Here is a 72,089-nt window from a genome sequence, read left to right as displayed (position 1 = left end):
CTCCCTACAAAGATGAAAAATAGACCTGGTAATTGAACTCAATAGAAGATGTTAAAGGCAAATATGTAGGACATGTCCCTACTCATTTTCCTGTGTCTGTTTACATATCATGTGTCAACCATGGTCCTTTTCTATACAGAACCCAGGGGAGTCTTCAGAATCCTTTTTAAGGTAGTATTCTTGGTAACCCCTTGCAATTGATCAGATTTAGTGTTAAGATGAAACTCATTTGTTTTAGCTGCTTTAGTAGCTTACTTCTTCCTTTTAATTGGGAACTTCTGAATATGCAATTTTAATGGTAAGTTTTAGAGTACCAGTAATCAACCCCTGGAGACAAATATGCTTAGGAGGTTTTCCTGGAAACTTTTTTTTTTTTACGATTTTATTTATTTATTTGGGAGAGAGAGAGAGATCACAAGCAAGGGGAGCTGCAGGCAGAGGGAGAAGCTAGCTCCCCGCTGAGCAGGGAACCCGATGTGGGACTCGATCCTGGGACTCTGGGATCAGGACCCAAGCCAAAGGCAGATGCTTAACTGACTGAGCCACTCAGGCACCCCTTTCCTGGAATCTTTTAAGGCATAATACATGTGCCAATTCCTGTTCCCCTCTTCGTAAGACCACCACTGCACAGGAGACAGGACTGGATGATCTAGAACAGGGTTTCCCAATCTCAGCACTCGAGTGTTTCGCATGGGATAATTCTCTGTTGTGTGTGCTGTCCTGTGCATTGTAGGATGTCTGGCAGCATCCATGGCCTTTGCCCACTTGATGCCAATAGCACTTCTCCAGTGAAAAATATCTTTAGATACTGTCAGATGCACTCCGGGCAACAAAATAGCCCCCAGCTGAGAACCACTGCTCTAGTAGAATGAAGGAGAAACCACCTATTTCTGGAATTAATGGTAGAAAGAAATACTATGTTTCGTTGTGGTTCTTTGACTTCCCTTTGGCTTATATTTAATGGCATTTCCATTTATTACTGTTTTTTATTTTTTAATTTTTTTTGCCAAAAGGACCCCATCAACAATATCATTTCAGATATCCAAATCCCAGACCAGAGTGGAAGCCCTTTTGTCAGCAAGGGTGTAGCATGAACACAAGTATTGATTCTACTCATTTTTAAATCTCAGCTCAAGCACACTCCCTCCAGTAACCATTCTCTACCATCTTCTGAACTCCTGTTGGTTAAACCTCCAGTGACTGTTGTCATATACATCTGGTAGTCCTGGTCATTTTATTTATAGATACATGGCTGACCCCAGATAGACTACTTTGAGAATGGTTTTTATAACTTACTTAGGTATAATACCCTGCACATAATAGGTACTTAACAATCACTTTAAAAAATTTATTTCACACAATTTACAGAGTCAAGTAAATCCTTGAGGTTTATGAAAAGTAGCAGACTTATGATTCTCTCCTACCACTCTCCCATTTTCTAAAACTGAGGAGCAATCATTTATACCTTTTTAAAAGAATGTCTTGATACTTAACTCCATCTTGCTAAATAATGCCTGTATTGCTGCCTCTTGATTTTTCAGTTTTAAGCAATATCTATGTAGGGAAGATAGGGATTTAGCTCTCTTTCCATACATACAAATTACCAATCTTCAGGAAATGAAAGTTGTGTTATTAATGTGTACTCCCAGTACAGTCTTCCCAATATGTTTATACCATTGTTCTTAGCTAAGTAATATTCGTTGTTTATGTCATGATTACTATGTAACTGCTTCTCACAGCTGAACTTTGTAGAATACAATGATTTCTATTCATTTTCTGCACATTTTTTTGAAGTAAATACACGTCCACAATCCCTAATTTGCAATTCTGAAATTCAAAAAGCTTGGAAAATCAAAACCAAACCAAAACAAAATTTTATGTTGGAGCAAATTCATCTGACAGAAACATTTGACCTGAACATATCTGGCTACCTATAGTTCTTACTTATGATACCTGGTGTGATTATTTAGATGCTTTGCTGCTGAAATTTTGATGTGTTTGTTACAGTAAGTGACCTACTTGGGGAGCTATAGAATATATACCATATCCACCATATTTCTGAAATCTGAAAAAATCTAAAATTTGAAATATATCCTTCCCCAAGAGGTTCAGATAAGTGATTGTCTCATTTTTATTCGTTTCTTTCTTAAATTTTCTTTTCAAAATTTTATACTGCAAAATACAACGAACTTACAGAAAAATATATAAAACAAAAAAGTACAATTTAATGAATATTTGTAAAATGAATATCTGTTTAGCTATCACCCAGGTCAAACAATACAAGATGGCCAGCACCCAAGAAATTCCAAGCATTTCCTTTCCCAATCATCACCCTTTTCCATGCTGTTAGTGGTAACCATTAGCCTAACTTTTATGTATTAATTTCCCTGGTTTTCATTTTAGTTTTGCCACCAAATTATGCATCACTAAACAAATATTTTTGTCTGTTTTTGAACTTCAGATAAATGAAATCATATATATATATGTATATATACATATACATATGTATATATATACACACATATATATACATATATACATATGTATATATATGTATACATATATATACATATATATACGTATATATATACATATATATACACATATATACATATGTATATATATACATATACATATATATACATATATACATATGTATATGTATATATGTATATATATATATACATACATACATACATATTGGCTTTCTTTTTCCATTTAAAAATGTTTTGAAATAAACTCAAATTTACAGAAAAGTTGAGAATGTGGTATAGAATTTTTTTCCGCACTGAGAGTAAATTGCTAATATGTCCCATATAATTCTCCATAATGCCCCTTACTTCTGGGATTCTTTAGTATGTATTTCTTATAAACAAGAATGTTCAGTTGTATAACCTCAATACAACTATCAAAAGCAGGAAATTAGTATTGGTACCATACCATCTAACCCTTAGATTCCATTCAAGTTTTGCAAATTGTCCCAATAATGTCTTTTATAGCTAATCCCTAATTTGCAATTCCAAAATTCAAAAAGCTCCAGTTCAGAATCACTACACTGCATTATTTGTCCTCTCTCTTTAGTGTCCTTCAATTAAATTCAAAATAGTTCATCCAGTTTTCCTTGGCTTTCATGACAATGAAACTTTTACAGATTATAGGTCAGTTATTTTGTAGAATGTCCCTCCATTTGAGTTTATCTGACATTTACCCTTGAGTAGACTTACTTTATGCATCTCTGGCAAGAAAACTATAAAAGTGATGTTATGTTGTTTTCATTGCATTCTACCAGGTGGTACATAATTTCTATTTGTTCCATTATTGATGTTGTTTATTTTGATCACTTGATTAAGGTCATTAAAGTTTGCTAGGCTTCCAGCTGCAAATTTACTCTTTTGTCCTTTATAATCAATAGATATTTTGTGGGGAGATTCTTGTATAATACTGAAGTACCTCATTTAAATATCTCATGAAACTTTATTAATTTTTAAATTTATGTTGATTTTGACCCATGGTTTCCAATTTTATTCAAAGGATTATAGTGCTTTAATACATTATTTACTATGATGCTCAAATCATCCTAGATTTTACCAGTGGTATCACCTCAAGAAGTTCTTTGCCCTTTTGACATGTCACCATCATTCTTTAAGCCATTCCTTATTTTCTGGGACAGAAAGAAAGAATATTCCAGGATCATCCTCTGGTTTTTCTGCTCCTATCCTGGAACTAACTATTTCTACAAGAAATTTCATTTTATGATTCGACTTAGTGGATATTTAGAAAATCGACTACTAGGTGTGCTCATTGCTTTTGAAGGTCTTGCTGCTCCCATATCCTCTTAGTAGACCTAGCTAGAGAATATATGTATGTGTATGCATGTATTTATGTGTATACGTGTGTGTATATATGCATGTATACCATACATATATAATATTCACACATAACAGTACACATTTACATCCAGATTTACTTCTCCATCAATCTATGAGTTAAAAACTATGAATCCTCAGTAACTCTAATTTTATTTCAAATCTGCAGGGTTCCTTCTAGTTTTCCTTCTTTCCACACTTTTACTCCCTTTCTCCCAACAGTTAGGAAACTGATTCCCATTATCCTTAACAGATTTACCTAATTGATCGATCCCTCTTATGCAATCAATATCCCATCACTGCTGCTGGTCCCTTCCCAACTTTTACGCTCTCATAATCTTACTGGTGATCTGACACCATGCAATGGGCCTGTGACCAGCCTTATGATCTTAGCAATCCCTCCATCTTACTCCTCCCTAAAAGACCACTGATGTTCTATGTATCTCTATAAATGAGTTTGAATTTTCTAGAATTTTATGTGACTGGAATCATACAGTTTATGTAACTGGAATCATACATACTCTTTCATTCAGCATAAGTAACTTAAGATTCATTCATGTTGTTATGTCATTAGTTCCTTCCCTGTTATTGCTGAGCACTATTCCATTGTATGACTCCACCACAATTTGTCTATCTATTCATCTGCTGATGGACATTTGAGTTGTTTCCACCTTTTGGCTCTTAAAAATAAAGCTGCTGTAAAAATTCATGTACAAGTCTTTATGTGGACATGTATCTCCCTTTCTCTTGGATAAATACCTAGGAATTAAATGGCTGGATAAAATTATAGGTATATGTTTAACTTTTTTTTTGTTGTCGTACATCTGCCTTTAGTATGAGCAGCAGCAGGTGGGACACTTCTAGCAATAGTAAAAAACTAAATTTACAAAAGCAGGGATTCAGGGAAGCCACCTTGTTGGAACACTTGGGAACTCATATGTAGATGCCAACCCAGAGCAACAGGAAGAGGATTCCAACGCCCATGAAGAGCAAGGCTACCAACGAGATAAGGAGCTCTTTGTAGATATCTCAAGTGCACTTGGTGGAGGTAACCTCATAAACAAAGAACCAGGTGGTGAAAAACATGCCAATGGCCAACAGCACCAATGTCAGATGGAGGAAGACAGCCAGGTTCACTGGGCTGGTATATCTACTCGTGGCCTCAGGTTCCATTTTGCCAGGCACAGGATAATCCACCACTTTGCCACCAGAATAACACATTGGCAGGAGCGTAATGCTATATACTTCCTCTCCATCATGTCTGGGGGCATATAAAGCCTGGTTTTCCCACTCTTTTTTTTTTTTTTTAAGATTTTATTTATTTATTTGACAGAGAGAGAGAGACAGCCAGCAAGAGAGGGAACACAAGCAGGGGGAGTGGGAGAGGAAGAAGCAGGCTCCTAGCAGAGCATGGAGCCTGATACGGGGCTCGATCCCAGGACCCCGGGATTACACCCTGAGCCGAAGGCAGACACCTAACCACTGAGCCAGCCAGGTGCCCCTGGTTTTCCCACTCTTAATTACGCTTAGATTTGAGCTGAGATAGTGTCAACATGATTATCCATTAAGAAATTCTTCAACCTTTCGCTTAAGATTTCTGAACCATTAATGTTGCCTAGATGAACCATTTCATTAGTGGTTGTAAACTAGTACTATAATTCTTGCATTTACTACCTGTGATTAATTTATAAAGAAGAAATTTCCTTGGTCACTTATTTTGTTAGCCTGCAGCACAGTATACAGGGAAAGCAGTATAAAAAACTCGATTCTTTCCTTTTATTTATCATTTTTAGGATAAGGATTTTATGCTTGTAGCAACTTCTAAAAGTGATCAATAAGTTTTTTATTTTTGGGGTATCATTATGAATACATAGATTTGTATATATTTGATATACTTCAATTCATTCAAGCCATTATTTTTTTAGATGCTTAAGTTGTCCCATCTTTGGTCCATATGGGCCCCTTCTAATTGGCTCCTGTGTTCTTTCAGTATGACACCAAGTAGCTATTGATAACTTTATTGCTTTCAGGCTGAACAAGATGTCTCCGAATCATTCTGTACATTTTGTGTTACAGATTTGGAATTGCCATTTCTAAAAGGTGCTCTGGTTCTCTTTTTGGAGAAATAGTATAAAAAGATTATAATCTAGATACTAGGGGCACTTATTACTCCTGGAGTGTCATTGTTTCTTTTAGTGGTGTATGTTCATGAGCAGAAGTATTTAAATTTTGTCAAATTTATTAATATTTTTCTTAATATTACCCTTATCCTTAAAAAAAAGATTTTATTTATTTGAGAGAGAGAGAGAGAATATGAGCAGGAGGGAAAGGCAGAGGGAGAGGGAGAAGCAGACTCCCCACTGAGCAGGGAGCCCAATCCAGGGCTTGATCCCAGGACCTGGGGATCATGACCTGAGCTGGAGGCAGACACTTAACTGACTGAACCACCCAGGCGCCCCTAACCTTATCCTTTTTTGTGTTTTGTTTGGGACTATTTCCTTATCCTGAATTTCTGAAAATATTCTTCTATATAATCTTCTAAAAGGGTTTATTGTTTTGCCTTTCCTACCTAGTGCCATGAGCCAAGTGGAATTGATTTTGATTTCATTGCATGCTAAGTGTTCCAATATCATTTTCCCCCAAAATGATACTCAACATTCCTGTCATTCCATATTGAGAAGTCCACCCACTTCTAACTACACCACTACCTTTGTCGTAAGTCAAGTATCCATATATGTGTAGATCTGTTTCTAGAGCACATATACGTATTTGTATATATATGTGCAATATACATATGTGCATATTTATATAATAAATAAGTTAACTTATTTATCATATTTCTTCATTTTGCTGTATAGTTTTGGCTACGACACTTAGAGCAATGTTGACAAGAAGTGGGACAGTGACACCCTTATTTTGTTCCTTATATCAAAAGGATAATTTTCAGTGTCTCTGCATTAAAAATTATGTTCACTTGTGGGTTAAGATTTATTTTTAATATTGTCTTTTAGATTTAAAAAGATTCCTTCTATGTTAAGTTTGCTGAAATTTTTCTTTTTAATCACGAAACAGTTGAATTTTATCAAATGTTTTTTCTGATTGAACTGATTGTATGATTTTTTTCTTTAACTTCTTAATATGACAAATTACATTGATCAATTTTTTTTAACTGTTAAACTCTCCTTGATTTGCTGGTTTAAACCCATCTTGATTTATCTTGTATACTTTTGCTATACTGCCAGGTGCTCATTGGCACTTTAGTGGGGTTTCGAGGGTGACTGAAAGTAAGTGCATGTTTGTAGTCTGCTATATTTACTTCCAAATTATGCTCATTAGTTTTTGCCAGCTGATTTACTATTTTGGCACCTTCATTTCTATGCAGTGTTTGTTCCCTGCCACCCCTCTCTACCCTGAATCCTGGCGCTGCTAATTGCATTGTCTTCTGGTTGCAAATGTAATATAAGTGTTTCCAGCATTGCATTCATAGTGCATTCAAGTATTTTATTTATGCTATTTTTCCTTTATTAGACAGCGAACCCTTGAGATCTTAATCTTTTGTTTTTTTTTTTAAGATTTTACTTATTTATTTGACAGAGATAGAGACAGCCAGCGAGAGAGGGAACACAAGCAGGGGGAGTGGGAGAGGAAGAAGCAGGCTCCCAGCGGAGGAGCCTGATGTGGGGCTCGATCCCAGATCGCCGGGATCACACCCTGAGCCGAAGGCAGACGCTTAACCGCTGTGCCACCCAGGCGCCCCGAGATCTTAATCTTTTATCTTTGTATTTGTGCTGTCAGATGCCTGACACCATCATGACTAGTAAATCTGTGATGAAAGGAAGGCTGGAGGGGAACGTCCATCTTCCCCTGATATGTATTAAAAATCTGTTACTGCTACACTGCCATTTGGCAATGGCTAAGAATGACAGCTGCCAAATTGTATACAAAAATTTGTCTAAATGCCCCATGGGGTGTAATAAGTTACATGAGTGTAGAAACATCATATTTAACCTTTCAAAGAATTTTCGCAATTATCTTCTTTGATCCTCACAAGTGTGAAATAGGTAAATTAATAGCTTTAGCACTGCTTTACATTTAAGTAAATATGGCCCGGAGAGACTAAATATTTACCTAGGACTGTGTGGCTAATGTTTGGCCAAATTTGGATTAGAATCTAGGTTTCCAGACATTTAAATCCAGGCTCTTTTCAATAGACCACTGGTTCTTAGACCCTTTCTGGGTCTCAGAGGCTGCCACTTAATAGGGATGGGAAATAATATGGAGGGTGAATGACCAGGGCTCTGAGCTCCCTACCCAGTTTTGCTTTTGTCTCCTTGACATATTAGTGTTGCAAATAATTTTTCATTTGGAAAATAGCTCTATTGCTGTTAACAACACGATTGCAGTAGTCTTTAAGCACACACTTGCTTTCTGGGACCATGTGATGCTTCATATTGTACATTCCTTGTCCTAGATTCAGTATCAGCCATTTCTTCAAGTAGTTCTATTCCTTTTGGCTGAGGATGAGATTTAGAATATAATACATGGACTCTAGATGTGCTCATTGTATCCAGCTCCTAGGAAGTTTCTTAAAATCAAAATCCTGAGTTCTTGCTGATACTTCTAATTCAGATCCAAAATCACAGGGTTATTTCTTATTTTCTCCCATTCCATTTTGGTATGCCTCTTTTTCCATAGTGAAAATCCTGCTTCCCCAGAAACACCATAAACAATATTTACTCATTTGCTCTATTTTACACTGTACACAAAAACAGTTTTAGAGCAATACCACCAGTACCCTTATTCAAAACAAAACTAAATAGAATTCAAAATTTATCTTTTAAAATTTTTTAAAATATGTTTTTTAAGGATAAACATTTTTTTATCCTTACATTCTATCATACTAGGGGTGAACAGTCAGGGAATTCTGTTTAAAATTTACTTGAATTAATTATATTCCCTGTGTTGTTAAGTGTGCTATCAATTTGACTTATAGGTAGAGTCACATGTTTCTGTTTGTATTCAATTTTAGAGTTTGGGTTTTAAAAAGCCATTTTTATTTAACTTTAAAATATTTATAATATTTACATGTTTATAGGGGAATATATATATTTACCACATATTATTATCAATATATAATAAAATATATTATTAATTACTGATTGTTAGCATATATATTTACTCAGAGAAGTCGGGTTCCTATTTCTTCACTCTCCACCCAGTTCCTAACCACTGTACTCCACATAGATAATCATTTTCATCTGTTGTTTGTTATCTTTTCTCTGCTCCTTTTTCAACAATAACTATATATACACTCTTGTTTTCTCTTCTTATGGAAATGTTAGTGTACTCTGTACACACTCTGTTGTATCTAGATTTAAAATTTTTAAAATACTTTCAAATTTGTGAGTTTATAATTTTATCTTTAGTATTTTTTTGTTTCTTAAGAATTCCTTACCTGCCCAAAGGCCATGAACATTTTCCACTAAATTATCCTCTAAAATTTTTAAAGTTTTGCCTTTTACATTTAAGTCTTTAATCAGTCTAGGATTGATTTCACATGTGGTGTGAGAGTATCCATTTTTTTTTTTTGGTGTGAATATTCATTTATCTCATATAATTTGAGGAATATTTTTTACTCACTGATCTTCAATGTCAGTTCAGTTATATATCAAGTATCTACACTTTCATGGATCTGCTTCTAGGCTCTTTATTCTGTTTTTTCATTCCATCTATTCCTGAGAAAAATCTCTTATTTTTACATTTCAGATCTAGTTTTTCATTCTAGAATTTCCATTTTAAAAAATAGTTCCTATTTCTCTGCTGGAGGATTTTCTACTTTTTCATTCATTATGAACAAGTTTTCTTCTATATTATTGAGGATAGTTATAATAAAATCTTTGCTAATTCTAACATCTGGTCTTTTAGTCTCCACTGATTGCCTTTACTCTTGAGTATTCATTACATTATTCTATTCTTTATATGTCTAGTAATTTTGGATTATATCCTAGACCTTGTAAATGATGTTTTGTAGTCTCTGAATTGTGTTATATTCCTCTGAGAATGTTGATTTTACAGGCAATTCTCTTTGCTGACCTCATACTCCTAAGCTGTCTACCTTGCAGGTGAAAATTTCTATTTAACTCCTTTAGCCTTAGCAGGGCTGCTTTGAGTCTGCTCCATACATGCATAGTTCAGTGGTCAGACAGAGATTTGGGGAGAATTTATATGCAGAATTTGGAATTCTCCCTTTCTGGCTCTTCCCTCCCTGGGTTTCTCCCCTCACTTTTCACTTACTTTTCAGCTTCTGTGTTGGCCCCAAACTCTGTTCTTTTGTTTTCAAACCACTAAGATTACAGGCTACTATTTTTTAGCCAACTAATGCCTGACCTCAAATAAAAATCCATTTAAAAATGGAAAATTCACCCAGTTCCATGATTTTTATATAAATGTAAGCTCTAATTTCTGCTGGCTTTTAGTTGCTTTTCAGTTATTCCAGGGGGCTTTTAGTGTGTGTGTGTGTGTGTGTGTGTGTGTGTGTGTGTGTGTGTAATTTTAGTTGTATGTGAAGGGTTAGATAGGAGCTACTCAGTCATTACTGGGAGCAGAGTATCCACACTATTTTATTTATTTTGGCTATTAATTAGTCTTGTATCTTGTATAACAAATTCCTCACCTTAGCCTAATTCTTCAGAAGGTATTTTTGTGCAGAATCTAAAGTCTTACCTAGTACACTCTTTTATCTCCCAAGAATAAATGGAAGAACTTCAGAATTAATCATGTCAAAAAGAGGATACATGAAATACAGAAAAGGAAGCTACTTATTTATGCCTTATACATGCATCTCTAATGTCAGAGATGGTGGCATCCTGAGGCGAGATGTGATATATATGTTCATGTCTGCTGTGTTGAGGGAAGGTCATTTAATCACCAGGACAGAATATGTGAGGAAAAGAAATATTTTAGGTGAATGGACAAACACCTGGGAAGTCTGAAAATGGAGACCTGGGTGAGTTAGTAGGCTATTGCAAGAGTCAGGTGAACAGAGAGGCTTAGTTAAAGCATGTCAGTGAGAATGCAGAAAGTGACCAGATTTGAAATAGAATTAAAAACAGATAAGCATGTATTCCATGATATGGTGCTGAAGGAGATGTTTATAAGACTAAGAAACATTTCTCCCCCTCTCTCAAATCACAGCATGTGTCAGCCTCTTACTTTGTTTACACATGTAACAACACTATAGAAAGTAGAAGAAGATCATCTAAAATTTCACTACTGGAGGGAGTTAAGATGGTGGAGGAGTAGGGGACCTTAGTTTCTTCTGGTCCCTGGAATTCAGCTAGATAGTTATTGAATCATTCTGAGCACCTGCAAAATCAACTGGAGATCTAAGAAAATAATTGCTACAATTCTACAAAAAGAAAAGCAACCACTTTTTGCAAGGCAGGAGGCGTGGAGATGTGAATCTGAGGTGACATATCAGAAGATAAACCACAGGACTCCAGAAGATAAACCTGGGGTCATAAAAGGAACAGGGACGCCTGAGGGCAGCAGTTTCCACACATCAGAACAGGGAAGCTGGCTGCAAACAGTGAGTCCAGGATCCAGCTTTCTGCTCAGTGTTGCCATAAACTGTGAACCATGGACAGATTGGGCAACTGCTCTCTAAGCAGGGGCACAGCAAAAGGTAGAACTGTGGCAAGACCCCTCTTCCTCCCCTGGGAGGAGTAGCATGGGTGTGTGATGCAGGAGTCCTTAAATTTGGAGATTCAAAATGAGATCATGAAACTGAGATAAAAATACTCAGTCACAGGCTGGGTGAACAGAGTTCAGACAGAAACCAGGGAGACAAGAGTGCTCACTTAAGGTGGGGGGGGGCATGAACTTTCAGCTCTGGGACTAGAGATCAGGGTGCCACCATTTTCATCCCCTACATTGGTGCAGAAAGCCTTCAGGCAGCAAATAAGCCACACAGAACAATCCAGAGCCATTTATGCTTAGCTCGGCCCCCTGGCAAGGGTGGTTCAATTCTGCTGGGTAAAGCCACCTGAGAATCAACACAGCAGGGCCCTCCCCCAGAAGACCAGCAGGAGCATCTGCCTAATACCAAGTTTACTGATCATACAGAGCTTCAAAACTCCAACTCTTGGGGACAGCAGTACTTAGCATTTGTGTTTTTTTTCTTAATTACTCCTTAGTCTTTCAGTTTTAAATTTTCCCCCCTTTTTAGCTATTTTCTTATTTTATCAATTCCTTTTTAGGTCTTAATTTTCATTTTTACATTTATGTTATATATATATATATATTTTATTTTTGGCTTCCTTTCATTGTATTCAATTTTATTTTTGTATATATATATATATATATATATATATATATATATATATATATATAATTTAATATATATATATTTCATTCTTTCCTATTTTTTTTCATTCTTTCCTATTTTGAGATCTAGTTTCTTCTAACAAACAGACCCAAATACACCCAACATCTATTTTATTGTTCTGTTCTGTTCAACTTCTTATTTGATTTAATTCTTTTTGTTTTTGTTTTTGTTCTTTTCTGATTTCCTTACTCTATATTTTTCTTGTGTCCTTACTGCTATTTTTGTATTTTTCCCTCTCTCATTTATTCTCTTCTGGACATAATGACAAGATGGAAGAACTCACTACAAAAGAGAAAAAAGAGTCAGTACTCACTGCCAGGGATTTAACCAATATGGATATAAGTAAGATGTTAGAACTAGAATTCAAAACAATGATTATAAAGATACTAGCTGGGCTTGAAAAAGTCATACAAGACACTACTGGAGAAATAAAAGAACAAAAATCTAATCAGGTTGAAATAAAAAAGGTTAATACTGAGCTGTAATTAAAAAATGGAGGCTCTTACTGCTAGTATAAATGAGGTAGAAGAGAGAGTCAGTAATATAAAAGACAATGATGGAGAATAAGGAAGCTGAGAAGAAGAGAGATAACTACTGGATCATGAGCAGAGGATTAGAGATCAGTAATACCATAAAGTGAAACAATATTAGAATAATAGGGGTTCCAGAGGAAGGGAAGTGCAGAAGGTTTATTTGAACAAATTATAGTGAGAACTTCCCTAATCTGGGGAAGGAAATAGGCATTCAGGTCTAGGGGGTACAGAGAACCCCCCTCAACATCAATAAAATCAGGCCAAAACCTTGACATATAATAGTCAAGCTTGCAAATTTCAAAGATAAAGAGAAAATCCTGAAATCAGCTTGGGACAAAAGGTCCTTAACCTACAAGGGTAGAAACAAGGCTGCCGTCAGACCTATCCACAGAGACCTGGCAGGCCAGAAATGGCTAGCATGTTATATTCACGGTACTAAATGAGAAAAACATGCAGCCAAGAATACTTTATCCATCAAGGCTGTCATTCAGAGGCAGGAGAGATAAAGAGCTTTCAGGAAAAACAGAAACTAAAAGAATTTGTGATCACTACACCAGTCCTGCAAGAAATGTTAAAGGAGATCCTTTAAGCGAATAATGAGCCCCAAAGTAACAAAGACCAGAAAGGAACAGAAACAATATACAGAAACAGTGACTTTACAGGTAGTACAATGGCACTAAATTCATATCTTTCAGTAATTACTCTGAGTGTAAATGTACTAAATGCTCCAATCAAAAGACACAGGGTATCAAGATGGATAAAAAAAGCAAGACCTATCGATATGATGTCTACAAGAGACTCATTTTAGACCCAAAAACACCTCCAGATTGAAAGTGAGGGTGTGGAGAACCATTTATGATGCTAATGGAAATCAAAAGAAAGCTGGAGTAGCCATCCTTATATCAGAGAAATTAGATTTTAAGCCAAAGACTGTAATAAAAGAAGGACACTATATTATAATAAAAGAGTCTATCCAACAAGAAGATCTAACAGTTGTAAATATGTATGCCCCTAACACAGGAGAAGCCAATTACATACACCAATCAATAATAAAATTAAAGAAATGCATTGATAATAATACAATAAGAGTAGGGAATTTTAACACCCAGCTCGGAGCAATAGACAGATCATCTAAGCAGAAGATTAACAAGGACACAAGGCCTTTGAATAACCGGGCCAGATGGACTTCACAGATATATTAAGAGCAGTTCATCCTAAGGCAGCAGAATACACATTCTTCTTGAGTACATATGGAACATTCTCCAGAAGAGATCACATACTGGGTCACAAATCAGGTCTCAACCAGTGCCAAAATATTGGGATTATTCCCTGCATATTTGCAGACCATCAACTTGAACTCAATCACAAAAGAAAATTTGGAAAGGACACAAATACATGGAAGTTAAAGAGCATCCTGCTATAGAATGAATGGGTCAACCAGGAAATTGAAGAAGAATTTTAAAATTCATGGAAACAAATGAAGATGGAAACACAACAGTTCAAAATCTTAGGGATATAGCAAAGGCAGTAAGAGGGAAGTATATAGCAATACAAGCTTTTCTCAAGAAACAAGAAAAGTCTCAAAATACACAACCTAAACTTACACCTAAAGGAACTAGAGAAAGAATAGCAATAAAGCCTAAATCCAGCAGGTGAAGAGAAATAATAAAGATTAGAGCAGAAATTAATGAAATAGAAACCAAAAGAACAGAACAGTTCAACAAAACTAGGAGTTGGTTCTTTGAAAGAATTAATAAGTTCAATAAACCCCTAGCCAGACTTATCAAAAAGAAAAATGAAAGGACTCAAATTAATAAAATCATGAATGAGAGAGGTGATCACAACCAACACTGAGGAAATACAAAGAATTATAAGAAAATATTATGAGCAACTATATACCAATGAATTAGGCAATCTGAAAGAAATAGATGCATTTCTAGAAACATATGAACTACCAAAACTGAAACAGGAAGAAATAGAAAACCTGAACAGACCCATAACCAGCAAAGAAATTGAAACAGTAATAAAAAATCTACCAAAAAACAGGAGTCCAGGACCAGATGGCCTCCCAACTGAACCTACCAAATTTTCTTTCTTTCTTTTTTTAATTTTTTAAAAATTACGTTATGTTATTCACTATACAGTACATCATTAGTTTTTTATGTAGTGTTCCATGATCCATTGTTTGCGTATAACACGCAGTGCTCCATGCAATACATGCCCTCCTTAAAACCCATCACTGGCTAACCCATTCCCCCAACTCCCTCCCCTCTAAAACCCTAAGATTGTTTCCCAGAGCCCATTGTCTCTCATGGTTCATCTTCCCATCTTATTCCCCATTTCAGTTTTCCCTTCCTTCCCGTAATGTTCTCCATACTATTCCTTATGTTCTGCATATAAGTGAAACCATACGATAATTGTCTTTCCCTGCTTGACTTATTTCATGTAGCATAATCTCCTCCAGTTCCGCCCATGTTGATGCAAGTGTTGGGTAATCATCCTTTCTGATTTGCTGAGTAATATTCTATTGTATATATGGACCACATCTTCCTGATCCATTCGTCTGTTGAAGGGCATCTTGGCTCCTTCCACAGTCTGTCTATTGTGGACATTGCTGCTATGAACATTGGGGTGCATATGGCACTTCTTTTCACTACATCTGTATCTTTGGGGTAAATATCCAGTAGTGCAATTGCTGGGTCACAGGGTAGTTCTATTTTTAACTTTTTGAGGAACCTCCACATTTTTCCAAAGTGGCTGTACCAACTTGCATTCCCACCAACAGTGTAAGAGGGTTCCCCTTTCTCTACAAACTCTCCAACATTTGTTGTTTCTTGCCTTGCCAATTTTTGCCATTCTAGCTGGTGTAAAGTAGTATCTCAATGTGATTTTGATTTGAATTTCCCTGATGGCTAATGATGTTGAACATTTTTTCATGTGTCCGTTGGCCATTTGTATGCCTTCTTTGGAGAAGTGTCTCTTCATGTCTTCTGCCCATTTTTTGACTTATTTGTTTCTTGGGGGTTGAGTTTGAGAAGTTCTTAATAGATCGTGGATATGAGCCCTTTATTTGTAGTGTCATTTGCAAATATCTTCTCCCATTCCGAGGGTTGCCTCTTAGTTTTGTTGACTGTTTCCTTTGCTGTGCAGAAGTTTCTTATCTTGATGAAGTCCCAAAAGTTCACTTTCACTTTTGTTTCCCTTGCCTTTGGAGACGTGTCTTGAAAGAAGTTGCTGTGGCTGATGTCGAAGAGGTTCCTGCCTATGTTCTCCTCTAGGATTTTGATGGATTCCTGTCTCACATCAAGGTCTTTCATCCATTTAGAGTTTATCTTTGTGTATGGCGTAAGAGAATGGTCCAGTTTCATTCTTCTGCATGTGGCTGTCCAATTTTCCCAGCACCATTTATTGAACAGACTGTCTTTTTTCCATTGTATATTTTTCCCTGCTTTGTCGAAGATTAGTTGACCATTGAGTTCAGGGTCCATATCTTGGCTTTCTATTCTGTTCCATTGATCTATGTGTCTGGTTTTTTGCCAGTACCATGCTGTCTTGGTGATCACAGCCTTGTAATATAGCTTGAAATCAGGCAATGTGATGCCCCCCGCTTTATTTTTCTTTTTCAACATTTCCTTGGTGACTCGGGGTCTTTTCTGGTTCCATACAAATTTTAGGATTGTTTGTTCCAGCACTCTGAAAAATGTCATTGGTATTTTGATCGGGATGGTGTTGAAACTATAGATTGCCCTGGGTAGCATAGACATTTGAACAATGTTCGTTGTTCCAATCCATGAGCGTGGAATGTTTTTTCCATCTTTTTGTGTCTTCCTCAGTTTCTTTCATAAGTGTTCTGTAGTTTCTAGAGTATAGATCCTTTATCTCTCTGGTTAGGTTTATTCCAAGGTGTCTTATGGTTTTTAGTGCTATTGTAAATGGAATCGATTCCCTAATTTCTCTTTCTACAGTTATATTGTTAGTGTATAGAAAAGCAACTGATTTTTGTGCATTAATTTTGTATCTTGCCACATTACTGAATTGCTATATGAGTTTTAATAATTTGGGGTAGGGTCTTTTGGGTTTTCCACATAATGTATCATGTCATCTGCAAAGAGAAAGAGTTTGACTTCTTTTCCGGTTTGAATACATTTTATTTCTTTTTGTTGTCTGACTGCTTTTGCTAGGAGTTCCAGTACTATGTTGAACAATAGTGGCAAGAGTGGTCATCCTTGTCGTGTTCCTGATCTTAAGGGAAAAGCTCACAGCTTTTCCCCATTATGAATGATATTCGCTGTGGGCTTTTCATAGATGGTCGTTATGAAGTTAAGGAGTTTAACCTCTATCGCTACACTCTGAAGGGTTTTAATCAGGAAAAGATGCTATATGTTGTCAAATGCTTTTTCTGCATCAATTCAGAGGACCATATGGTTCTTATCTCTTCTCTTATTAACATGTTCTATCACCCTGATTGATTTGTGAATGTTGAACCACCCTTGCATCACAGAGGTGAATCCTACCTGGTTGTGATGGATAATACTTTTAATGTACTATTGGATCCTATTAGCTAGGATCTTATTGAGAATTTTGGCATCCATATTCATCAGGGATATTGGTCTGTAATTTTCCTTTTTGATGGGGTCTTTGCCTGGTTTGGGGATCGAGGTAATGCTGGCCTTATAGAATGAGTTTGGAAGTTTTCCTTCTGTTTCTATTTTTTGAAACAGCATCAGGAGAATAAGTATTATTTCTTCTTTGAATGTTTGGTAGAATTCCCTAGGGAATCCAACAAGCCCTGGACTCTTGTTTTTGGGAGGTTTTTGATCACTGATTCAATTTCAGTACTGGTTATTGGTCTATTCAGGTTGTCAGTTTCTTCTTGTTTCAGTCTCGGTAGTTTGTAGGTTTCCAGGAAGGCATCCATTTCTTCCAGGTTGCTTAATTTTTTGGCGTATAGTTGTTGATAATATTTTCTAATAATTGTTTCTATTTCCTTGGTATTAGTCGTGATCTCTTCCCTTTCATTCATAATTTTATTAATTTGGGACCTTTCTCTTTTCTTTTGGATAAGTCTGGCCTATATTTTATTGATCATATTAATTCTTTCAAAGAACCAGCTTCTAGTTTCATTGATCTGCTCTACTCTATTTCTGGTTTCTACTTCATTGATCTTTGCTCTAATCTTTATTATTTCTCTTCTCCTGCTTGGCTTAGGCTTTGTTTGTTGTTCCCTCTCCAATTCTGTAAGGTGTAAATATAGATTGTGTATTCTAGATTTCTCTATTTTTTTGAGTGAGGCTTGGATGGCTATGTATTTCCCCCTTAGGACCTCCTTTGAAGGATCCCATAAGTTTTGGACTGATGTGTTTTCATTCTCATTAGTTTCCATAAATTGTTTAAGTTCTTCTTTGATTTCCTGGATTGACCAAAACATTCTTTTTTAAATTTTTTTAATTTTAATGGTTTTTTATTATATTATGTTAGTCACCATACAGTACAACCCCCATTTCCAATGTAAAGTTTGATGATTCATTAAGTGCATATAACACCCAGTGCACCATGCAATACGTCCTCCTTACTACCCATCACCAGTCTATCCCATTCCCCCAATCCCCTCCCCTCTGAAGCCCTCAGTTTGTTTCTCAGAGTCCATAGTCTCTCATGCTTCATTCCCCCTTCTGATTATCCCCCTTTCTTTATCCCTTTCTTCCCCTACTGATCTTCCTAGTTCTTATGTTCCATAGATGAGAGAAATCATGATAATTGTCTTTCTCTGCTTGACTTATTTCACTTAGCATTATCTCCTCCAGTGCCGTCCATGTTGCAGCAAATGTTGAGAATTCGTTCTTTCTGATAGCTGAGTAATATTCCATTGTACATATGGACCACAACTTTTTTTTTTAAAGATTTTATTTATTTATTTGACAGAGAGAGAGACAGCCAGTGAGAGAGGGAACACAGGCAGGGGGAGCGGGAGAGGAAGAAGCAGGATCCCAGTGGATGAGCCTGATGTGGGGCTCGATCCCAGGACTCCGGGATCACGCCCTGAGTCAAAGGCAGACGCCTAACGACTGAGCCACCCAGGCGCCCCTGGACCACAACTTCTTAATCCAGTCATCTCTTGAAGGGCATCTAGGTTCCTTCCACGCTTTGGCTATTGTGGACAATGCTGCTATGAACATTGGGGTGCATATGGCCCTTCTCTTCACTATGTCTGTATCTTTGGGGTAAATACCCAGTAGTGCAATGGCTGGGTCATAGGGTAGCTCAATTTTTAACTTTTTAAGGGACCTCCACACTGTTTTCCAGAGTGGCTGTACCAACTTGCATTCCCACCAACAATGTAGGAGGGATCCCCTTTCTCCACATCCTCTCCAGCAATTGTTGTTTCTTGCCTTGTCTATTTTTGCTATTCTAACTGGCGTAAGGTGGTATCTCAATGTGGTTTTGATTTGAATTTCCCTGATGGCTAATGATTTTGAACATTTTTTTCATGTGTCTGTTAGCCATTTGTATGTCTTCATTGGAAAAGTGTCTGTTCATATCTTCTGCCCATTTTTTGATTTGTTTATTTGTTTTTCGTGTATTGAGTTTGAGAAGTTCTTTGTAGATCGTGGATACCAGTCTTTTATCTGTAGTGTCATTTGCAAATATATTCTCCCATTCCGTGGGCTGCCTCTTAGTTTTTTAGACTGTTTCCTTGGCTGTGCAGAAGCTTTTTATCTTGATGAAGTCCCACACGTTCATTTTATCTTTTGTTTCTCTTGCCTTTGGAGATGTGTCATGAAAAAGGTTGCTTTGGCCGATGTGGTAGAGGTTGCTGCCTATGCTCTCCTCTAGGATTTTGATGGATTCCTGTCTCACATCTAGGTCTTTCATCCATTTGGAGTTTATCTTTGTGTATGGTGTGAGAGAGTGGTCAAGTTTCATTCTTTTGCATGTAGTTGTCCAATTTTCTCAGCACCATTTATTGAAGAGACTGTCTTTTTTCCACCGGATGTTTTTTCCTGCTTTATCAAAGATTGGTTGCCCAAAGAGCTGAGGGTCCATTTCTGGGTTCTCTATTCTGTTCCATTGGTCTATGTGTCTGTTTTTGTGCCAATACCATGATGTCTTTTTGATCACAGCTTTGTAGTACAATTTGAAATCTGGCATTGTGATGTCCCCCAGCTTAGTTTTTCCTTTTCAACAGTTCCTTGGAGATACAGGGCCTTTTCTGGTTCCATACAAATTTAAGGACTATTTGTTCCAGTTCTTTGAAAAATGTCCTCGGTATTTTGATCGGGATAGCATTGAAAGTGTAGATTGCTCTGGGTAGCATGGACATTTTAACTATGTTAATTCTTCCGTTCCATGAGCATGGAATATTTTTTCCATCTTTTTGTGTCTTCCTCAATGTCTTTCAAGAGTGATTTATAGTTTCTAGAATATAGGTCCTTTACGTCTCTGGTTAAGTTAATTCCAAGGTAACGTATGGTTTTTGGTGCTATTGTAAAAGGGATGGATTCCCTAATTTCTCTTTCTTCAGTCTCATTATTCGTGTATAGAAATGCAACTGATTTCTGAGCATTGATTTTGTATCCCACCACATTACTGAATTGCTCTATAACTTCTAATAGTTTGGGAGTGGATTCTTTTGGGTTTTCCATATAGAGTATCATGTCATCTGCGAAGAGAGACAGTTTGACTTCTTCTTTGCCGATTTGGATACCTTTTACCCCTTTTTGTTGTCTGATTGCTGTTGCAAGGACTTCTAGTACTATGTTGAATAATAGTGGTGAGAGTGGGCGTCCTTGTCGTGTTCCTGATCTTAAGGGAAAGGCTTTCAGCTTTTCCCCATTGAGAATAATATTTACTGTAGGCTTTTCATAGATGGCTTTTATGAGTTTGAGAAATGTACCCTCTATTCCTACACTCTGAAGGGTTTTAATCAGGAAAGGAAGATGTATTTTGTCAAATGCTTTTTCTGCATCAATTGAGAGGAATATATGGTTCCTGAGACTTTTCTTGTTGATATGATGTATCACGCTGATCGATTGCTGAATGGTGAACCACGCTTGCATCCCAGGTATGAATCCCACTTGTCATGATGGATAATCCTTTTAATGTACTGTTGGATTCTATTAGCCAGGATCTTGTTGAGGATTTTGGCATCCATATTCATGAGGGAAATTGGTCTGTAATTCTCCTTTTTGATGGGGTCTTTGCCTGGTTTGGGTATCAAGGTAATATTGGCCTCATAGAATGAGTTTGGTAGCTTTCCTTCTGTTTTTATTTTTTGAAATAGCTTTAGGAGAATAGGTATTATTTCTTCTTTGAATGTTTGGTAGAATTCCCTGGGAAAACCATCCGGGCCTGGAGTTTTGTTATTTGGAAGGTTGTTTATCACTGTTTCAATCTCTTCATAATTATTGGCCTGTTTAAAAAATCAATTTCTTCCTGTTTCAATCTTGGTAGTTTATAGGTTTCCAGGAAGGCCTCCATCTCCTCCAGATTGCTTAATTTATTGGCATATAGTTGTTGATAAAAGTTTCTAATAATCCTTCCAATTTCATTGGTGTTGGTCGTGACCTCTCCTTTTCCATTCATAATTTTATTGATTTGGGTCCTTTCTCTATTCTTTTGGATAAGTCTTGCCAGCTGTTTGTCAATTTTATTGATTTTCTCAAAGGACCAGCTTCTAGTCCTATTGATCTGCTCTACTGTACTTCTGGTTTCTAATTCACTGATTTCTGCTCTAATCTTGGTCAACTGCTTTCTCGTGAGTGGATTAGGCCTGTCCCTCTGTTGCTGTTCCAGTGTCTTGAGGTGAGAATATAAAAACTGCATTTTAGATTTTTCTATTCTTTTGAGTGAGGCTTGGATGGCTATATATTTCCCCTTTAGGACTGCCTTTGCAGTATCCCAAAGGTTTTGGACCATTGTGTTTTCATTCTCATTGGTCTCCATAAATTGTTTAAATTGATTTTTGATTTCCTGGTTTATCGAGTCATTCCTGAGCAGGATGGTTCTTAGTCTCCAAGTGTTTGAGTTTCTTCCAAATTTTTCCTTGTGGTTGAGTTCCAATTTCAGAGCGTTGTGGTCTGAGAATATGCAGGGGATAATTTCAGACTTTTGGTATTGGTTGAGACCTGTTTTGTGTCCCAGAACATGGTCTATTCTTGAGAATGTTCCATGGGCATTAGAATAGAATAAGTATTCTTTGGTTCTGGGGTGTAGTGTTGTATATATATCTATGAGGTCCAACTCGTTGAGTATGGCATTCAAAGCTCTTCTTTCTATGTTGGTTTTCTGCTCCAGTGCTCTGTCTATTGCTGATAGTGGAGTGTTGAGGTCCCCTACTATTAACGTATTTTTATCTATATGTCTCTTTATTCTGGTTAAGAGTTGGCTTGTGTATCTTGCTGCTCCCCTGGTGGGGGCATATATATTTATAATTGTCATATCCACTTGTTGGATACATCCTTTAAGAATAATATAGTTCCCTTCTGTGTCTCTAACTATAGTCTTTAGTTTAAAATCCAATCTGTCTGATATGAGAATTGCTACCCCAGCTTTCTTTTGAGGTCCATTGACGTGAAAGATGGTATTCCATCCCTTTAATTTCAGTCTGGATGTATCTTTAGGTTCAAAATGAGTCTCTTGTAGACAGCAAATGGATGGGTCATGTCTTTTTATCCAATCTGCAACCCTGTGTCGTTTTATGGGAGCATTTAGGCCATTTACATTGAGACTGATTATTGAGAGAAATGATTTTAATGATGCCATGTTGCCAGTAAAGTATTTGTTTCTATAGATTGTGACTTTCTGTACTGTATCACCGTTGGGGCCTTTTTACTTTTATAGAACCCCCCTTAATATCTCCTGTAGGGCTGGTCTCTTGGTTACAAAATTGGTCAATGATGGGCGATTCTGGAAGATCTTTATTTCTCCATCCATTCTGAATTGCAGCCTTGCTGGAGAAAGGATCTTGGCTGCATGTTTTTCTCTGAAAGAGCTTTAAAAATGCCCCCCAACACTTTCTATCATTCCAGGTCTGCGTAGACAGTTCTGATGTAATTCTGCTACCTTTGCCTTGGTACATGAGAAATTTCTTTGCCCTGGCCGCTTTCAATACTGTATCCTTGGATCTAAAATTTCGAAATGCACTATGACGTGACGTGGTGTAGGTTTGTCGTGGTTGAGCTTGGGAGGGGTCCTCTCTTCCTCTTGGACATGAACGCTTGTTTCCCTTGCTACATTGGGGAAGTTTTCAGCTACAATTTGTTAAAATATCTCTTCTAGACCTCTGTTTTTCTCCACCCCTTCGGGGATTCCGATGATTCTGATATTGAAACTTTTCTTTGAGTCAGTAATCTCCCGTAACCTACATTTCTGTGCATGGATTTTTTTGAATCCAGATTCTATTTTAGTTTTTTCTTCTACTAACCTGTCCTCCAATTCGCTGATTTGTTCTTCTGCCTCATTCACCCTGGCCGTCAGAGCCTCTAGTTTTGACTGCATTTGGCTCATAGAATTTTTAATTTCTGCCAGATTCGCTCTCATTTCCACCCTTAGAGATTCTATATTCTCATTAACATTTTCGTTAATACTTTTTTCAAGTCTACACATCATCTTGACCATTGTTACTCTGAATTTCATTTCTGATAATTTGGTTATATCCATATCCATTAGTTCTGTGGCAGAGGCCACAGATTCATTGTCTTTTCTTTCCTGGGGGGGACTTCTTCTTCTCGTCATTCTGATGAGGAGAGGTTGCGGTGTTGTCCAGAGCCCAAATTATTGACCAGGTCCCAGGCCGTGCGCCCTTGTTTTATAGGGATCTTAGGGATGTGGGCTTCTTGATTTTCAGCCTGCCTTCTGGGGGAGGGGCCTGCCGCACTGATACTCAGGCAACCCTGTTGGGGTAGAATCTCCGTGTCCCCTGCGGGGGAGAGGGGTAATGGGCACACTGTGAGCCGGTATTTCCAGGCTTTTGTTCTCTGGCGGCTTTCCCTGGCAGTTTGCTGTGCCTCTTCTGAGAGTCAGAGTAGCAGTGGCCGAATCTCAGCCTCTGTCTCAGAACAGAGGGATCGCGGACCATTCTCCACTGATGTTCTGGCCACTTTAACTCTGTTTCTGTTGGTGCTGCTTAACCCTGTAGCATCCTGGGATGTGCGCCCCACACCCGGCATCCCAGCCCTCATTTCCAGGGCTGGCACATCTCTGTCCTTTGTGTTTCTAACACCGCCAGCCACCAGCCGCCCCCGTGCACTCCCCAGCTCACGGTCTCAGTCTGTTCTCTCGGGGGTGCCAGTCCGCAAGTCTGCCCGCTCCCCCGTGCAGGTGGCTACCGCTTCCCGGCGCCTGAATGCGGCAGCCCCCTCCCCCTTCCGTTTATCTTCTGATATCTGTGCTCGGTTTCACAACTTCCCGCTTTGTACCTCAATACTCAGCGCTGGAGATGTTCATTTGTAGAGATCCAGATGCATCTTCCTGTGTCTCAGGTTGATTCTGTGGATATTCAGGCTGGTCTGGTACCTATCCAGCTCGTCTTAGGGGACCAGCTGAAAAAGGGATCCCCTACTCCTCTGCCCTCTTAACTCCCTACCGTGACCCAAACATTCTTAAGCAGGATGGTCTTTAGCTTCCAAGTGTTTGGATTTCTTCCAAATTTTTTTCTTGTGTTTGAGTTCCAGTTTCAAAGCATTGTGGTCTGAGAATATGCAGGGGGAAATCTCAATCTTTTGGTGTTAGTTGAGATCTGACCCAATATGTGGTCTACTCTGGAGAAAGTTCCATGTGCACTCAAGAAGAATGAGTATTCAGTTGTTTTAGGGTGGAATGTTCTGTGTATATGTATGAGGTCCATCTGGTCCAGTGTGTCATTCAAAGCTCTTGTGTCTTTGTTGATCTTCTGCTTAGATGATCTGTCCATTGCTGAGAGTAGAGTGCTGAGGTCCCCTACTATTATGGTATTATTATCTATATGTATCTTTAATTTGGGTAACAGTTGTCTTATGTAGTTGGCTGCTCCCATGTTGAGGGCATAGATATTTATAATTGCTAGATTTTCTTGTTGGATAGACCCTTTCAGAATGATATAGTGTCCATCTTTATCTCTAACTGCAGTCTTTAGCTTAAAATCTCATTTGTCTGATATGAGAATTGTTACCACAGCTTTCTTTTGCGGTCCATTGGCATGAAAAATGGTTCTCTATCCCTTCACTTTCAGTCTGGATGTATCTTTTAGTTCAAAGTGAGTCTCTTATAGACAGCATATGGATAGGTCATGTCTTTTTATCCAATCTGCAACCCTGTGGCTCCCATCAAATGGGAACATTTAGGCCAGTCACGCTGAGAGTGATTATTAAAAGATATAATTTTAATGTCATCTTGTTGCCTGTGAAGTCCTTGTTTCTATAAATTGTCTCTGTAAATTTCTATTCTATGTCACTCTTGGGGTCTTTCTCCTTTTATAGAACTCCCCTTAACATTTCTTGCAAGGCTGGCTTGGTGGTCACATATTCTTTCAGTTTCTGCCAGTCTTGGAAACTCCTTGTCTCTCCATCCATTCTGAATGACAGCTTTGCTGGATGAAATATCCTTGGCTGCATGTTCTTCTCATTTAGTACCCTGAAGATGTCTTGCCAGCCCTTTCTGTCTTGCCAGGTCTCTGTGGACAGGTCTGATGTTATCTGATATTCCTCCCTCTGTACATAAGAAATCTCTTCCCCCTCACTGCTTTCAAGATGATTTCCTTGGATCTAAGATTAGCAAATTGTACTATTATATGTTGTGATGTTGATCTGTTTTCATTGATCTTGGGAGGGGTCCTCTCTGCCTCTTGGACACAAATGCTTGTTTCCTTCGACAGATTAGGGACGTTCTCAGCTATGATTTGCTCAAATATATCTTCTAGATCTCTTTCTTTCTCCACCACCTTGGGGATCCCAATAATTCTGATATTGGAACATTTAATTGAGTCACTAATCTCTCAGTTTGATTTCTTGGCTTTTAATTTGTTTTTCCCATGCCACCTCGTTTTCCTTCTTTTTTATCATCTTATCCTCTAACTCAGTAATTCATTCTTATGTCTCATTTATCCTGACAGTCAGATCATCCAGTTTAAGACTGCATTTCATTCACAGCATTTTTAAGTTCACCCTGATTAGATCTCATTTCTGCCCTTAGAGATCCTATATTGTTGTTAATATTTTTCTCAAGCCTAGGTATCACCTTGATAACTGTATTCTGAAGTCTATTTCTGACATCTTGGTTATATCCATAGCCATTAATTCTGTGGCAGAGGCCACAGTCTCATTCTTTCCTTTGTTGGGGGTTCCCAACAGAATAAATGACTAAGTCATTCTGTTGAAGGGTGGTTGAGGGAATGTACATATTCCAAATTATTGACCACAACCCAAGCAAGATGCACCTGTTTTATAGGGACCTTAGTGTTGTGGACCTCTTGTTATTCCAGTCTATCTTTGGGGGAGGGGGGCTGCCGTGCTGTTACTCAGGCAACCCTGTTTGGGCAGATTTGCCCTGCCCCCGTGTGGGGGAGGGATGAGCTCAGTGAAAATTGTTTTGGGGGGCTTTTGCTCTCTGGCATCTTTCCCTGGTGGCTTTCTGCATATCTTCCCAGAGTTAGAGCAGATGTGACTGTATCCAAACCTCTGTCTCAGTATGGAGATCGCAGTCTGCTCTTCACTGAGTTCTCCAGGCAACACTGTCTCTATTTCTGTCTGTGTCTGTAAAAACCAGCAGAGTCCTGGGTTGTGTGATCCACAGCAGCTCTCCCAGCCCTCACTCCCAGGGCCAGGCATGTCTCTACCTTTTGTGCTTCTAAAACCACCAACTGCCCCCGGTTCGTGCACATGCACCCCCATAGCTCCAGGTTTCAGTCTGGGGGGCTGTCCTAAAGTCCTTTCCTCACCACTACTGCTCTGCAAGTCTGTGCCCAGTCCCCATTGAAGGATGATTTTGCCTTCCTGGCACAAGTTCATGGAGGCTCCCTCCCCCTTCTGTTTATCTTCTGGTATCTGCCTGCAGAATCATGGCTCCCTGCTTCATAACTCGAGACCAACTGCTGGAATATTCTGTTTTTAGGGATTCAGATATATTTTCCTACATCTCAGACTGATTTTGTGGGTGTTCAGAATGGTCTGGTAGATTTCAAGCTCAATTCACAGGACTGGTTGAAATAGGGTCCGCTACTCCTCCACCATCTTTTTTCCTCTCCCCTCACCAAATTTTAAAGAATAATTAATACCTATTCTTCTGAAACTGTTTCAAAAAAATAGACATGGAAGGAAAACTTCCAAACTCATTCTGTGAGGCTAGCATTACCTTCCTTGATATCAAAGCCAGATGAAGACTGCATCAAAAAGGAGAATTACAGACCAATATCCCTGATGAACATGGATGCTAAAATTCTCACCAAGATACTAGCCAATAGGATCCAATAGTATAAAAGGATTATTCTCCATGACCAAGTGGGATTTATTTCTGGGCTGTAAGGGTGGTTCAAAATCTGCAAATTGATCAATGTGATACACCACCTTAATAAAAGAAAGGACAAGAACCACATGATCCTCTCAATAGATGCAGAAAAAGGATTTGACAAAATACAGCATTATTTTTTGATAAAACCTCTCCACCATGTAGGGATGGAGGGAACATATCTCAATATCATAAAAGCAATACACAAAAAGCCCACAGTGAATATCATTCTCAACAGGGAAAAACTGAGAGTTTTTCCCCTAAGGTCAGGAACACAACAGGGATGTTCATTCTTACCACTGTTGTTCAACATAGTACTAAACATCCTAACCTCAGCAATCAGACAACAAAAAAGAAAAAAAAAAGCATATAAATCAGCAAAAAAAGATTTTCAAACTTTCATGGTTTGCAGATGACATGATGGTCTACATTGGAAACCAAAAGACTCTACCCCAAAATTTCTAGAACTCATCCAGGAATTCAGCAAAGTTGCAGAATATAAAATCAATGCACAGAAGTCAGTTGCATTTCTATACACTAACAGTGAGTCAGAAGAAAGAGAAATCAAGTAATCAGTCCCATTTACAGTTGCACCAAAACCCATGAGATACCTAGGAATAAACCTAACCAAAGAGGTAAAGGATCTGTACTCAGAAAACTATAGAACTCTTATGAAAGAAATTGAAGAAGACACAAAGAAATGGAAAAATATTCCATGCTCATGGATTGGAAGAACAAATATTCTTAAAATGTCTGTGCTACCCAGAGCAATCTACACATTCAATGCAATCCCTACCAAAATTCCATCAACATTTTTTTGCACAGGTGGAACAAATAATCCTAAAATTTGTATGGAACTAGAAAAGACCCTGAATAGCCAAAGGAATATTGAAAAAAAAAAAACCAAAGCTGGTGGCATCACAATTCTGGACTTCAAGCTATATTACAAAGCTGTAATCATCAAGACAGTTTGGTACTGGTACAAAAACAGACACATAGATCAATGGAACAGAGTAGTGAACCAGAAATGGATCCTCAACTCTATGGTCAACTAATCTTTGACAAAGCAGGAAAAAATACCCAATGGAAAAAAGACAGTGTCTCTGACAAATGGTGTTGGGGAAAATTGGATAGCCACATGCAGAAGAATGAAACTGGATCATTCTCTTACACCATACATAAAAATAAACTCAAAATGGATGAAAGACCTAAAAGTGAGATAGCAATCCATCAAAATCCTAGAGGAGAACACAAGTAGTAATCTCTTTGACCTCAGCTACAGCAACTTCTTCCTAGACATATCTTCAAAGGCAAGGGAAACAAAAGTAAAAATGAATTATTGGGACTTCATCAAGAGAAAAAGCTTTTGCACAGCAAAGGAAACAGTTGACAAAACCAAAAGGCGTACCTACAGTATGGGAGAAGATATTTGCAAATGTCTTATCAGATAGAGTATCTGAAATGTATATAAAGAACTTGTCAAACTCAACATCCAAAAAACATAAAACTCCAGTCAAGAAATGGGCAGAAGACATGAACAGACATTTCTTCAAGGAAGATATACAAATGACCTACAGACAAATGAAAAAAAAAAATGCTCAACATCACTCACCATCAGGGAAATATAAATCAAAGCTACAATTAGATAACGTCTCACACCAGTCAGAATGGCTAAAATTAACAACTCAGGAAACAACAGATATTGGTGAGGATGTAGAGAAAGGGGCACACTCTTACATTGTTGGTGGGAATGCAAACTGGTACAGACACTCTGGAAAACAGTATGGAGTTTCCTCAAAAAGTTAAAAATGGAGCTATCCTATGACCTAGCAATTGCACTACTAGATATTTTCCCAAAGGATACAAACATAGTGAACCGAAGGGGCACCTGGACCCCAATGCTTATAGTAGCAATGTCCACAATAGCCAAAATATGGAAAGAGCCCAGATGCCCATTGACAGAATAATGGATAAAGAAGATATGGTATACACACACACACACACACACACACACACACACACACACACACACACACTGGAATATTACTCAGCCACCAAAAAAAAAATAGAAGTCTTACTATTTGCATTGATGTGGATCAAACTAGAGGATATTATGCTAAGTGAAACAGGTCAGTCAGAGAAAGACAATAATCATATGATTTCACTCAGATGTGGAATTTAAGAAACATAACAGAATTATAGGGGAAAGAAGGGAAAAAGAAAATAAGATGATATCAGAGAGGGAGACAAACCATGAGATTCTTAACTCTAGGAAACAAACAGGATTGTTGGAAGGGAGGTGGGTGAAGGTATAGAGTATCTGGATAATGGGCATTAAGTGGGTACTTGATGTAATGAGAGCTGGGTGTTATATGTAATTGAATCGGTAAACTCTCTGAAACTAACAACACAAATATGTCAATTAATTGAATTTAAATAAAAATAAAAAAGAAAATTGCACTACTTTATAGAACTACCAAATTTTATATTGTCTTTCAGACCTTATTCCAAAAAATGTGTATTTTTCATATCCATAATTATACCCCATGTTAAATGTCTTAATTTTGTATTATTTCTATCATGTCACATGAATAAGGGAGTTTCATGTTGTTGATCTTCGTAATTATATCGTTCCTAATGCATTCCATATTTTCGTGCACCCCAGCATTTTGAACCATTATTCAATTTGTTGGATGTTTATATTGCTACTATGAATAATGCTCCATGAACATGTTTATATATATAGAATTAGTATCTCCCTTTTGTGAAGGATAGATTGTCAGCAGTAAGATATCTATGGTAGAGTAGACACTTTTAATATTATTTCATTTACCTTAATATTTACTCATTAGAGCCCAGACGTTACAAAGCCTTTAGAGTTATGTGTGTGGGAATCTTTGTATTTCAGATCATTACTGAGAGAAGTGACTTTGCCTAGTTTATGGTTGCAGCATCCAGCATAGTGCCTATTATTAGACTAATAAAAGCTGTGTTTTGAATGAGTAAATCAATGGATGAATGAATGATTAATTCACTTGTTATATGAGCAGAGTTTGAACTCATTTTTTTGCCATCTGGATGCAGTTTGCTTTCAAGTGTACCCTCTGATATTGTTAAGGTCTGGAGAGCTATTTAGATAAAGAGTTACTCCTGTGATCTGGATTTTAGAAAAGTCTGGAATGTTGCCCTGAGAACACAATTTGCCACAGTGTCCATCTGGGATTTTTGCTTTTGCTTCCTGGACCACTGTGCACCCAAATATTTCTATGGGCTGCCTTCTGAAAAAGGGACTGTGATCTTTTCTTTCTGAAGGAAACTTTCCCATTACTTTTACCTCAGTGCAACAGGCCCTTGCAGGGCAGGCTAAGCTTGAGTCAGAATGTTTGAATGTCTTGGCTTTATTCTCTCCTGGGCTTCAGAAAACAACTAGGCTCATGATCAACTTAAACTGTATCACTCTGTTCTGTTGTTTGATGCTATTTTTTTGTGAAGGGAGATTAATTTTAGTTGAGATCAAAGTGTAAAAAAAGAAGTTTGGTTTTTGATTTAGCTAATTAGCACCATGGAATAATGCAATGGCGATCTTACAGCAATGCCATTTGTCTTTTACCAACATTAATAATTACTATTTGTGGTATTTTGTGATATCTTTATATTAACTCACTTAATTTAATCATTACAGCAACACAGTGAAGTAGATATTATGTGCATTTTGTGAATTAGGAAAATAATGTTAAAAGTCTCTCTCTCTCTCTTTTTTAAAGATTTTATTTATTTATTTGAGAGAGAGAGCACACACAAGCAGAAGGGTAGAGGAAGGAGCAGACTTCCTGCTGAGCAGGGAGCCTGATGCAGAACTCGATCCCAGGACCCTGGGATCATGACCTGAGCCAAAGGCAGATGCTTAACTGACTGAGCCACCCAGGTGCCCAATGTTAAAAGTCTTAAGTCACCTTTCCACGAGCACATGGAAGTGGTGGGGTCAGGGTTCAAACCTGATTCTATCTGATACTAATGTCTATACTTGTATATCCATTTAAAGCTTTTTCATGTAAATTCTACTCTCTAATTCATGGTTACAACACCAGAAGACTCTGATTTGTCTTGTCTGTAGAGGTAGAGACAGATTTAGAGTTTACATTCTTTCCCATTCAAGTTTTCATAGAAATGAATGATCATAGCCAGGTTATTAATGTAGACCTTTTGTTTCCTCATACCATACTCTCTCTCAACTGCTCCCACTCTAGATCTTCTCTATGAATCCTTCGCTTTATAGTGGAAGAAACTGGGTCCCAGAATATTGTGACAATTTACTAAGGTCATACAGCTAGTTAGCAAGCTAAGACTAGAGCCCACATTTTCTGCCTCTTAAGCTAGTGTCTTTTCTGTTATGTCTATGTGGCAAACAAAAGCTCATGGTGAAGAATGTGTTTTGTGAATTGTATTCCAAACCAGAAAAGATATTAACATAGGTCCTCCAGTGCAGAGAACTTAAATTCATTTTCATTTAGTTAAAATGTTCTCTATCATTTCAGATCCCTAGTCAATCTGTTAAGCATCAAATATATACTGAATGACTAGTATAAATGTGCTTAGCAGTAGAGACCAGTCCCTGAGTGGGGTCTCTGTCATCAGTATACGAAAAGTCTCAGGATTTGCTATTCTCCCTCTCCCCGTATAGACCTCAAAAGAGCCAAAGTAAATAGTATTTTCCGCCTCAACAGCTGTATTTATTTTGGGCTGTTTCTCCACCTACAATGTCCATTTGCTATCCTCAGAGCTTCTGAACCTGTTTATTTTCAACCTCCCAGAGGCAGCCAGCTGTTGTATTCCTGTGTCATGGCACAAAGAAGTCAACAAGTTCTTCTGGAGTGAAACAAGCCATTTCAAGGGCTTAAAGGATATAATCCAAAGGAGAGTTTACCAGTTGTGGCTATTTCCTGAGCAAGACACCAACCCTGCTCTCAAATATCTTACTCAAGTAGCTTAACAAGATATAATTGGAGACAGAACTTGAGCACTGAAAGTTAAGGAGTAATATAAGCTCAGGGCTTAAACGATATCAAGTGATTGTGATTAAACAGAGTCCTCTAGTCAGTGGGCTGGACTAAGCTTGTAGAAATATTTTGTTTGAGTTCCAAGTTTGTTTTTGTGTGTGTTTGTCTTTTAGTAAGCCAAACAATTAAAAACTGAGAACATTGACCTAAAAATCAGATAGATATCTGACTTCTTTTGAAAAAACAGATCTGTTAGTATGGGTTTATCCTCATGTGGGGCAACTATGGGCTGGAGTGGTGTGTGTATTAGATGAAATACATACTCCCCAGCTTGTCACAGTCCTCAGTATTCACTATTTTCTTCCCAATGTTGAGGCCAACTCTCAATTGCCTTGTATCCTGAAAATTGCAGTATTCTTTTTCTTATACTCATTGACTGCAGTTATGTGCTGGGCCCCACAGACATGTGAATATTCCATTCCTGCTGGGACCATCACGTGCTGTGAGTTTAGAGGAAGATGAGACCCTCGATAGCTGGAGTAGATGTCATACTTGTTGGGTGCCTGCTATAATGTGATGAGTACTGGAGAGGCATGATACCTTATTAACTACACGAAAGCTCTACCAGGTAGGTATTATAATTCCTATTTTACAAATTGGAAAGGTGAGGCTCAGAAAGGTTATGCGGCCAGCCAGAAGTCATCTAGTTAGTGAGTAGAGAGGATTCAGAACCATCTGGATGCAGGTAAGTTCATCCCCTTAGATGCTGCCTTACACACAGAACTAAGAAGTAATAAAGCTGAGTCTTGAACCCAGGCTGACTGACTCCAAGTCTAGTGGCTATTATAAAATGTTATACTCCACCAGAGGCACAGACCCTACTGTTTGCAAAGGGATAGCAAGTAAATATCTCATGACGAATCAAGAGGAACAAGAAGAAAGAACCATTTCCATTGGGAAGTGACTTACATGTGCAGGAATAAGTTCTGAAATACATTGTGATAAATAATACATTGGGATAGTCCTTACATTGTAAATAGGCCAGTCCATTACCAAGTAGCTGGCCTTCTGCTTCTGGGGTAGGTTGAATTTTGGCCATTAGTAGAGTATAAGCTACTCAAAAGCACCATTGGATATTTTGATGTGAAGGATTGAATCCTATGAAGAAGTTAAACAAGGATTACAAATTCCAAATGGTTTGGGAAGATAAAGGAGGAGTCAACCTGTCTTCTAGACATTGAAGGGTAGATCTAGGTCAACCATACCCTGGGTAGTGCCCACAAGGGCCTGGATCTCAAAGAGATTGAAGCCCTATGTCAAAATTTATCACTTTGCCTAATGCTTATTCTGGGAACTAGAATACAAAAGATTTAAATGTTACTTACTCTGTTTTCTATTTAAAAAAAAGACTTTTTGCTAAGTTGCAAAGCTTAGATTTAAATCCAGGATTTCTTGGGTTATTTCCACTATACGCTGTCTTCCAGAAAACAGATGGTAGAGAGGGGAAGGGAAGGCATTCCAGGTAGAGTGTTGCTGTATTAGGAAATTTCAGATTCTGTTAGGGTAGAGAAGGAAACAAAATAGCAGAGGTTGAAGCCTCTGACAACAGTCACCACTTTCATCACTTACACTGTTACCACAGATTGCAGAGGACTGACCATGTGGTCCCCACTGAGGCTCCCAAGGGCCATATCTCTAATGACCACTTTGCCTTTTCACTTTTTCCCTCCCAGCCATGGCCATTTAGCCCCACCTGAAGGATCTACCAAACTCCAAACTTCTGGATCAATTCTCCTCTTGGTCAAGGTAAGTTGCAGTCTAGTAGGTGAACCACAAGCGATCTTTAATTTGAGTGATGTTAAACCGCAATAAAAACCAAATGACAATTACTATAACAATAATAATAGAAATTACTTTTACTGAGCTATTTTTGTGTCCTAAACACTGTTATGTAATTTATATTCTTTATTTCACTTAATTGTTATATCAGCCTGTGAGATATATATTATAAGGAGACAATACTCTGTCAGTCTCTTACACCTCTGAGTGAGGCACTGACTCCCATTTGTTCCAGACTAAGTTTTGAAGGATGCTTGTATATAATTTTATTTTTTTATTATATTATGTTAGTCACCATACAGTACATCCCCCATTTCCAATGTAAAGTTTGATGATTCATTAAGTGCGTATAACACCCAGTGCACCATGCAATACGTGCCCTCCTTACTACCCATCACCAGCCTATCCCATTCCCCCACCCCTCTCCCCTCTGAGGCCCTCAGTTTGTTTCTCATAGTCCATAGTCTCTCATGTTTCATCCCCCCTTCTGATTACCCCCCCCTTTCTTTATCCCTTTCTTCTCCTACCAATCTTCCTAGTTCTTATGTTCCATAGATGAGAGAAACCATATGATAATTGTCTTTCTCTGCTTGACTTATTTCACTTAGCATTATCTCCTCCAGTGCCGTCCATGTTGCAGCAAATGTTGAGAACTTGTTCTTTCTGATAGCTGAGTAATATTCCATTGTATGTATGGACCACAACTTCTTAATCCAGTCATCTGTTGAAGGGCATTTTGGTTCCTTCCACGATTTAGCTATTGTGGACAATGCTGCTATGAACATTGGGGTGCATATGGTCCTTCTCTTCACTACGTCTGTATTTTTGGGTAAATACCCAGTAGTGCAATGGCTGGGTCATAGGGTAGCTCAATTTTTAACTTTTTAAGGGACCTCCACACTGTTTTCCAGAGTGGCTGTACCAACTTGCATTCCCACCAACAATGTAGGAGGGATCCCCTTTCTCCACATCCTCTCCAACAATTGTTGTTTCATGCCTTGTCAATTTTTGCCATTCTAACTGTCGTAAGGTGGTATCTTAGTGTGGTTTTGATTTGAAAGGATGCTTGTATATCAAACAGCCTTGGAAGATAGAGATAATGTCTCCTCTCAGGTTTCTTAAACTCAGGATCCACCCCCCTTTTTTTTTTTTTAACACAACCCTCTTTGCACCTCCCTATTGGAAATGAGCCTTGGAGAATCAGCACAGAAATGCTGGCTCTCTGGCTACTACTGTTCCCATAAGTAATAAATTGTCCTTTGTCTCTGAACCAGGAATTTTGTGTCTTCCAACATCCATGTAACTGTAGCAGGCTAACCTCTTAGCTTGCAAGTAGGGTAGCATCTCAGACTCTACACTGTCCTTTGAACAATGTTATTCCCATCTTACAGAATAGAAACTGAGATTTTAGAAAGTGTTGTAAAGTGTAGTATTTATTAAATCTGATCTTATACTTTAGTATTCACCTGGATATTCTGCCTTGTTATAGAGATTAAATCCCCATTTTGGAACATATTTCTGGCACCCAAGTCTCAGTTTATTCTCTATTCCTGAGATAGTCATGTATCCATCAATCCCAGTATTTATCCAGCACATAATACCAATCTTGTTCTCAGTTATCTTTGGGAATGGTATCTTCCTTTGAACCCAGACTCCTGCAACTAATAGTATCATGGTGGAAGTTGAGTAAAAATAATGGATATAAAGACATCTAATATAAATTATTCTCAAATATTAGGTTGCATCTGGAATACTGAGAGTCTCAGGTAATTCTGGTACATTTGGGTCTTCTTTGAAAAGCATTTATCCATGGTATAAAAGCATGGTACTTTTACAAGGTACACCAGGATTTGCACTATTTACTCTGTGTTTACCTCTTATGCTATTGTTCCTTGCTTTATGCTTTATATTCTAGCTACTCTTAATAGCTTATAATTCTTTCTACTTCTACTCCTCCATACTTTGACAGTCTTTCTTCTCTACCTAGTATATCAAACCCCTAGTGATTCTTTACCTCATATGTCTCCTCCTCTAGGAAGCCTTCCCCATCTGAAGAGGGGATATCCTTTCCCTATCCTCCCAAACTTGCTGTGCTTACTTACCTCTATCATTTACTTCTACCTTTTATTAAAATTATGTGTCTGTCTCCATCACCAGACTATTAACTCCTTGAGGGCAGGTAACCTGTCCTGTTCACTTTTATACTTTATATGGGAAGACTTTATAGGATACTACAGTATCTGGTTCACAATAGGCACTGGACTTTGAAATCAGTTTTTGTTGAATGAATGAAAGAATGAAAAAATGGCAGAATGATTGAAGCTGTTTGCAGATAGCTTTCTTTTCTTTTCTTTTCTTTTTTTTTTAAAAAGATTTTATTGATTTGACAGAGAGAGAGAGAGAGAGAAACAGACAGCAAGAAATGGAACACAGGCAGGGGGAGTGGGAGAGGAAGAAGCAGGCTCCCAGCAGAGGAGCCTGATGTGGGGCTCGATCCCAGGACTCTGGGGTCACACCCTGAGCCAAAGGCAGACGCTTAACAACTGAGCCACCCAGGCGCCCCTGCAGATAGCTTTCAATATAACATCCTATTAATGATACATTCTTGATTTTCTTAAAAACATTTATTTTATCTGAGATAACATAGGGAATATGAGGAAAGGGCTATAATACAAGAAATTAGATTTTATCATGGGTAAAGGCAATACAACCCAGCCTCATTTTACAGAAAAGGAAACTGAGTTTCGGAAAAACTAACCCAACATCACACAGCTTGCTAGTGCCAAAGCGAGATTGGAAGCTTTATCTCTTGGCTTTCATTCTCAAGCTATCTATCAATTATCTATCTATCTATCTATCTATCTATCTATCTATCTATCTATCTATCTATCATCTATCTATCTATCTATCATCTATCTATCTTCTATCTATCTATCTATCATCTATCTATCTTCTATCATCTATCTATCATGATCTATCATCTATCATCTATATATCATCTATCTATCCATTCATTCATTAAATTTTTTTTGTTATTATCACCAGGTGCTCATCACAAGTATACTCCTTAATCCCCACCATCTATTGCACCCATCCTGTCACCCATCTCCCCTGTTTACTTGGAGTCTTTTGCAGTTCCATACAAATTTTAGGATTGTTCTAGTTCTGTAAAGGATGCTGTTGGTATTTTGATAGGAATTGCATTAAAACTATAGATTGCTTTGGATAGTATAGATATTTTTACAATATTTGTTCTTCCAGTCCATGACCATGGAATATGTTTCCATTTCTTTGTGTTGTCTTCAATTTCTTTCATCAATGTTTAGAGTTTTCAGAGTACAGATTTTTTACCTCTTTGGTTAGGTTTATTTCTACGTGTCTTATAATTATTGTGCAATTGTAAATGAAATTTTTTTTCTTAATTTTGCTTTTTGCTGCTTCATTTTTGGTGTACAGAAATGCAACAGATTTCTATATATTGATTTTGTATCCTATAACTGTACCAAACTCATTTATCAGTTCTAGTATTGTGTGTGTGTGTGTGTGTGTGTGTGTGTGTGTGCGCGCGCGCAGTATTTCAGGTTTTCTATGTATAGTACCATGTCATCTGCAAATAGAGAAAGTTCTACTTCTTCCATACTGAATTGGATGCCTTTTGTTTCTTTTTGTCGTCTGATTGCTGAGGCTAAGAGTTCCAGTACTATGCTGAATAAAAGTAGTGAGTGGACATCCTTGTCTTGTTTCTGACCCTAGGGGCAAAGCTCTCAGTTTTTCCCCCTCGCATATGATGTTAGCTGTAGGTTTTTGATATATGGCCTTTATTATGTTCAGCTATGTTCCCTCTAAATCTACTTTGTTGAGGGTTTATCATGAATGGGTGTTGTACTTTGTCAAATGCTTTTTTCTGAATCTATTGAAATGATCATACGGTTTTTATCCTTTCTCTTATGCAGTGATATATTACATTGATTGATTTGTAAATATTGAACCACTCTTGCATCCTGAGAATAAATCTCATTTGATCATGATGAATGATTTTTTAAAAAAATCTATCGTTGGATTTGGTTTGCTAGCATTTTATTGAGGATTTTTGCATCTGTGCATCAAGGATATTGACCTATATTTCTTCCCTCCCCCTTTGATGAGTCTGGCTAGAGGTTTATCAATTTTGTTGATCTTTTCAAAGAACCAGCTCCTGGTTTCACTGATCTGTTCTATTGTTTCTTTAGTTTGTATATCATTTATTTCTGCTGTAATCATTATTTCATCCCTTCTACTTTTTTGGGTTTCGTTTGTTCTTTTTCTAGCTCCTTTAGGTATAAGGTTAGGGTGTTGATTTAAGATTTTTCTTGCTTCTTGAGGTAGGCCTGCATTGTCATAAACTTCCCTCTTAGAAATGGGTGCCTGGGTGGCTCAGTTGATTAAGCAACTGCCTTCAGTTCAGGTCATGATCTTGGGGTCCTGGGATTGAGTCCCACATCAGGTTCCCTGTTCAGCAGGGAGTCTGCTTCTCCCTCTGACCCTCCCCCCTCTCCTGCTCCCTTTCAAATAAAAAAATAAAATCTTTAAAAAAAAAAAAGAACTATTTTTGCTGTGTCCCAAAGGTTTTGAGGCATTGTATTTTCATTTGTTTCCATGTACTTTTTAATTTCTTCTTAGATTTCTTGGTTGATTCGTTCATTGTTTAGTAGCATGTTATTTAACCTGCATGCTTTTGTGGTCTTTCCAGTTTTCTTGTAGTTGACTTCTAGTTTCATAGGGTTGTGGACAGAAACGATGCCAGGTGTGACTTCAATCTTTTTGAATTTGTTTTGTGGCCTAATATGTAATCTATTCTGGAGAATGTTCCAGGTGCACTTAAAAAGAAATGTGGATTCTGCTGTTTTAGGATGGAGTGTTCTGAATATATCTGTTAAATTTGTCTTGTCTGGTGTGTCATTCAAAGCCTTTGTTTTCCTTTTTGATTTTCTGTTTGGATGACCTATCTATTGTGTAAGTAGGGTGTTAAAGTCATCTACTATTATTGTATTACTATTAATTTCTCCTTTATGTTTGTTATTGACTGTTTTATGTATTTGGGTGCTCCCATGTTAGGTGCATAAATATTTACAATTGTTATATCTTTTTTTGGATTGTCTCTTTTATTATCATATAGTGTCCTTTGTTTCTTTTTACAGTCTTTGTTTTAAAGTCTATTTTGTCTTATATAACTATTGCTATCCCAGCTTTCTTTTGACATCTATTTGCATGATAAATATTTGCCCATCCCCTCACTTTCAATCTGTAGGTGTCTTTAGGTCTAAAGTGTATCTCTTGTAGGCAGCATATAGATAGGTCTTGTTTATTTTATCCTTTCTGTCACCCTATATCTTTTGATTGGAGCATTTAGGCCATTTACATTTGAGGTAATTATTGATAGGTATATATTTACTGCCATTTTTCTTGCTCTTTTAGCTTTTTCTTTTTTAAAGATTTTATTTACTTGAGAGAGAGTGAGAGGGGTACAAGAAGGTGGGGGAGAGGCAGACTCCCACTGAGCAGGGAGCTCGATGTGGGGCTCAATCCCAGGACCCCAGGACCATGACCTGAGCCAAAGGCAGATGCTTAACTGACTGAGCCACCCAGGCACCCCCAGCTTTTTCTTTTTCTTTACAGTTTGGGTTCAATGCAAATCAATCCCATAACATGAGAAGTTACCATGAATCAAAGCAGAAATATAGAAACATAATATACAATCCAAAATAGATTGTATTCGGGTATGAAACAAAACAGAATGTTCACTGACTCATACAGTAGCTTAAGATCTTTTGGATATGGTTGTTCAGTATAGGTTCCTAAAGATGGGAAAAAATGGCTTTGATTATCAAGACTACTGTGGCCGTATTAGATATTGGAACATCTAAGCATCAGTGTGTGACCATGCAAACAAAAGACCTTAAAGGGTGTATTTTAAAAGCTTTCTGTGCATTGAGGCAGTTGTGAAAAGAGTTACTTTCCAGAACCAGGTTCTGACTATCTGAAATTATTGACTAACAGAAAGTGTTCCAAATGTAGCTATTCTGATTCAGAGTTAAAAAAAGGAAAGTATTTACAAAAAGACTATAAACGTTTTTCTGAATTTAATGTAAGTAAGTTTCTAGTCTTCACTTCCCAAATACTTGATTTATAATTTTGCCTCCTGCACATATTTTGCCTCTTTTCATTTCAAGATTTGTCAACTTTACCTTCAAAACAAATACTTTTTTAAATTGTAAAAAGTATTCAATATAAGCAGAAATAAAAAGCATTTTGAAATTAGTTGAGGTCAACGTACTTCTACTCTTTAGGATCAGTTTAGCTAAGCGAACCTGGCACTGTTGCTGAATAGGAATTGGTGATAAGTATATAAGCACAATTTGCTATTATGCTTCAATCTGAGGTAGATTCCCCATGCCAATCACTGTATAAAAAATCAAATGCAATGCCAAATCCAAAGCCTCAGAAAAAAGAATTCATCTTTTAGACTTAGGAAAGATAAAACCTATTCTCATTTTCAAGGTAGAATTTTACATGTTGATACTTGTTAAGCCACATTTAAAGAAATCATCTTTAACTGTCTTGGATGTTGTCTCTTCATCTTATACATGAAACTCCAGTGCATCTAATAGAGATTCATCATCTAGTCAAACCCTTTGCACGTTCTTCAAACCAATCAAATTTGGGACCCTCAACATGTTCTGAGTCAATAGTTTGGAGTTAACAGATTCAATGGAGACCTGTTTTTTCCATTCTATCACACTGGATGTCTAGACACCATTTGGATTAGGTTTAGATGATGGGAAATTATAGATATTTCATGGCCTGAGGCTCTTAACAGTAGAGATATAGAAGGAAGAATGAGATCATGAAGAGACTGGCTATTGACTGCAGAGCACAGCCAGTTGCTCTGGTAGTGGCAGTAGCTGGATTTGGGGCAGTTGAGGTAGTCTGGGAAGGAGTTACTTGAAAGTGTTACAACAGTTGTTTGATTTGAATAAATCCGTGTGGGTAAGAACAGCACCAGAAGTAGCATTCTCAGTCTGAGCCTGGCCACCATTGCTCTGCCCCTGTCTACTCTGTTGGCATCGGTGCATGCCTGCTCTCACTGTATGTGGGGTAAGTGGAGAACTGCTGGCTTGAGGTGGGTGCAGGCAAGGTCATATTTATTACCATTTTATTAATTGTTTTGTGGTTGTTTCTGAAGATTTTTCTCTGATTCTTTCTTGTCTTTCTCTCTTTCATGGTTTGCTGTTTTCTTTAGTGATATAATTTAATGATATATTTGGCTTTGTTTCTCTTTATTCTTTGTGTATTTATTAGTGGTTTTTGATTTGTGGTTACCATTAGGTTTGTATATAATATCTTCTGCATATAGCTGTCTATATTAAATTGTTGGTTGTTTAATTTTGAACCTGTTTGTTACTCCCTTTTTCTCCACATTTTATGTATATGGTGTCATATTTTACATTCTTTATTTTGTGAGTTCCTTGACTGATTTTTTTAAACAGAAATATTCATTTTTACTGCTTTTGTGTCTCCTACCATCACACTGTCACTTTTGGTCTTTCCTTTCAACTCAGAGTCCCCTTTCATATTTCTTGCAGGGCCGGTTTAGTAGTCACAAACTCCTTTAGTTTTTGTTTGTCTGGGAAACTCTTTATTTCTCTTTCTATTCTGAATGATAGCCTTGCTGGATAGAGTATTCTTGGCTGCGGGTTTTTCCCATTCAACGCTTTTAATATATCATGCCATTCCTTTCTGGCTTGAAAACTTTCTGCTGAAAAATCCCCTGATAGCCTTATGGGATTTCCTCTGCAAATAATTGTCTCCTTTTGTTTTGCTGCTTTTATTTTATTTATTTAATTAATTAATTAATTTTTTTAAGGCTCCCTGAATCTCTGTTTTTTTTTTTTTTTAAGATTTTATTTATTTATTCGACAGAGATAGAGACAGCCAGCGAGAGAGGAAACACAAGCAGGGGGAGTGGGAGAGGAAGAAGCAGGCTCAGAGCGGAGGAGCCTGATGTGGGACTCAATCCCATAACGCCGGGATCACGCCCTGAGCCGAAGGCAGACGCTTAACCGCTGTGCCACCCAGGCGCCCCTGTTTTGCTGCTTTTAATATTTTTTTTCCTTATTACCATATTTTGTCATTTTGATTACAATATATCTTGGTGTTGATCTGCTTTTGTAGATTTTGGTTGGAGGTTATCTATGCCTCCTGAATCTGGATATCTGTTTCCTCCCTCAGATTAAGGAAGTTTTCATCTATTATTTCTTCAAATAAATTTTCTGCCCCCTTTTCTCTCTCTTCTTCTTCTGGGACCCCTATAATATGAATGTTATTATGTTTGATGAAGTGACTGAGTTCTCTAAGTTGATTTTCATTTTGCATAATTCTTTTATCTTTCTTTTGTTCAGCTTGATTACTGTCCATTACTCTGTCTTCTAGGTCATCAATTTGTTCCTCTGCTTCTTCCAGCCTGTTGTTCATTCTATCCAGGGTGTTTCTCATTTTGTTTATTGAGCCCTGTAACTCTGTCATGTTATTCCTTATCTCTGTGTTAATGGTCTCACTGATGTCCTCCACTTTTTTCTCCAATCCAGTGACTATCCTTATGATCATAGCTTTAAATTCTTCATCAGGCATATTACTTATATCTGTTTCACTGTGGCTTGTCATGATTTTCATTTGGGACAAATTCCTCTGTCTTCTCATCTTGTCTAAGTCTCTGTGCCTGTTTCTATGTGTGAGGAAAATCTGCTATGTCTACTGTTCCTGAGGGTAATGACTTTATGAAGAAGAGGAACTGTAGTACCCTTCAGTGTAGTGTCCCCTGTTCCCCAGTGCCTGGTGCTTCTGGGAGTGTCTCCAATGTGTGCTGTGCTTTTGTGTCACGTCTGCTTTATCCTTCAGGCCAGTCATTTGCAGAGGCTCTCTTTACTTGTTGTGGGTAGTGTTTGGTCCCTGGCCTGAATATGGCACATTTTAACTAGGTGTTCTCTGGTCTGCTTGTGAAATGAGACCTGTTGCCACTGACACTGAAACCGAGGCCTCACAAAACTTCTGGATTGGGAGACATGGTGTTGGCAGGGATTTGGGCCAGTCTTCTGTGGTAAGGACCTGCTGCACTGAGAATGAGGCAAACATGACTGGGAAGGGCAGGTCTCCTGGAGCATGGGGGATGGGGCTTGGTGTAAGCAAATTAGGTAGCAAATGTAGGCATCATACTGGTTCCTGCAGTTGGCCCTGTGCTTTTGCTGGGGTGGGAGGGGGGAGGGAAATAGTGCCTGCCATTTCCTGTGTACCCAGAAGGGTCTCTCCATGAATGCTGCCTCTGGGACATGCTCTGAGAGGAGTAACTAACCTCCCCAATGTGTACCCCAGGCACTCTTCAGATCACTGTTTCCATACTGTATGTCTGTAGGCTGTTTGCCCTGCTTTTTCTCTAAAAGCAACCCAATGTCTTCCAAGTTCTCCCAGAGCCAAGCATGCTGGCTTTTAAAACTGGTTGCAAGAACTCATGAAATTTGGCCTGTCTCACTGTCTAAGGCAGTTGTTATTGGGACTTGTTCCCCTGTGTGTAAGTCTGTCTTTTGCCCTTCTCCACAACCATGGCTCCATCCCCACCACAGCAACCATCATTTGTTTTGTCTTCCAAGCCGTGTCTCCACACTTTCTACCTTCTTTGATGTGTCCTCTTCTCTCCTTTTAGTTGTGGAGTTTGTTCTGCTAGTCTTCAGAATGATTTCTGGAGAATTTAAGATGATATGATAGTTATCTAGTTGTCCTCATGGGAGGAGGCAAGCCTAGCGTCCTCCCACTCCACCATCTTCCCCTTCCCAGGCTCTTTAGATTAACTATATTCTCTCCTTTCCACTAAGATATGGACCTACTCAAAGTCCAGCTAAAGTTTTCACCATCCTTGCTTTTTTTTTTTTTTTACCTCATCTGATATTGATAATGCCGTTATTTCATATTATCTGAACAATTCCTATACCATGTTTTCTTTACCTAAATTTGCTTTCTCTGACACTATTGGAGTATTTTTAAACCTTTATTGTGTTTATTCTTACTATTTAATTAAATTTTTGTTTTTATATTGTGTGAATCAAATTTGCCTCCTCATTTTGAATACCTAGCTTTGATCTGATAGATTTTTCTGGAGAAATTTCTCTTTCACTAGTAGTTAGGGCCTGGAAATGTGGTCTATTAAAAAATAGAGTCTCCTTGGTTTCCCCAAATCATCCGAAGCACAATCTGCTCCACGTGTATTCCTTCTTTCACGTTTATAATCAGATGCAGAAAATCTTTAACATTCTATTGAGTCCTCCAGTTTAAATAAGTACACATGATACATTGCATGGGGGTTTTTAATTTGCCTTGCAATGGAAACCTTTATCTTTTCCTTGTGGCCTGATTGAAGCTTACCAAAATAAAAAAAAAAAAGTCCCTTTGAACAGATTTTGTGCAACATGGTGTCCTAATCAGGTCTATGAATAATTTATCAGGCAAGGATCTTGTTTCTGTTTATGAAATAATATTTTAGAGACCATTAGGGCTAGACCTGTGCAGTAGTCATAAAGTCCTTCTTGAGTTCCAGCTAGGAATATGCAAAAAAATTGTTGTTGCTGTAACTGCGCAAACATATGGCTAGGTTCAGGGGAATCTGTTAACTTCTTGTGTTGCATCCAAAAGTTTCCAATTATCAACAAAAGATGGCATACCAGCCCAATTACTCCTGATGTATTCCAGTCAAGGATTCCAAGTAATCATAGTTGTGTGGGCGTATGTGGTCTGAAATAACAGGAATCAGTGAAAATTTCAAGCATAAATACACAACGGGGATCATTTACATATCACAACCAGACAAATGCATCCCACCAAGCTGAATGTGCTGTCAACAGGAAGCAAGAATTTTGGGCCACCTCCCAATCCCTGATTCATAGCCTTTGTAAACTATTTGAGATACATTTTGTTTCCAGTTTTGCAACAAACTTCTCCAACAGCTTATTTGCTTCATATGTCAACAAACTTGAGGAAAGTATTGCCTGTTACATAAGATAATGAAAAATGTGAAAAACTATTGTTAGGACCTGGTCACCCCCAAAACTTGGACAAAGATATTATAGATTGTGTCATGGAAGCAGGCTTATCTTGATGAACTGCAGCATGTCCCTTCAATTCCTAGATAACTCTTACACTCCTTGGAATGAATTGGTTGGGGATCTTTTTAAAGTTTGCTTACCTTTAGTGATTCTATGAGCCAAAAAACAGCAAAAAAAGGGAAAAAGGACTCGGCATAGCTTCAGGAAAATACATGCAGCCTGCTTTGAAGGCAAATCATCCCCAGGGATGAGGCCACAGGGAGCTAGATCCCTGAAGATAAACTCCTGAGTGGCCAGGTCCTGTGGCCACACACAACATTGCCTTCATCTATTTGGATATCAGCAAAAACTACCAAGCCTGTTTGTGAAAGTGGCAATAACTCAAACTTGATCATCCCCAAACGTAGCTCAGATCATGTCACTGAATTTCTATTGGTTCTTCATCATTTTTAAAACCAAGTGCAAACTCCTCAGTCTAGCTCTCAATGCCCTCTTATAATAATTTTTCAATTTTCCATTAATCACACAGATTTTAATAAAAACCAAGTTACTGGCTAGTCCATGAAATAACCCCAGTCTTTTCTGTTTTGCTGTCTTTTTTCATGTGATATTACAAATAAGATTGATAGCAGTACTGTTATTAATTCTTATTAATTCTAGTATTTGTTGAGTACTTACTGTGTGCCAGGTCTCGTAGCAACCTATAAGGGAAGGACATAGAGTTACTAATTAGCTGTCTAGGAAACTGAAAGAAAAAAAAAGACCACAGAAACAACAAATGACAAAGTAAGGGCTTTGATTCTCTAATGTCACATGTCTAACATGAGAGTCCCCATTATACTGAATCGAACTTCTGTAAGTAATCATATTTCCGAGTGAGTTTATTTTCTCTGCAAATTTTTAAATAACCACTTAGCAGTCCTTCTGATCCTCTACCCCACTATATGGTGAGCTGGTGGAGGGTAGGGATCACAACTTTGTGTTTTTTGTATCCCACACAATACCATGTAGTAAGTGTACAGTAGGTCTTCCATTTGTTCTAGGCAAAGCCCCTGATTATCCAGATAGCAGAATAGGATTCCAAAAAGGAAAGTGGATTAGAACAAAAGGAGGATTTGGTGAGGTTGATCTCTGGTATCCCAGCTTTCTCTTTCCTCTTCCTCCTGAGAGAGGGTTCCATTCTCCAGGGCACCACTGGAATCAGGAGGAAAAAGCATGTAAGTGTTCTACCAGGGTCAGGCAGTTTTGTCCTGGAGCTGGTTTGTACCAGCTCTTGAGGGTCAGTAATGAGTATGTTGTCTAGAACATGAAAGCTTGAAATTGGCCATGTGGGAGTATTATACCATGGAAATTAGCAAACCCTACAAATCAGTGCTCCTCCTGCCCATCCCCTCCCATAACTGGTTTGCCAATACACTAGGACATGCCCAAAGATGAGAGAGACCCATGATCCCAATTGCCTCTTGCCTTTTCCCTATTCCCTTTGACCTCTCAACTTTTAAATCTAGCATACTTTGTTAAGAGTCTTCTATGAACAGATACTCTGCCTGGTAATATGGAGAATACCATGATTACAGCTATCTGGTTCCCCACTGAGGAAATAAAAGATACATGAATAACATTAATGATTACTAATGATTTGGGTTTTTCCCCTCTTTATTTGTTTTTAAGTTGAAAGTATACATATTTCATATGTGAAAGTATAGGAAAAAAATGTAAGTACCATGAGCACAGGGACTTTACTTTTCACTACTGCTGCCTACATGCTGCCCAAATGCAGTGCGAGGCATGTGACAGGTGTTAAATAGTAAGTGAATGAGATTACATATTAAAAAAACTGACAAGAATATAATAAAACATGAACAATGCTTATCTCTGAATAATGAAATCATGGGTCATTTTAATTTTCTTTTTCTTTTTGTTTTGGGTGGGGACCTTATCTGTATTTTTTATGTATTTTTGCAAATTTTGCAAAATTTTTAATAATGTGCATGTATTACATTGAAAGCCAAACAAAAACAAGAAAAAAGAACTGAAATTATGCAAAATGGCAAACATTAAGAGCAAGAAGTCACAAAAACATGTCTTGCTGAAGTCTACTTAATTACAGGAGAGTTTTGTGGGATGGCTTCTTAAAGGAAAGGATGCTTGAGGGGTGCCTGAGTTGGTGGCTCAGTTGGTTAAGTGTCTGCCTTCGGCTCAGGTCATGATCTCCAGGTCTTGGGATTGAGCCCTGCATCAGGCTTCCTGCTCAGTTGGGAGTCTGCTTTTTTCTCTCTCTCTCCCTCTGCCCCTCCTCACTGCTTGTTCTCTCTCTCTCTTTCTCTCAAATAAATAAATAAAATCTTAAAAAAAAAAAAAAGGAAGTGGGGCTTGAGATAGGTTTAAAATCTCCTTGCCTCAGAGTCATGTTAAGCTAGCTATCACAAGAGAAAAACCAGTTAAAATAGTTCACACTAAGGGTTGAATGACTGGCAGCTGATCATGCTATTCCTCCCAGGCATCAAAAATCCAAACTGATGGATTATGCAGTGAAATCTTCTATAGCTTTACCAATTTTTCATTTGCTTCTTTATCAATTACTAAGAAATGTACATTAAAATATTCCACTATAGTGGTGGATTTGTTGATTCCTCCTTCAAATAAAGTGCTTCATTCAATGTAATTTTTTCAGATCTACTTTCCAGATCACTAATTTTCTCATCATCTGTGTCTAAACCAATGTTTAAACTCCCTTTGAGGTTCATTTTTAATTATTGATTTTTTGTCTTTAGACATTTTGTTATTTTCCCCACCTTGGCCTATCAATGTTGATACTTTAAATACTTCTGTAAAGTTCTTTACATTTATTTTGTACTTGGTATCTGGTAATTCCATCATCTGCTGTCTGTTTAGTACTGATTCTGCAGATTATTCACATGATGATGTTGAAGATTTACTTCCAAATATGCTTTGGGACTTCTAAAATTCCTCCAGAGCATCTTTGAGGGCTGCTTTTAAGTTAATTTAATTCAAGAGAGAATTGGCTTTTGCTTCTGTCCAGTGTTTTATGGCACCATCAACCTCAGAGTGCTTGGATAGTATGAGTTCTAACTCCAAATCTGTGTGAGGGTGGGCTTACTGTGAGTTCGGAATCATCGGGGAGTTTTTTCTCTCTTATTCTGCTCCATGTAGAACTAAGGGTGAAATGGCATAGGGTTCCCACCACGTATCCCTTCATTGTTTTCCCCTATTCCATCTGCTGACCTTATTATCTTTGAGGGCTCTTGCATTTATACAGTGGTCTATAATACAACCTTCCACATTGTATCAGTCTCAGGATTTGTCTTTTGCCACTTGAGCGTAGACCATTAAACCAAAATGTTAGCTACTAAAGACTTGTAAATGAGCCTCTAGTGCTTCTTTCTTCTTTGGATTTGTACTTTTTTGTTATTTTCTCTTCTTTCCCACTAGTTCAGTCATGTGTTTAAAATATGAATTTTATATTTTGGAAAAAAATTTTAGATGTCCTATACTGGGATGGCTTCTCTGGAATCTAGATTGCCTTAATGCCAAAAATGTCTGTGTCCAGGCAAGAACTTGCTATATCACTTAAGAGGAATCAGTGTCCATTACTTTTCCCCTCCTCTACAAATTTTGTCCATCCTCATCCTCTCCTTATCATTTAATCTATTTCAACTAAAAAATAATAATATCTCCCATTTATTTGAACATTTGCTATGTGCTAGTACTGCTCAATGTTCTTTACATTTTTTTTTTAAATTTAGTCTTTAGGGTACCTGTAATATAGGTAAAATTTTAGTCTTTATCTTGCAGAGGAGGATCCTGAGGTTCAGAAAGGTTAAGCTTATGTGACCATAGAAGTCTGCATGCTTGCCCTCCAGACTATATGGTCTGTCATGACAGATTGATGGGAAAACTGATGTGAAATTCCCAGGTAAGTGTCTTGAACTCAAATAAGTTTAGGAAACATAGTTAATGAAAATTAAGGGGTTTATTAGCAGAGAAACCTCAGCCTTTAATATATTAAACGTGCACTGTGAATCTTTAAGGGAGTAAAGTTCATAGTTTTTGCTAAACTCTTTTGGTCACACAACTCTTTTTTTTAAATTTAAATTTAATTAGCCAAGGCATAGTACATTATTAGTTTTTGATATAATGTTCAATGATTCATTAGTTGAATATAACACCCGGTGCTAATGATATCACATGCCCTCTTTAATTTCCATCACCCAGTTACCCCATCCCCCCACCCACCTCCCTTTCTGCAACCCTCGGTTTGCTTCTCGGAGTCAAGAGTCTCTGATGGTTTGCCTCCCTCAATGATTTCTTCCCATTCAGTTTTCCCTCCCTTCCCCTGCATTATTCCTTATGTTCCACATATGAGTGAAACCATATGATAATTGTCTTTCTCTGCTTGACTTATTTCACTTAGCATAACCCCCTCCAGCCCCAACCATGCCGATGCAAATTGTGCGTATTTACCCTTTCCGATGGTTGAGTAATATTCCATTGTACATATGGACCACATCTTCTTTATCCATTCATCTGTTGAAGGGCATCTTGGCTCCTTCCAGAGTTTGGCTATTGCAGACATTGCTGCTGTGAACATTGGGGTATATGTGTCCCTTCTTTTCACTACATCTGTATCTTTGGGGTAAATACCTAGTAGTGCAATTGCTGGGTCATAGGGTAGCTCTATTTTTAATATCTTGAGGATCCTCCATATTGTTTTCCAAAGTGGCTGTACCAGCTTGCATTCCCACCAATAATGTAAGAGGTTTCCCCTTTCTCCACATCCTCACCAACATTTGTTGTTCCCTGTCTTGTTAATTTTAGCCATTCTAGCTGGTGTAAGGTGATATCTCAATGTGGTTTTGATTTGTATTTCCCTGATGGCAAGTGATGTGGAGCGTTTTTTCATGTGTCTGTTAGCCATTTGTATGTCTTCTTTGGAGAAGTGTCTCTTCATGTCTTCTGCCCATTTCTTGACTGGATTTGTTGTTTTTTGAGTGTTGAGTTTGAGTTCTTTATAGGTCTTAGATACCAGCCCTTTGTCTGATATGTCATTTGCAAATATCTTCTCCCATTATGTAGGTTGTCTTTTAGTTTTGTGGGTAGTTTCCTTTGTTGGCCACACAACTCTTTTTTCCAAGGGAGCATCTCTAGCATCTGTAGTGCTATAGAACACATCTTGGGAAATGTTGCCCTAAAATAGTAAAATTTATCCCTCTCCTTGAAGCGTCAAAAATTTTGGAAACTCCAGAAAAAGACGAAAAAGGGTCTTTAAACTTTATAGTAATGATAATAATAAACACCAAAAACAGGTACACAGCTTGATCATTCTAATCATGCAGATTTGTCTTCAAATGACTTTTCCAATATTCACAACCAGACTCAGATGACTTATCACCAAGGGCATTCAAAAGACTGTCACAGTCTATAACAGACTTAGTTAATGAGGGGGATTCTCTAATTTCCTAGTATATGGACAGCATGGTTGGCACAAGTGAAGCCTCAGGAAGACATTAAAAGAGTAACCCTTAGGGACACCTGGATGGCTCAGTCAGTTAAGCATCTGCCTTCTGCTCGGGTTGTGATCTTGGGGTCCTGGAATTGAGCCCTGTGTTGGACTCTCTCCTTAGTGGGAAGTCTGCTTCTCCCTCTTCCTCTGTACTGACTCTCATTTTCCCTCAAGTAAGTAAATAAATAGAATCTTTAAAAAAAAGAGGGGGTAACCCTCACTGGGAGATATACATTCAGTGATGCTAAAATCCCAAGCAGTCTCACCAAAAGGTATACACAAAAATGTTAACAGTGAATATCCTTAGGTTGTGGGATTATGAATAAGTGTTATTTTTTCTTTTAATTAATCTGTGTTTAAAAGAATTCAACAATATTTTGTATTAATTTTAGAATTAGAAAAGCATTTTTGAAAAAGGAATTTTATAACTACTTAAAAGGGCAAACAAGTTTTAAAAATTGAAGAATTTGCTTCTCAGAGAGGAAAGTAAGTTTTTCAAAGTCACATAGTCTATGAGAAGTCAAATGGGAGTTCTTGACTCCCTGACTAGGACCCTCCTCAGAATACTATACATTACCTTATAGTCACCCTGAGCCACTGGCAGGGCTGCCCCTCCTCAGAAAAGGAGTTCTCCAAAAAGGAGAAACATGTGTCTTCTGGGCAGGTGGGTCCCCCTCCCTCTCTGGACAAACAGGAAGGCTATGCTGAGAATTCCATGGATTCTCTTGCCTGTGCTTCAAGATTTGTGAATATTTTTCTCGCTAGGGCAATGTCATGAAGGAGGAGGAAGGGTCCCTATAAGAGTGTGGGAGAATTAATCTCTCTCAAATAACCATCCTGTGATACATGAAGCATTGTTGTTGCTGTTTTATTCCAGCCAGTTTATTGCTGTTGAGCACCCCCAGAAGAGATGGAGAAAGAATGTTACTTGGCTTCCTCTCTTGGGAAGAATGACTAGAACCACCTAATGTGAAAATTTGGGGAATCTTTCACTGCTGAGGTTGGGAGATTGGGAGGTCTGTGGTGATTCTGGAACTCATTTTACAAAATAGACAATGAAGTAATTGATTCACTGTTTTCAATTAAAATCGCATTTTTTGTGGTTTTTTCTTGTGAAAATAAGAGCTTAGAAGGGTGATGGTGTAATACTGGAGAGAGGGTGCTGGAACCTCACCCACCTGTATTTGCCTTCCTGTACAACTTGAGCAGCAGAAGTTGGGAAATGGGGGATGAAACAAGGACTGGGAACAGATATCCTTTCTCACAGTGACATAGAATTGGAGGAAGCACTCAGAAAGCCTTGGTACCAACATCTTAATTTTTGTATATGGGGAAACTAAATTCTACCAATGTGGAAATGTTAGGTATTTAACTGTTTATTGAGTCCTTTAAAGATCTTCAGAGTGTCTATGAATTCCTTGTACTATCGAGGCTTAAATAAATAAATAAATAAAGCATTTATTATTTACCAGATACTGAGCTGGCATTGAAGGTAGAGCAGAAAACAATATAGATGATTCCCTGCCTTCTGCAATCTAGAGACCTAGAAACGTAAAATGAAAAAACAAGCCCTGAAGCAGAATCCACATTTCTTAGGTCCCAACTGATAAACTTTCTTACATTTTCCATCTAATATACTTCAGGAACCTAATATTTTCTTTATGATTTTGGGCAACTCACTAAACATGTAGGCTTCAGTTTTACTAACATACAAAAATAAACTTGTATGTTTAGTCATTTGCTTATTTATTTACCAGATATTTACTGAGAACTGTCTATATCCCAGACATAAAGCTCACTGAACTCACGAATAGAACCTTTTTACTGAGAGCAAATTTACATATGTCAGCAATGCTTTCCAAATAGTAACCAAAAGGTAGCTGGAAATTCCAGGGTTGGCTGTATTTTCTTTTTGCCATTCAAAGTTGGCTTACTCTCCTAGGTACCCGAATCCCACCTTGGATTTCCTCTCCCTTTTTTCCTTCCCTCTCTCTATCTCTTTTCTATCCATCCATCAATCTCCCGACTTCCTTCTTTCCATCCTGTTACTCCTCCTCCTTTCCTTCCTTCCTTTCTCCTTCCCTCTCATTTCTATCCATCATCTTTCCACTTGAGATGTAAACCTTAATAGCAGTGAATTGATTTATAGTAAGAGATTTTCAAAGTCATAAAGCTGAACACTCATTGGCGCAGTTAGTATACTCTTGCTTTGTAGCTGCTGCAAATTGTGACTGTTATTTATTGTTCCTAAATAAGACCAACTTCCCCTAAGTTTTAAGCTTTTATTTAACATAGGGGACATGAATACTGGATTATATTTACCACTGTATCAGGAAAACATGTTACTGGCATTAACCCCCAAACTGGCAAGGGCAAGAGGGAGAAAAAGGAAAAATGCAAGATGACATGACTGATTTTTGACAAGTCCAGATAAAAAGGAAGAAAAAAAAAACACTGGTCCTTATCAAGGCAAAAAAAAGTACTGGTCCTTATCAGGGCAAATAGTGTTATCTCCCAATGTACATAAGAATTTCCAATATTAACTAACCTGTACTCTTCAAAAGACATTTTCTCATAGCTGAAGAATCACATTCATGTTGGCAGCTGATTTATAAGGGCAAGAATGTGGTTTCCTGGATCATTGCCTCATCAGAATGGAGAAAGTATAGAAATAAGTGGTGCTCATCTGTTTGTTTTTTTCAGTTCACTTGCATGTAATTTTTTCTTTCAATTTTCAGGTTAATGAAAAGCCGTTACTTGAAGTTAGCAAGAGTTTATGGGCATATTGCTAAACACTGCATAGCAGCCCTTTCAGGGTCTTATTTCCATAAGTAAACAAGATGAATTTGCATATTCTTTTTTAAGGTCATTATTATAGCAGCTCAGAGACTGACCATCTCATTGAGATGTTCTTCCTATTAATCTGGGAGCTCTCTCAGGCACTCTGCATTCATTCACTGTTCATGGGTGTGTGTGTGTGTGTGTGTGTGTGTGTGTGTGTGTGTACATGTAGGTGTGTGTTTCAGCAAGCACAGGAGGCCTTCAACAAGTATAGTTGATATCTCTATGGTCTAATTGGTGAAAAAAGCAAGTCCTGGCTGGAGAAACACAAAGCTGGCTTACTTTCTTGTCAGGATCTTCATGCTGCCAGGACTTGGTTTGTCTCAGGCTGGAAGCACTCTCCTGAAGACCAAGGGCATGACCTTTTATGCATTTTTGTATGGGTAGGAAAAGTGATAATTCCTTTAGTTCCCTTCTACCCCAGAGCAGGAGGATCACAAACAGACAGTAGTCTGAGAAGAAAACTGTTCTACAGAAAGTTCCACTTGATACTCCAGCTCACTGTTTTTACTCTTTTACTTAATGTCTGTACTTCTGTTTCCTCTTCTACAACACTGTGCTATCATATTGTAAATGCAAAGTTTTTTTGCAGAGTGCCGCAGGTAAGTGCTTAGTATCTGTTAGTCATAATTACTATCATTTGACTACTACTGCCCCTACAGCTTAATGTTACTACTGCCAGTATTTCTGTAATTACTACTCTGGGTCATCTCAGTATTGTGTTTGTACACTTAACAACTACAATATTATTCCAAATTTCACAGAACTATGATGTTTAAGAAGTCTGTCTTCAAGTAAAAGAAAACTCAATTCTCACTGGCTTAAATAGAAACTTAGAAGAGTTTCATGGCTAGTAATACAGTGAGCTAAAATAACCTGAAATCTTCACACTGTAAACCAAAAAAAAAAAAAAATGCTGGATATACTTTTTCCAGAAGATTTTAAACTATCAGTTCAATTTAAAAATAGTTTTGGACTATTCACATTATCTGTATCATCATGGATTAGTTTTGGTATTTGTGGTTTTTTAGGAAATGGTTCATTTCATCTAAGCTGTCAAATTTTTGTGTGTAGAGTTGCTCAAAGTATCCCTTTATCCTTTTGCTGTCTGCAGGGTTCTCTGGTAATATTTTTCTCTATTCCAGATATTAGTAATTTGTGTCTTCTTTCTTCTTTTGGTCAGTTTTGCTATAGGTTAATTTGTATTTTCTTGATCTTTTCACACAGGAAGATTTTGGTTATTTTGACTTTCTCTATTGTTTTTTGTTTGTTTATTTGTTTTCAATTTTATGGACTTCCGCTTTTATGTTTATGATTTCTTTCCTTCTGTTTATGTTGGGTTTATTTTGCTCTTCCTTTTCTAGTTTCTTAATTTCTTTTCTGTAAGCATTGGATACTGTAAATTTCCCTTGAAGCACTGATTTAACCATCACACAAATTTTGATATGTTGTGTTTTAGTTTTGTTCAGTTTAAAATATTTTCTAATTTCTCTTGAGAGTTCTCTGATGCATGGATTCATACAGAAGGGTGTTGTTTGGAGATCTCCTGTCATCTTTCTATTATTATTGGTATTTTAATTCTACTATACTCAGAAAACATACTTTGTATAATTTCAATTCTTTTAAATGTGTTAAAATGTGCTTTATGATCTATCTTGATGAGTATTCCACGTGCACCTGAAAAGAATATGTGTTCTGCTCTTGGTGGTGGAATGTTCTAAAAATTTCAGTGAGATCCAGTTGGTTGATGGAGTTGTTCAGTTCATCTACAACCTTGCTGATTTTCCATTAGTTCTGTCAGTTACTGAGAGGAAAGTTGAAGTTTCTGGATATAATTGTGGACTTGTCCATTTTTGTCTTTAATTGCATCTGTTTTCCTCAATGCATTTTGAAGCTGGTATTAAAGGTGCAAACATATTTCAGATTATTATGTCTTCTTGGTGAGATGAACATTTTATCATTATGTGATGCCCCTCTTCATCTCTAGTGACTTATTTTGCTCTGCAGCCTTCTTCGTTTGATATTATTACAGCCACCTCAGCTTTCTCTGGATAGGGCTTGCATAGAATCTCCTCTTCTATCTTTTCACTTTTAACCTACCCATATCATTACAGTTGAAATAAGTTTTTTAGGAGACAGAATGTAACTGTATCATTTTTAAAAATTTTTATTGTTGTTTTGACAATCTGACAATCTCTCTTTTTCTGATAATCTCTGTCTTTTAGCTAGTGTTCCTCAACTAAGGATGCTTTTGACACTTCCCTCACAGATGTGACAATCAAAAATGTCTTCACATATTGACAAATCTCCCTTCTTTCTCTCAATCTGTCTCTGTGTCACTTATTTACTTACTTTCCAGATACCTCTTGATGGGAAGAATTGCTCCCAACTGAGAGCCATTGCCCTAGAGATATCAGTATGCATCCTACACTTGTTATAATCTATCCCACCAATACATTTTCCTGAAAAATGCAAGAATCTTATAACTTGATTTCATTTGCCCTGTCCTACATCTCATGCTATTGCTGTCATGTATTTTATGCTATATGTTTTAAGTTTCAAAAGACATTATTATCATTGTTGCTTCAAACAGTATTCTTTTATATTTATCCACATGGGCTTTTTTGGTGCTTTTCTTTTTCTTTCTCAGTGCTTTTCTTTTCCTTCAAATTTTCTATTTCTAGCCAAGGAAATTTCCCTTCTGCCTAAGGAATCTTTTTTAGTATTTATTTCAATGGTGTGCTGCTGGCAAAGGATTCTCTTTATTTTTTGTTGAAAGAAAATATTTTAATTGGCAATTCTAGTTAGGCTATTTTTTTCTGCCACCACTTTAAAGATGTCATTACATTGTCTTCTGACTTCAATGGTATGTCAGTTTGAGTTCTACAAGAAGGAAACACCAACATAGGATTAAAAGTACAACAGATTTATTAGGGGGAAATATCCATGAAAGATAAAACGAGAAGGAAAGGGGTAGAGTAGGGAGAATCTTTAGACAACCAGGAAGTTCTGGGACCCATGAAAGAAGAGAAGGAAGAAAGGAATGGGTCAGAAGAGACTCATACTGTAGAACAGTTCTGAGAAATCCTTGGCCAGGCCGATGGAGATCTCCCGAGTCAAAGCTGTTAGAAAACTCTTATATCTACTGAAATGATCTGGTTCTAATAAATCCACTGTGCTCATTCATTGGCTGGAAGAAGCCCAGAGGAAGTATAATATGACATGAAGATTTCACTGGATTCAAACGTTCAGCAGCTGTCCATCAGATATGCTCATTGCAACAGGAACTCTTTTTAAAATTTTTTAAATTTAAATTCAATATAATTAACATATACTGTATTATTAGTTTCAGAGGTAGAATTTAGGGATTCATCAGTTGCATACAACACCCAGTGCTCATTACTTCAAATGCCTTCCTTAATCCCCATCACCCAGTTACCCCTTCCCCCCACCTCCCCTCTCAGTTTGTTTCCTAGAGTTAAGAGTCTCTTATGATAACCTATCTCACACCTTATTTATCCATTTATCTGTCAATGGACATCTGGGCTCTTTCCATAGTTTGGCTGTTGTGGACATCGCTGCTATAAACATTGGGGTGCATGTACCCCTTCAAATCACTATGTTTGTATCTTTTGGATAAATACCTAGTAGTGCAATTGCTGGGTCCTAAGTTTGCTCTATATTTAACTTTTTGAGGAACCTCCATACTGTTTTCCAGAGTGGCTGCACCAGTTTGCATTCCCATCAACAGTGCAAGAGGGTTCCCCTTTCTCTGCATCCTCGCCAACATCTGGCATTTCCTGGCTTGTTAATTTCAGCCATTCTGACAGGTGTGCGGTGCTATCTCATTATGGTTTTGATTTGTATTTCCCTGATGCTAAGTGATATTGAGCTTTTTGTCATGTGTCTGCTGGCCATTTGTATACTTTCTTTGAAGAAACATCTGTTCATGTCTTCTGTCCATTTCTTGACTGTTTTTTTTTTTGTTTTTTTGGGTGTTGAGTTTGATAAGTTCTTTATAGATTTTAGATATTAGCCCCTTGTCTGATAAGACATTTGCAAATATCTTCTCCCATACTGTAGGTTGCCTTTTGGTTTTGTTGACTGTTTCCTTTGCTGTGCAAAAGACTTTTCTCTTTTCTCTTGATGAAGTCCCAATAGTTCATTTTTGCTTTTATTTCTTTTGCCTTTGGAGACATGTATAGCAAGAAGTTGCTGTGGCTGAGGTCAAAGAGGTTGCTGCCTGTGTTCTCCTCTAGGATTTTGATGGATTCCTGTCTCATATTTTACATCTTTTATCCATTTTGAGTTTATTTTTGTGTATGGTGTAAGAGAATGGTCCAGTTTCATTTTTCTGCATGTGGCTGTCCAATTTTCCCAACACTATTTTTTGAAGAGACTGTCTTTTTTCCCATTGGACATTCTTTCCTGCTTTGTCGAAGATTAGTTGACCATAGGGTTGAGGGTCCATTTCTGGGTTTTCTATTCTGTTCCATTGATCTATGTGTCTGTTTTTGTGCCAGTACCATACTGTCTTTATTCTGTGACTTTGCTGAATTCCTGTATCAGTTCTAACAGTTTTTGTGTAGTGTCTTTGGGGTTTTCTGCATAGAGTATCATGTAGACTTTAAGTTCATCTAATTATCCACAACTCTTTTATATCTTTAACATGCTTCTTTCCATTTGGCTATTTGTTTTTATTTGTTGCAGCAAGAGCTTTGACTTGCTGTGACCTGCTACATTGTATCCAGGAGGAGAAGTGTTTTTAATCTGTTATTCTTATTAATAATATTGTATACAATAATATTACACATATCCCATTACAAGTACCAGTACAGTTATAGGATAAATTTTTAGGTCAGGCTATGTGCATTTGTAATTTTGGTAGACACTGCAAAAATGTTCTTAGAGATTGTAACAGTTTACACTTCCACCACCAATATATGTAAGTGTGTATTAAAAAAACAAACAAACAAACAAACAAAGTGTGTATTCCACAGCACCATTACCAATACGGTGTGTTAATGTTGGAGGCTTGTGAGCACAGGAGTGACATGACCAGAGTTTTGCATAAGAATGTTAATTCAGTGACACCTTGATAGATGGGTCGGAAAAGACCAAGGATAAAGTTTACTTACCTCATAGTTTTGTTTCTGTTTCTAGTGACCTACTAAGTAAAAGCTAACTGTACTCATGCTTAAAACATTCTCCAACTTTTCCTACAGGCTTTTTTTTTTTTAGCTGGAATGTTGATGGCTCAAAGTCCTTTCATGGGTTCAGTACAGATGTTAGGAGATTTTTAATGGCTGCAGTATCGTGCATCTGTTTTTCACACTAATCTCAGCTTCTGGGTCAGAATAGCTAGTTTTGTGATTCAAGAATAGAAGGGACAGAGATGGCTGTAATTTCTCCTTAGAGCTGTAGAAGAGGAGAAAATCTGAGGATAGTAAAGAACATGAGATGATGTCTCTGTTAAGAAGAAATCTGTTCTTGCCTCATTCTTGGCCCAAACAGCTGTAAGCCTGATAAAACAATATTGCATGTTAGTTTCAGGAATGTAACTCAGCCATTTCAGTGTTTCCTTTCTGGGTCTCTGTGGACTTCTAACCCTTACTTTAACAGTAAGGCTATATTATCCTCATTTTCTCCTGCCATCACTCGGCTGTTTTTCTTTCTCCTGGGTTCAGTGAGTCATTTCCTCAAGTCTTCCCTGGTTTGGCTTCAACAATTTAGGATAACCATCAAGAGCTGTCCTTTTCTCTCCTTCAGGCTTGAATTCCTCTCACTGTCAGAGACCATTTGCTTCCCAGTGTCTGAGGTGGGTGGAATCCACCTAATATCCTTCCTTAAATCTTAGTGTGTGTGCTAGAGAGCCCAACAGACAGACCATGAGAAAAAGGTAACAAAATGAATGTTTCAGGACGAGATGAGGAGAGAGAGAGAGAAAGAGAGAGAGAGAGAGAGACTGACTCATGCTTCATCCAATTTGTTGATATGAATGCACTATTAAAATATTTAAACTATTAGACGTTTCCTTCGGAATAACATGAAAACATTCAATGCTTTGTGAGAAACTTGAGGTGGCTTTCTGCTCTGTTTCCCAAGTATCTGTATTCCTTCACCTGGTGGTGTTGTGAAGCACCTGAGTCCTGAAGTGAGACAGGATCTGTGTTCAAATACTGACACTACCACCTTCTAACTGTATAACCATTGGCAAGTTATTTGACTTGCCTGTGTTTTTGTTTCCTTATCTGAAAAAAATGGAGAGCATAATAGTACTCATTGCACAGCACTGGTGGAGCAATTAGACAAGGAAAATCACATAGGAAGTGTTTCATCACTGGCTGCCATTGTTACTGTCATTCCTATAGGAATTTAATTTATGCCTGCCAGTTGCTCATATGTTTTCCTGAGATGTTCACATGGTATTTAATAAGCAACTAGGTCCAGATCAGGTGTCAATAAACTACAGTCTACTAGCCAAGGCTTGCCCACATCCTATTTTTGTAAATAAAATTTTACCGGAATGCAGCCACATCCATATGTTTATATGTTGTCTATGGCTGCATTTGCTGTATAATGGCAGGAATGAGTGGGTGTGACACAGACTATATGACCCTCAATGCCAAAAATATTTATTGGTTGGCCCTTAATAGAAAAAGTTTGCCAATCTCTGGTCTAGAGAGTCATATTTTAATTGTTTTAAAGTGTATAAATTGTTGTGGACAAATTTGTAATTCTGTGTCTCAGTTTCTCTAACTGAAAAATGCATATATTAGATAAGATGACTCCTAAATAAGATCTTTCTAGAACTATTCAGATATCATTGTAACTCCTGGAGTCTGGGAATTTGTAATTGGTTTGTCCATTCTGGTGGGCTCTTTTATAAGCTGTAAGGAGAGATAAAAAGCAGAAAACAATCCTCAGTAACTTAGATGTCAAATATTGTGATAAATCCTAAGAGGTGATTTATTCCAGAGAGGGAGATGGCAGTTTTGTGAGACTTTAACTTTTTTCTCTGGCTAGATGCAGGAGATCTTGGTAATCACTGCACCTCTTCCTGCTGATATAACAATTTTCCCAGTTCTTTGGCTTTAAAAAAAAATCATTATTTCTGTCTCCCCATTGCCTGCCCTCCATACCAGCTTCCTTTCCAGGTTGGCCCCTGCCTTTTTGTCTTCCTCCAGTATGACTCCTTTCTCCAGTGGTTTCTCAGCTCTCTGTTCTCCACTCTCTCCTTCCTTCAAATGTGATAGAGGTGGAGGCAGATTGCCAAGTCTCTCAGCCAACCTCAGGCAGGATAACGGTACTGCTGCTGGATAGCTCTGGGCCTGAATGTCAAGTAGTTGGGGGGGGGGGTGGTGGCGGTGGGGGACATGGACAAGTGAGTCATATGAAAAGGGAAATACCATCAACTGGTAATCTGTGTCTTTTGAAATTTAAGCTTGAGAAGCAGGGAAGGCTGGGAGATTCTCACAATTTCCAGTGGGTACCTGGGAAAGAGCCTTAGACCAGGAGTCAGGGCTTTCTGTTTTAGCTCTGCCACAAAGTGTAGTGTCCTCAGGCTGATCCTTTATCTTCTCTGAGCCTTGGTTTCTCTTTATAAGATGAAAATAATTGCTTTCCTGCTTTCCTCACAGGGTTTTATGATGGTTACATGTATGTGGAAGAGCTTTTTTTCTTTTTAAATAAATCTTAGATTTATGTTTTCCCATTTCAAAATTACGTTGTGTTTATGTGATCTAAGAACATCATTTTATGGCCATTCAGCAGCATTCACCCTCCCTCAACAGAACCCTGATTTTCTTCCATTGTCAACCTTCTACTATTGTGTATAATCTTGCCGAGAGGGAAAATCCAGCTGCCTGTGCCCCAAACGGCCAGATTGTTCCTCCCCTGTTTCTTGTAGCCAGAAGGTGGGCAGTGGCATCAGCTCAGCCCTTGGAAGCCCTCTGCTGAGACTTTGGCTTTTGAGTGTCTGACATTGGTGAGTGAAGAAAAGGGTTAGCATTCTTTTATCTGGGTACCAACATCCCTACCAGACTGTTCCACTACAAGAGCAAGTCGATCATTCCTGCTTTCTAGCCCCGAAGCTGAACTGGTTTCTGCCTATTTCGAAGTCTGGTTCTCCAGCTTTCCTGTATTATTTTTAATGAACTTCCCTTTGTTTGATTTTGTCAAAATTTACTTCTTTTATCTGTAATCAAAACCCCCAAATGTCACACATTCAATGTGGAGAACAATTTATGGAATACTTATTATGCATGGGCCCATGTCTGTAGGTCTTTGCATATATTATTTAATGAATCTTTACAAAAATCTTAAGAGGTGACTATTAGTATTTATTAATGACATGAGTAAACTGAGGCTCTGTGAGGCTAGAAAACCTACCCACATTTGGATAGGGAGCCAGTGGTAGAATTGGATGTTGGAACCAAGATTTGAACCAAGATGTTTTGATGCCAAATATTTTAATCCTTATGCCTTGTGAAAATGGTATAATAGTGGACATTTTGTTTTGTAGCCTATGTTTTTGGGTTAGCAATTTATTACAAACATCCCTATGTTAATAATATTTCTGAACATAAAATGGCCACCTAAGAGCCCACTGTTTGGATATTCCATTCCATTTATTTAACCAAATTTGTATTGATTGAATTATAAAATGCACTTAATGAATATCCTTAAACATTACTTTTTGTACTTGCATCAAATTTTATTCTTTTTTCTTTAAGATTTTATTTATTTATTTATTTATTTATTTATTTATTTATTTATTTATTTATTTGAGAGAGAGACAGCAGGAGCAGAGGCAGGTGCAGAGGAAGAAGCAGACTCCCCCTGAATAGGAAGCCGCATGTGGGACTCGATCCCAGAACCCTGGGATCATGACCTGAGCCAAAGGCAGTCGCTTAACCAACTGATCCACCCAGGCACCCCAATGCATACAAGGTCTTTTCATTTCTTGATGTCAGACACATAACCAATATTGAAAAAAATGATAGCTACTTTTATTATTTTCTTGTGGTAGCCCCCCTTCTCCTTCATCAAGTAGGATATTCTAATTCTTTTACCATAATAGCAAATTTATTCTCTATATATTTATAGGTTTTAATAGTAATTATAGATATTTGTGTGATTTTAAGTTGTTACTCTCCCAAGAGTGTTTGCATTCTTTTCTTCAATTTATTTTTGCAGAGTGTAATGATACTTCTTATATCAAAAGAAGTTCAGTGAAGCCCTTTCATGGGGTATGTTGGTGGAGAGGTACAGAGGAGTGTCTTCACATCTACTTTCTATCCTACTTCCATCTTCAGTGAAGACTGATCGTACTGTTTACATAGGCCTTTCCTCTGGTTCTGAATGTCCGCTTTATGCCTATCCCAGTCTTGTGTACACTGATTCTACCTCTTGTCTTCCTGAAGGCCACTCCCATTTAACTCCTCTATTCTAGAAAAACATTCTAGGCTTTGAAGGCAGAGAAACTCCCTTTTTTAAATAATGCCTCCTTCCTTTCTCCTGATGACGGTACCCCCAGCCAAACTACAACTCAGATATTTCCACCTCAGATAACTCTCTCACATAGCTCAAATTCTCTATAACACTCTCTCTTTCTCTCCACCTCTGCACAATAAATTACACTCTTTTATTTGTGAACTTAAAAATGACTTGGACCGTAAATAGTAAGCATAGGATATTGTGGTAAAACAACAGTATCCAGGAAAAGGAGGCTTCAAAGATTTTTGTATTTTTATTACTTTTATTCAGATTATAAAAGTAGTGCTTGGTGGCTTAAATAATTTGAATAAAAATGTATTAAGGAGAAAGAGAGTCTCATATAACCTCACCTATAAGAGGCAACCACTGATAACAGGTTGGGGCATATTGATTCAGTTTTTTGTTTGTTCATTTTCCAGCAGGAATAACTTTTGAGGTGTAACTAGGCATAACAGAGAAGAATTGGTCTCTGAAACTCTAAAAAGCCTTTGAAAAAGCCCAGACCTGCTCTTAGGAGTCAGCATAAAGGCTCCAATAAAATCTGTTCTTCCTCAAACCAAACATTCAAAATACTTAAAAAGAATTCTTATTCAATTTACTGTTTTGTTTAATAACTACCATTACTACAGAATTGTTTTGCACTATTTTCTTAATGAACAAAATAGGTTTCAGATTCACAATAAGTAAAACAGGCCTAATCTTGAAATTTGGCCACCATTAAAATATTATTTCTCCGAGAAAATGTTTACCAACAAACTTTGGGAAGATAATTTGGGAACAGTTACTATTAACTTCCAAGTGAATGCAGAAAAGGACCAGATTTGGAGCAGATTTCACTTTGTTAGGTGGTAGAGAAAACCTGACTTAGGGTCCAGTTCTAGCTTAGGTGATAAAACCTTGGGCAAGTCATTAAACTTTGCTTGGTTGTTTGGATCTTGCTGGGTAATATTGTAGTGGCTATCATTTGTATGCATTTTGGCTGCCAGGAAGGCAACAAATAATGGCTTGAGAATGGAAAATGGGACTGTTTTGTTTAAAAAAGAAAAAGATCCAGTCAAGTTATTTTAGAAAAAAAGATGATTTTATGGCTAAAACTGGCAAAAGGTAGCAAATTAAAAACAGCTGAGTCATAGAGGCAACGAAAGTGAAAACCTGGGAACTACCACTTTTCAAAGACAGCATAGTCTGTGCTTTTCTCTGCACACTGGTTATCTCTGCTCTCCCATAATTTTGACTTATTCAGATTTTAATGTCTTTGGAACTTGGTTTCTCCAGCTAACTGAGCCAGCCTGTCTATGTCCCAATTTCAAATTCCCAGGATGCAAAAATCTGATTGGCCCAGATTGTGTCAAATGTCCACCCATCGTCCAAAGAATTGTGATTAGAGATGGATGCAGTAGTGTCTGGGAGTGGGAGTAGATTCTCTTAGAAGAAGTTGTGGCAGCAATGGCTGCCATCTTTGACATAACTTAAGAGAAAATTGGGGATTTATATTTTCTATTCTACTTCTCCTCTGGAGGGTTTTTATTTTATTTTAATTCAATTCAACAAATACTCAAATCTCTTCAATTCTAAGACATTTTTTCAAAATTTAATGCATCTGATATCTAGTCAACCTCACAATCAGTGTGTTCATTTGATGGCTTCTGTTGCAGTATTTCTCCTTCTTCCTCTCCCACAGCCAAAAACTATTATTAAACTGGTGAGACTTTAAAACCAAGGAAATGCCACATGTATTATCAACAGAAAATCAATTGCTTTCCATGGAGGTCATAATAAAGTTGCCGCTGGATATGGGGCTGGGTTAGAAAGTGGGGAACTATTCCAATATCTTTATTTCGCCACCCCTTAAGTCCCATACCAAAAGAAAAAGGAGGCTGTGTTCCTCTTTGCTGTAAGAAATGAAGTCCATTAAAGATTCTGAGGTGGTCTTGGGATTTATAGCCCTGAGATGCAAACATTTATTTTATAGAATAATAACTATCAGTGCTGACCGGACAGGAAGTCAACACTAGAGCACATGTGGGCACAAAATATAGCTTTGTATGCAACCAAATTCCAGGCAATTGCCTCGTCTAATTCACTCAGAATTTTAAGAAAAGAATGCTTCCTTTGGAACTGAAGTTCTTTCTACTTGGTTTCAGCCCAAAGGTGAGCATTTTTGGAGAAGGCTAAATCTTTTCAGATGTTTTTAAGGTGTACAAAGAGGAAAAACTAAACCATTCTCTACTATGCATACTTCTAGCTTCTGTTACCCAAATGGGTTTGAACTTTAATATTTTTGTTCTATTTTGAGAATCCCACAATGTGCTCAAAAAGGAGCTTATGGAAAAAAATTCTTCTCAAATCAGTCCTGAAAATAGCTACGTTTGTACTTGCTTAGAAGAGTAAACTTTTCAAGCTATGTGAGAGGTACACATAAGATAAGGCCTACATAGAAACTAATCAATTGGAAAACTGGCAGATAGAATCTGTTCAAGTTTCAGAAAAAAAAAAACTTGAATCAAGTTTTAAAAAATTTTGTAACCTTTAAAGCATACATGGATTGGAAAAACAGAGCATTCAAACTAATTATTGAGACGGCATTAGATAGTGGATCAGCTTTGATGCTTACTAGCTGTGTGTGGGTGGTTAAATTGCTTCTTCTTCCTGTATTTCAGGTTTCCAATTTATAAGAGGGTCATGATAAAATAACCTATTTCAAAAAGTTTTTGTGAGCAATAAATCAGGTAATAAACATAAAGCACATAGAACAGTGTGTGGCACATTGTAAGCTATCAAAAAATGTTTTCTGTTAATTACACTAAAACAACCTGAAGATAATTACACATACCATTTAATTAAGAAATAGGCATTGCCATTTTAGTGATCACTCAGATTGTCAACTCATCATTTTCAAACTCAATGACATCTTTTTTATTTCAGTGATTTCAAGTTTTTCCTTGCAGTTGGTGCAAGTTCTCCCTGCCAAATTGCAGATAAATTGGACAATTTGGAAGTGGGAGTATGAGCATTCAATATGCATGATAAAAATTCCACGATTCTCACTAGACCACATATTTGGAGATACTCTTCTGATGTTTGATCTGTTTCTGGAAAAACAAAAGATGACTCATGTAGGAATAGTAGACTGTTGGCTCCTGGGCCCATCTGTGCCCCACCACCTCCAGTGTTAGCTTTGCCTAAGAACTAAAAAATGTAGGTATCACTGATGCCACCAAGAACTTTAAATGACTTAAACATTTCTTTTGTATAATGCCACTAGATTCCTGATTTTCATTTTAAGGCTGACTAGGCCATAGGTCCATGATCATCATCAGTGACTATTTTGCAAATTGCCTTGAAACAAGGCAGGCAGTCAATTTGATCAGTGTGTTAATAAATGAAAGACAGATTTCCACTATAGTTGAATGTTGATTTCCTATTATATATGTTCCTAAAATTTGTGCTATGGATTATTTTTTAATAAATGTGATATGTGTAGTATTGCCTTTTCATAGACTTATAATTCCAGATAACTTTTTACTTGTCTGCAGACATTGAAACTCAAGGTTTAAGTGTTTCTTCCCTTTTCAATTTTGCAACCTACCAACACCCTCTCCCTCTTCTCTGTCAAGAAGTTCATGGTATAAGGACATCTCTTTTGAATTAGAATAACCACCCCCTCCAATTTACTTCCTGCAAATTTTAATTTCCAAGTGCAAGTTTGTCTTAAAGTAGGGGCATACTTAGAAATACCTGTATTTTGCCATCATAAGGCAATAGGAAATAAATTTCAAATGTACATAATAACTCAAATTTTAAAACCTTTAAATTAGTGATTAACAGCAGTACCAGTCCTAAGAAAATAAAAGATGAAAATTTTGGGTAAAATCTCTTAAATGGTACAAAAAACCTTGTTACATTTATGACACAAAAGCAAGGTATCTATTTTCACTTGGCACACATAATGTGTGTTGGCTGGCTAGCAATGGTTGTAATTGTGTGTACACAATAAAGGGTTCCACTGATGCCAAAAACAGAAAAATGGGTGAACCGGACCAGAAACCATGCATTGGGTAAATAGTTTCCTAGACAAATGAATTTGGCTGATTTTAAGAAAGCATTTTTTTTTACTTTCAGTTTTATGAGCTTTATGGATAGATCCAAACTCTTTATTTTTAAAAAATTGGTCCAGTTTCATTCTTTTGAATGTAGATGACCAGTTTCCCCAACACAATTTGTTGAAAAGACAGTCTTTTTTCCCATTGGATATTTTTTCCTGTTTTGATGAAGATTAATTGATTATATAGGTATTGAGTTTATTTCTGAGTTTTCTATTCCATGTGTCTATTTTTGTGCCAGGACCATACTGTCCTGATTAATACAGCTCAGTAACATGACTTGAAGTCCAGAACTGTGATGTCTCCAGCTTTGCTTTTCTTTTTGAAGATTGCTTTGGCTATTCGGGGCCTTTTGTGGTCCCACACATATTTTAGGATTATTTGTTCTAGTTCTGTGAAAAATGCTGTTGATATTTTGATAGGGATTGCATTAAATGTGTAGATTGCTTTGGGTAGTATAGACATTTTCACTATATTTGTTCTTCCAGTCCATGAGCATGGAATGTGTTTGTATTTCTTTGTGTTGTCTTCAATTTCTCTCATCAATGTTTATAATTTTTAGCATACAGGTCTTTCACCTCCTTGGTTAAATTTGTTTCTAGGTATTTTTGGTGCAATTGTAAATGGGATTGTTTTCTTAATTTCTCTTTCTGCTGCTTCATTATTAGTGTGTAGAAATGCAATAGATTTCTGTACATTGATTTTGTGTCCTGTGACTTTCCTGAATTCATTTATCAGTTCTAGTAGTTTTTTTCTGGGAGTCTTTAGGGTTTTCCTTATATAGTGTCATGTTGTCTGAACATAGTGAAAATTTTACTTCATTCTTACCAATTTGGAAGTTTTTATTTCTTTTTGTTGTCTGATTGCTGTGGCTAGGACTTCCAGTACTATGTTGAATAAAAGTGGTGGGAGTCTAGACATCCTTGTCTTGTTCCTGACCTTAGGGTGAAAGCTCTCAGTTTTCCCTCATTGAGCATGATTTTCACTGTGGGTTTTTGATATATGGCCTTTATTATGTTGAGGTATGTTGCCTCTAACCCTACTTTGTTGAGGGTTTTTGTCATGAATGGATGTAGTACTTTATCAAATGCTTTTTCTGCATCTATTGAAATGATCATACGGTTTTTATCCTTTCTTTTACAGATATGATGCATCATGTTGATTGATTTGCAAATATTGAGCCACGTTTACATGCTGGAATAAATCCCATTTGACTGTGGTGAATGATTTATTTATTTTTTTTTATTTTAATTTTTTAAATTATATTATGTTAGTCATTATTTATTTATTTTTAAGATTTTATTTGAGAGAGAGAGCATGACCAGGGGTAGGGGCAGAGGGAGAGGGAGAAGCAGACTCCCTGCTGAGCAGGAAGCCCAATGTGGGACTTGATCCCAGGACCCTGGGATCATGACCTGAGCTGAAGGCAGACACTTAACTGACTAAGCCACGTAGGCACACGGTAAATGATTTTTTAAATGTATTGCTGGATTTGGTTTGCTAGTATTTGTTGAGGATTTTTGCATCTATGTTCATCAGAGATATTGGCCTGTAGTTCTCTTTTTTGGTGGTGTCTTTATCCAGTTTGGTATCAGGGTCAAACTACCTCATGAAATGAATTTGGAAGTCTTCCTTATTCTTTTGTTTTTTAAAAAATTTGGGAAGAATAGGTATTAGCTCTTCTTTAAATGCTTGGTAGAATTTGCCTGTGTAGCTGTCCGGCCCTGGACTTTTGTTTGTTGGGGGTTTTTGATTACTGATTTAGTCCACTTGCTGGTAATTGGTCTGTCTGTTTAAATTTCCTATTTCATCTGTTTCAGTTTTGGTAGGTTTTATGTTTCTAGATATTTATGTATTTCTTCTAGGTTGCCCAATTTGTTGGCATATAGTTTTTCATAATATTCTCTTACAATTGTTTATATTTCTGTGGTATTGGTTGTTATTTTTCCTCTTTCATTTGTGATTTGTTTATTTGAGTCCTTTCTTCTTTTTTGTTTTTGATGAGTCTGGCTAGAGGCTTATAAATTTTGTTGATCTTTTCAAAGAACCAGCTCCTGGTTTCATTGATCTCTTCTATTGTTTTAGTTTGTATATCATTTATTTCTGCTATAATCTTTATTATTTCCTCCCTTCTGCTGATTTGGGGTTTTATTTATTCTTCTTTTTCTAGCTCCTTTAGGTGTAAGATTAGGTTGTGTATTTGAGAGTTTTCTTGCTTCTTGAGGTAGGCCTGTATTGCTATATACTTCCCTCTTAGAACTACTTTTGCTGTGTCCCAAAGGTTCTGAGCTGTTCTATTTTCATTTTCATTTGTTTCCATGTACTTTTTAATTTCTTCTAGATTTCTTGGTTGACCCATTCGTTACTTAGTAGCATGTAATTTAACCTGCATGTATTTGTGGTCTTTCCAGATTTTTTCATGTGGTTGACTTCTACTTTCATAGGGTTATGGTCAGAAAAGTTGCCTGGTATGACTTCAATCTCTTTGAATTTGTTGAGGCTTGTTTTGTGGCCTAATATGTGATCTATTCTGGAGAATGTTCCACGTGCACTTGAAAAGAATGTGTATTCTGCTGTTTTAGGATGGAATGTTCTGAAGATATCTGTTAAGTCCTTCTGATCCAGTGTGTCATTCAAAGCCATTGTTTCCTTGTTGATATTTTTGTTTAGATGATCTATTAGAGTAAGTGGGGGCTTAAAGTCCCCTAATATTATTGTATTACTATTATTAGCCCATTTATGTTTGTTATTAAATGTTTTATGTATTTGGGTGCTCCCGTGTTAGGTACATAAATATTTACAATTGTTATATGTTTTTGTTGGATTGTCTCCTTTATTTTTATATAGTGTCCTTCCATGTCATTTTTTATGGACTTTGTTGTAAAATCTATTTTGTCCAAAATAAGTATTGCTACCCTGGCTTTCTTTTGACATTCACTTGCATGAAAAATATTTGCCCATCCCCTCACTTTCAATCTGCAGGTGTTGGTAGGTCTGGCATGATTCTCTTGTAGGCAACATATAGATGTGTCTTATTTTTTTTATTCACTCCGTCACCCTATCTCTTTTGACTGGAGCTTTTAGTCCATTTACACTCGCAGCAATTTTTGATAGATATGTATTTATTGTCATTTTTGTTACTTGTTTTGTGGTTGTTTTTGTAGTTTTTCTCTGAAGCAGTGGTGGAAGAAGCTCAAAACTAGAACTTGCTGCTGGAGCAAAAGGACATTGCTAGGATAGCAATGACAGAATTAAGGGGTACAAGGGAAGAAGCAAATCCCTTCTTTCTCCTCCAGCCTTCTCATCTCCCTCTATTGTTTCCATTTGGAAAATCTAACAGGAAATGTTCTATCAAAAGAGATTGGCATTTGCAGAGCCCAGGTTCTAGCTTCCTGGAGTAGAATAGGAAAAGGTGGGTCTGTAGCTAAGAGAAAATATGCTAATCCAGCACAGAGAGTGCTTGGATATAAATGTGATTCCCATTTTGTAGTTACAGGGTGCTAAAGCAGAACTGGACATTCTTGTTTCTCTGGTTATGAGTTATTTATAAGCACAAGCAAAGAAGCCTATGAAACAGACAAGTTGTTTAAGTAAATATAAGTTCATGTCAATAGAGTTCTCCACTAATCTATGCTTAATAAGTAAATCTAATTGATTTGTCAATAAACCAATAGCAGTAGTTTCCAAAATTATTTTTAAAACTTTTTTTTATTATATTAGTCACCATACAGTACATCATTAGTTTTTGATGTAGTGTTCAATGATTTATTATTTGAATATAATACCCAGTGCTCACCACAACATGTGCCCTCCTTAATACCCAACACAGGGCTACCCCCCACCCCCCGAAACCCTCAGATTATTTCCTGGAGTCCATAGTCTCTCACGGTTCATCTCCCCTTCTGATTTCCCCCTCTTCAGTTTTCTCCTTCTTCCACTAATGTCCTCCATGCTATTCCTTATGTTCCACAAATCAGTGAAACCATATGATAATTGTCTTTCTCTGCTTGACTTACTTCACTTAGCATACTCTCCTCCAGTTCCATCCATGTTGATGCAAATGGTAGGTATTCATCCTTTCTGATGCCTGAGTAATATTCCATTGTATATATGGACCACATCTTCTTGATCCATTCGTCTGTTGAAGGACATCTCATCTCCTTCCCCAGTTTGGCTATTTTGGACATTACTGCTATGAACATTGGGGTGCATGTGCCCCTTCTTTTCACTACATCTGTATGTTTGGAGTAAATACCCAGTAGTGCAATTGCTGGGTCATAAGGTAGCTCTATTTTTAACTTTTTGAGGAACCTCCATACTGTTTTCCAAAGTGGCTGTACCAGCTTGCATTCCCACCAATGATGTAAGAGGGTTCCCTTTCACCACATCCTCCAACATTTGTTGTTTCCTGCTTTGTTAATTTTTGCCATAGTCTGACTGGTGTAAGGTGGTATCTCAATGTGGTTTTGTTTTGAATTTCCGTGATGGCTAGTCACGTTGAACATTTTTTCGGGTGTCTGTTAACCATTTGTATGTCTTCTTTGGAGAGATGTCTGTTCATGCCTTCTGCCCATTTCTTGACTGGATTTGTTGTTTTTTTGGGTGTTGAGTTTGAGAAGTTCTTTATAGATCTTGGATACCAGCCCTTTATCTGTAGTGTCATTTGCAAATATCTTCTCCCATTTCGTAGGTTGACTCTTAGTTTTGCTGACTGTTTCCTCGCTGTGCAGAAGCTTTTTATCTTGATGAAGTCCCACAAGTTCATTTTTGCTTTTATTTCCCTTGCCTTTGGAGACGTGTCATGAAAGAATTTGCTGTGGCTGATGTCGAAGAGGTTACTGCCTATGTTCTCCTCTAGGATTTTGATGGATTCCTGTCTCACATTAAGGTCTTTCATC

At 37.5% G+C, this 72,089-nt stretch overlaps 2 pseudogenes; both read right to left on the bottom strand.

The window, feature by feature from the left end:
- Nucleotides 1-4,799: 4,799 nt before the first annotated feature.
- On the bottom strand, nt 4,800-5,042 carry LOC123782866 (dolichyl-diphosphooligosaccharide--protein glycosyltransferase subunit TMEM258 pseudogene; annotated as a pseudogene).
- Nucleotides 5,043-40,948: 35,906 nt separating this feature from the next.
- On the bottom strand, nt 40,949-41,177 carry LOC148109822 (signal transducer CD24 pseudogene; annotated as a pseudogene).
- Between the last annotated feature and the right edge of the window lie 30,912 nt (nt 41,178-72,089).

This window comes from Ursus americanus, chromosome 6, assembly GCF_024610735.1.
Source record: "Ursus americanus isolate L20-20 chromosome 6, mUrsAme1.1.p, whole genome shotgun sequence".
Lineage (NCBI taxonomy): Eukaryota > Metazoa > Chordata > Mammalia > Carnivora > Ursidae > Ursus > Ursus americanus.
The sequence above is the reverse complement of the archived record's forward strand: the minus strand, read 5'-3'. Positions and strand labels throughout refer to the sequence as shown.